General features: G+C 64.9%; 2 protein-coding genes across 3 annotated transcripts; both read right to left on the bottom strand.

The window, feature by feature from the left end:
* Positions 1-8507: 8507 nt before the first annotated feature.
* SLC6A3 (solute carrier family 6 member 3) lies at positions 8508-33548 on the bottom strand. Of its 2 annotated transcripts, XM_055147663.1 has the most exons (16): positions 33410-33480; positions 32775-32844; positions 31725-32046; positions 30554-30685; positions 27364-27586; positions 22156-22294; positions 21897-22031; positions 21406-21509; positions 21081-21205; positions 18621-18733; positions 18016-18144; positions 17663-17762; positions 14109-14209; positions 12403-12570; positions 11052-11123; positions 8508-9216 (listed from the first exon to the last, which is right to left on the bottom strand). In XM_055147663.1, exons 3-16 carry the CDS (start codon positions 32008-32010, stop codon positions 9193-9195), a joined length of 1851 nt encoding a protein of 616 aa, XP_055003638.1. In that variant the 5' UTR covers positions 32011-32046; positions 32775-32844; positions 33410-33480; the 3' UTR covers positions 8508-9192. The 2 variants fall into 2 exon arrangements, with proteins under 2 accessions (XP_055003638.1, XP_055003637.1); XM_055147662.1 differs by lacking the exon at positions 32775-32844 and having other exon boundaries at positions 33410-33548.
* Positions 33549-38973: 5425 nt separating this feature from the next.
* On the bottom strand, positions 38974-55335 carry LPCAT1 (lysophosphatidylcholine acyltransferase 1). The gene is made up of 14 exons (XM_055117884.1): positions 55198-55335; positions 50292-50434; positions 48240-48454; positions 46707-46819; positions 46149-46209; positions 45423-45481; positions 45045-45079; positions 43523-43577; positions 43186-43268; positions 42882-43007; positions 42163-42316; positions 41506-41604; positions 41128-41269; positions 38974-39892 (listed from the first exon to the last, which is right to left on the bottom strand). The coding sequence occupies exons 1-14, from the start codon at positions 55330-55332 to the stop codon at positions 39720-39722; spliced, it is 1593 nt and encodes a 530-aa protein (XP_054973859.1). The 5' UTR covers positions 55333-55335; the 3' UTR covers positions 38974-39719.
* Positions 55336-62497: the final 7162 nt, after the last annotated feature.

The following is a 62497-nucleotide window of genomic DNA, read 5'->3' as shown; positions in this document are numbered from 1 at the left end:
GGCAGCGGGGGCGGGGCCGGAGCTGCCGGGCCGGGGAAGCCGTGGAAGCGCTTTGCTCGCTCGCGGCCGTGGATTCCTCGGAGAGTGGTGGGCAGGGGGCGCCCGCGGGAGGACGTGGTCCTCCTGGGCGGGCGGCGGCAGGTGCAGCTGCAGGCGTTCCTCTGGGACGTGCCCGGACGCTAAGGCCGGGCTGGACGCAAGCGTGTTCCCAGGACCCCGCAGGAGGACCTGGCGCCTCTGGCCCTGCACCCCTGCCCCGCACCCCCGGGGCCCCCTGTGCGACCCCACTGGCCGTTCCCCTGAGGCCCTGGCATGGGACCGGTCCTCAAAGCCCTCCCCAGCCCGCTGCGTGTTGTGGAGGGACGATGGCACTTCCAGGGTGGGGGTCAGAGGGAGGAGGGCACCAGGGCAGAGTGGGCTCCCCAAGTCACGGTGAGGGCCACCCTGACCCTGACCCTGACCCGGGAGGCCTGACCGACTTCTCTGGAGCCGCAGGGTGCTAACTGCATGGCTGAAGCACCCCAGCAAGGAGCGGCCCAGCCCAGCAGCTGGGGTGACCCCCCCCAGGCCTGGAGACCCGCCCCATCCCCCCACCAGCTGCCTTCCTCCCCGATGGCGACCCCCCACCGACCACTGCTCTCCCCCTCATTGGCTGCCCTCCCCCCATCAGCTGATACTGTAGCACCAGAGCACACAGCCTGGACCGGACTCTGGGCGGGTGCAGCTGCTGGGGGCTGGTTTGGTGGGCAGCCCCATACTGGACGCTTTGTGGGTGCTGCCTCTCTTCTGGGTGCTCCAGGTGGGCTGCCAAGCTGTCCGGCCTGGCCTGAGCCTCCGGTTCTATGTCTGGGGGACCCAGTGTCCCACCTTGCTTCCCCAGCAAACCTGAAGGTCCCCACCCCACCCCCGGAAGAGCAGGTGTGAGCAGCTGTGCCAGGCCTGCTCACACTTACTGGAAAACTGATCCCGTGCAGCAGGGGCTGGCCTGTGACCCAGTGGCCCTGGTTCAGCCCAGTCACTCCTGAAGTGACACCTATTGGGCCACGTGGGTTCGAAGGTCAGCCTGCCCATCACTGAGCCCTGTCCCCCTGGGTGGAGGAGGGAGCACGAACCACCCCTGACAGAGAAACCTCAGTTTCCCCTTGCCGGCTGCTGTGTGCAACTCCATGTTAGCTGTCTTTATTCCACGTTCTCCACATCCCTGCAAATTCCTGGGCTCTTCTCAGAAGGGGGAAGTTTGCAATTTCCCCAGCAATAAGCTCTTCCCAGACCTCATCTTAGCAACACAAACGGGCCCTAAATGAATGAAGACATCTCTGGCAGACAAACAGGATCCTCTGACTGTTGTTAATAGAGACCCAGTTTTCCTCTAAACACCACAAAAATGAACCCTCCTTAGTCCTCCATCAAGTCCCTTGCCTGTTGGGAGTTTCTCACTTTTCAGCGAACACATCTGTCTTTTGACGATGCTGAGTGTCAACATCTGTATTACTCAGTGTTTTTGATGTGAATGTATCGAAGAACTGGGAAGCAGAACAATCACAGAGACCCACCCACCCCCTCCCTTCCTCCTGCTCTGCATGTCCTTCTCTGCCCACAGCTCCATGCGCCTGGACCCCGGCACAAGGCGTGTGCGCAGAGACCTCCCCCAGCACCCCGCTGCCCTCATGGTTTGGAAGCTCTTGGCTTCTGCTGAAAATGCAGGTTTCTTGGCACAGAATTCGTGGTGCGTGCCCCTCGCTGCTCTGCCTGCCTTGGCTCCGTGTGTCCTGCTCTGCACCCTCCCACTGCTTTCTAAGCTGGGTACAGTGGTGCCCTTCGGGGGAAATCGAGGATCGTCCCGAGGGCTGTCAGGCGCAGCTGACTCCCCAGCCTCCAGCACCCCCAGGGATGGTCAGCCACAGAAGGTGGGCACAGGAAACCACTTCCAGAACCAGCCTCGCCTTCCTGTCCAGGAAGGTGCCTAGGTGTCACCCCCTCCTTCAACCCAGTTTGTTATTCATTCATTCATTCGTTTGTTTGTTTTGTGAAGCAAGATAGTTCTTATTGAAACTTATTTAGAAAGTGTGAGGTGAAGGGCCGATCTCCCCTCACACTGAGTGAATCTGCTGAAAAACTCAGCTACGTGGGGTCTGTGACCAAAATCTCCAGGCTCCCACGGAGTCGGGAACGGGCACCCTCCCCCCATCCCCATCCCCTTGTTCTTCTTGGAGCCGGGCAGTCATGCCCACAAACTGCCTCTGGCACCACGTAAGCTCATTAACGGCCATGGTCCAGAGACTCACAAATCTTGGAAGAAAGCAACAAGCTGCAGAGATGTCTCCAGACCCCGCCCAGGCTGGACCTCATCTCCGGAGCAGCTCAAGCAGGCTGGAGGAGGAACTCACTCATCCCAGCAGAACCCTGGCAGCCGAAAACCTCCAGAACCCAGCCGCTGCCATGCTCACGGCCAGTCTCCACAGACTTGGACGGGCCTCATCCATGAGTGAATCTGCTCAAGTATGTGGGCTTTGTGACTGAAATCTCCAGGCTTTCACAGAGTCAGGAATGGGTGCCCCCGCCCCCTACCCCCTTGTGCTTCCAGGAGCCTGGCAGTCATGCCCACCAACTGCCTCTGTCACCATGTAAGCTCATTAATGGCCATGATCCAGAGACTCACAAATAAATGTAGGAAGAGAGCAATATGCTGCAGAGATGCCTCTGGGCCCCAAAGTCACCAACCAGTCAAAAACTTAACTCCAGCTGTATCTGTCATTGTCACTGCTCATCAATTTGCTCGAGCAGGCACCAGTCATGTCTCCATTGTGAGACTTTGTTGTTACTGGTTTTGGCATATCGAATATGTCACGGGTAGCTTGCCAAACTCTGCTGTGTGGGCTAGCTACTCTCGGTAGCTTGCCGAGCTCTCCGAGAGGGGCAAAGGAATTGAACCAGGGTCGGCTGTGTGCAAGGCAAGTGCCCTACCCGCTGTGCTATCGCTCCAGCTAGCTGTATCAATCTATTAAAATTTTAGAATTCGGAGCCGGAGCAATAGGAGTGGGTAGGGTGTTTGCTTTGCACGCAGCCGACCCGGGTTCGATCCCTGTCATCCCATATGGTCTCCCCAGCATCACCAGGAGTAATTCCTGAGTTCAGAGCCAGGAGTAACCCCTGAACATCGCTGGGTGTGACCCAAAAAGCAAAAAAGAAAAAAAAAGAATTAAAGTTAACAAAACAAAATGTTCAGAGAAGGGATGATGGATGAACAGCTAAATTCATCTCTTAATAAATAAAAAAAAATTTAGAATTCCTGGAGTGACATCTCATACACTATAACCACTGATGTATCAGAAGTATCACAGTAGCACACTACATTGGATGGGATGTAAGGTAGAAGGCAACTGGTGTCAATTAGAAAATATATATGTGTATACACATATGAACATATATATACATATATATATATACGAAAAAATGAACTAGTCTCTGAAGCTCCACTTGCTCTCAGTGGAACGAACATTTCCGAATGCAGCAGCTATGTGCACCTGGTTCAAGAAATCAACATGAGGAACGACTTGGTGCCAGAACTGCGCAGGAGAAAGAGAGCAGCGTGGAATGCCTTTAAGAGCTTCGAAGAAGTGGTTAAAAGAACAAAGAACCTCCGATTCTGGGCACATCTTTTCGATTCCACCATTCTTCCTGCACTAACATATGCCTCAGAGACCTGGGCCCTACACAAACAGGATGAGAACGCTATTAGGGTATCCCAAAGAGGAATCAAAAGAGCTATGCTAGGAGTATCACGTCTCACTCAAGTGAGAGAAGGAATCCAGAGTTCTGATCTCCGTAGACGGTCAAGAATCAGGGACGCTGTTTCTTCAAGGCATCAAAAATCAGATGGGCTGGTCATGTAATGCGATTCAGAGCTCTAGTCCATGTAATGGACTAGAGCTATTACTGACTGGATTCCATGAAACGTCAGAGGACCGCATGGCCGCCCACCAACTAGATGGTCAGATTTCTTTGTCAAATCCCTGAATGAACGATTTGAGGCTCTTCCTGTTCCTGGAGCAAGCAAATATCATTGGGCTGCACCAGCACGCAACAGGGACAAATGGAGACGTTACTGGCGCCCACTCGAGCAAATCGAAGATCAATGGGATGACAAGTGACAAGTGACATATATATATATATATATGTATATGTATATATATTAGCACACAAGACTCAACCTGTAGTAGCATGGTAGTAAAATCTCTTATACAAGGGCCTAATGGCTCCAGGCTTTGATACAATAGTCTTCACACACTTTCTTCTAGGAAACCTCTTTTTGATCATTTTTAGCAGATTATTTATAACAAGCAATACAAAATGAATCATTCAGGGCCTGCTATTGGGATAGGCTTGAATGGTGGTTGGGAAAATTCTAAATATTGGTGGTGGGAAGGTGTAATGGTGGTGGGATTGGTGTTATAATATTAAATGTAATAAATTATTGTGAACAACTTTATAAAAATAAATAAAAAATTTGGGGCTGGAGCAATAGCACAGCGAGTAGGGTGTTTGCCTTGTACACGGCCTAGCTGAGTTCAATTCCCAGCATCCCATAGGGTCCCCCGAGCACCACCAGGAGTAATTCCCAAGTGCATGAACCAGGTATAACTCCTGTGCATTGCTGGGTGTGACCCAAAGAAAAATAAATAAATAAATAATTTAATTAAGAAAAATAAGTGTGAGAGAAAGGGAGAATACGGGCTCTTCAGAGTGGAACCAGGCAAGCAAAGACACGTCGCAGCAGCCAGCAAGCTTCGTGTTTGAGGGGAAAGTGGGCTCCAAGAGCAAGCCTCCTCAGGAGGCTCTTCAAGGGAAACCGTCTGACACACAGGCAGGGGAAGGCTTGGAACGTGTGGAGGGGGGCCGGGAGGGGGGCAATACTGGGGATTTTGGAGGTGGAAAATGTGCGCTGGTGAAGGGGTGGGTGTTTGATGATTGTATGACCGAAGCTCAAACATGAAAGCGTTGTGACCGTATCTCACGGTGAATCGATAAAAGGGGGGGAGAATATCATTATAAATAAACAAACAAACAGAGGGTCTCCGAGGGCCATTTCAGGGTCCCAGGGCAGTCGAGATGTTCAGGGGACCTCTCTGGCGAAGGGTCAGAAGTATCACGGAGCCACGGAGAGGCTTCATGGCCGTGGCCAGGCCCAGGGCAGGCTTGCCTGTCCATCCAGCCAGGGACAGGTGCCAGGTGGGCTTGGACTGTCTGGCCAGCCAGGGGCCCACACAGCCCTCCCCGCCACAGGCAAGTTTAAGAGGAATTTAGCTCCAGGAGTAAGGGCAATTATGTAAATTCTAGATAAATAGTCGCCCTGGCTTTAAAGTTCAGTTACGTAAAGGGCGTTTGCATTGGCTTGGGAGAAAGAGCCCCTGGGCACAGGGCTGTGCAGGGAGGGGCCAAGTCTCTGGGTGGGCCCCACCAGCCCTGGGAAGCCGCAGGGCTCCCAGTCAGGTAGGGGAAGGGTCCTGGGGTATGTGTGGGGACAGCTGGGCTCCGAGACCCCCTCAGGGGCCCACACGCAACCGCCCACCTAGTCTCCTGCCTCTCACCTGGTCCACAGCCCTCCACGGTCAGGCAGGGGTGCTGGGCCTGCACCCCCCAGCATGCAGAGCCCTGCTCGGGAGGGGCGGGGAAAGGGAGCAGGGGCCCAGGGAGGGGAGTGTGGGGAGGTGTGCGAGGGCCCAGGCAGGGGAGCCCTGAGACTCCCGCCTGACTGGGCTCTGGGGGTCCTGGCAGGATTGGGCTCTCCCGGGTGTGGGGTGTGAACTGCCCCCACATGGCCCCATTTCCTGCACTGTCTCCCCCCTCTCCATTCCCAGAGAACTCCTGCCCCTTGTGATGACAGCTATGACCCCAATGACCCCAGACGACATGCCACCATTCAGGACAACAGCACTGTCCAGAGGCGGTCACCTGAAATAGCAGTGCCCACTCTGCCCTGGGCTCACTCCTCACGTCTGTCCCCCTGCCCACTGTCCACTCTCACGTCTGTCCCCCTCCCCACTCTCCACTCCCACATCTGTCCTCACTGTCCACTCTCACATCTGTCCCCCTGCCCACTGTCCACTCCCACGTCTGTCCTGCCTGTCCTCTCAGGTCTGTCCCCGCCCATGTGTCCTGCTCACACAGTGTTCCTGTTTGCTGACACACGTCTCATGGAACAGAAGTGCCCTGTTTCACTGACTCTGCCATGTTCGATTTTTGGGGGAAGAAGGAGCTACAAACCCGGCGATGCACAGGGGTTACTCCTGGCTCTGCACTCAGGAATCCCTCCTGGTGGTGCTCAGGGACCCTCTGGGATGCTGGGGATCGAGCCCGGGTTGGCAGTGTGCAAGGGAAATGCCCTCCCTGCTGTGCCATTGCTCCAGCCCTGCCATGTCGCACGAGAAGCTCCCTCTCCCCAAACCGCCTGCGCTGAGTGTGCTCCTCCAGGTCTGAGGACAGGTGGCGGGGTCACCCGGACAGGAGTGCCACGGCCCACAGAGGTGTATCTTGCACCTCCACGGAGGGGCGCATCTGCCTCTTACAGCTTGTTTGTTTTTGGGTCACACCTGCAGGTGCTCAGGCCGACTCCGGGCTCTGCCTCAGGGATCACTCCTGGTAGGCTCGGGGACCGTATGGGATGCCATGGCTGTGTGTATGGCGCTGGCCCTGCAGTGACAGATTTCGGATTACGCCAGGACCAAGAACTCCTTCAAGATGGAACAAGTTGGCGGTGCTTCTGGATGCAAGACTTGGGGACATTTTTCTGGCAAACGGTTGTGGGTGGAAACCCTTTGAGCTACCTGAGCTAAACTCAGTGGGGGCAGTGGCCAAGACCCTGGGCAGTGGGGGTCTGCCCAGCTGGGGCTCCTGGGGAGGACAGGCAGCAGCCATGGTGGGTGCAGGGCAGGAGACGGGGATCGAGGCAGAGAAAAGGTCCCTGCGTGTGCAGGGGTGTTTGCACTCCAGATCCAGCCCGCGGCTCTGCACTTTATTAAAACGCATCTCTCCGAGAGGAAGCCGGTGCGCCTAGCCCGAGCCTCAGTGCGTAAAGGTCAGGGGTTGCGTGGCTCTGGGGAATGGAGGGTGGACAGGACCCCCCAGTCGAGCTGATGGCGCTGTGGGGGTGCCGGCAGGCAGGCCTGGAGGGGAAGGGAGGGTGCGGGAAGCCAGGCAGGTCTGGCTCTGGGCTTCCTTCCCGTCAAAGCCGCGGGGCAGAGCCGGGCCGCTGGGATGCATGTACTGTCCACCCAGGGCCAGCACGGGGGCCGCACTGGACCCTGGTCCTGCTCTGAGTCCAGCGGGAAGTCAAAGTCTGGACGCCTCCAGTTCCAGGATGCTGGACAGCTGCCTTGGCCCAAGCTCACCTGCCCTGGCGTCCTCGTGCCAGTGCGTTTGCTGGGTCACCCTGGAGGGCTATCCTCCCTGTCCGTCCGTCCTCACTGACCTGTGCGTGCAGCCCCCACCCCAGCATGACCTGAGCGGCCGAGATAGGGACAGATTACGGGACACACATGCTGGTCAGGACAGGGCTGCACAGACTGTGAGGATTAAATCGTCCCACCCACTCCCCACTCCTCCTGCACCGTGAGGTCCCCCTGCCCGGCCCTGCCCCACACCCTGGGGCTGGACGGGTGCTGGGGTGGTCACTGAGTCCTGAGACCAAGCAGAGCTGGGAGCCCAGAGCCTCGGGGCAGATGTTCCCCAGCAGAGGCCTAGAAACCGCAAGGTGGGCAGGGAGCAATGTGGGATGGGACGGGGCTCGGGCACACGGGGGTCTCCCCTCTGGCGAGGGTGCCTTCCTGGGGACATCCAGGCCACAGTGGGTCAGGTGACATCTTGGAGCTGGCCCCCCGCACCCTATCCCTGCCGTTTCTTCTAGTCAGGGGGAGACTGCGGTCCTGGGGGAAGGTCCCTCCCCACCCCCTCCGACAACACGGAGCAACACGGGAGTGGCCCAAGTCCCGGGGAAGTAGATACCACAGGTGGGAGGGCGTGGCCCAGGGAGTGGTCGTGGCAATGACAGGGTGTGACAGGGTGGGCGTGGCCGGCTGGCCCAGAGTAGGCGTGGCAATGCATGAGGTGGGCGTGGTCGACAGGCCCGTGGCCTGGAGTGGGCGTGGCAGTGACAGGATTTGGCCGAGAATGGGCGTGGCCGGTGGGCTGACTGGACCGGAGTGGGCGTGGCAACGACAAGGGCGTGGTCCATGGATGGGCGTGGCGACGACAGGGTGTGGTCAGTGGGTGGGCGTGGCAATAAGGGGTGCAGCAGAGAATGGGCGTGGCCTGCGGGCAGGCAGCCCAGAGCAGTGTTGCTGCGGCATGAGGTGGGCGTGGCAACGACGGGGTGTGGCCCCCGGGTGGGCGTGACCTGTGGCCAAGGTGACTGTGCTAGGGTGAGGGCATGCCCCCGGAGGGACGAGGAAGGAGCCCCCGGGACAGGCCGCAGGTGAGCAGTGCCAGCGCTGGTGGCAAGACGCACTGGAGCCGGCAGTTCCCAGGGGGTCTTTATTGTCGGGACGCCTGCACAGAGCGACTACAGGGACACACAAGGAAGACACGGCTGGGAACGCAGCACAGCTCCCGGGAGGAGGGGCGCCGCGCCCGCTGCAGCCCCTGCCTCCCGGCCAGCCCCCGTTCCCACCCAGTCCTGCCGGGGGCTGCATGGCTCAGGGTTGGCAGGACGCCTCTCCCGCCGGTGGTGAGGTGTGACCCAGGACTGTAGCCCCAGAGGCCGCCCACGGCCCCAAGAAGCTCTGCAGCTGAGGGTGCATGGGGGTCTGTGCCCCCAGCGCCGGAGACGGGGGCTGATGAGGAAATGGGGTCGCCCCCGGGTCCAATGTTCTGTCTCAGTGCCGAGGAGGAGCCGGGCGGGGCCCCGGAGTGCCCGCCCCGTGGGCAGGTGGGTGCACGGCCCCTCCATCCGCCCTGGACACAGACCCAAGCACTGCAGACAGGGCTATGCAGAGGGGCTTCTGAGTGACAGCGGCACCGTGCTGGGGCCTGTGCTTGGGGAACGGCAGCTGTGGGAAGGCGCCACAGAGGTAGGACAGGGGACAGACGAGGACGCAGACAGATGAGGAATCTCCTGCAGCGTGCGCCGCCACGTGGGGCCTCGTCCCGGGAAGTGAGTCGGGCTGGTCACCTCCAGCGAGCTGAGCCTTGCGGTACTCACACCACCAGCCAGTGACGGAGCTGCAGGAGAGCAGAGGATCACACAGGGAGGGCCTGCCCCCAGCTGCTCAGCCCTGCGGGGGCGGGCAGGGCAGGGCAGCCCACGCAGCTGCTCCCAGGGCCATGGACAGACAGCCCCGCCCTGTGCGTCTTGGAGAGCATCTGGCCTGCAGCTGCACTTGCCCCAGCAGAGTGGGGGAGGAGGAGAGAGGAGGGGAAGGGAGAGGGGGGAGGGGAGGGAGGACAGGAAGGGAGGGGAGAAGATCAGAGGGGAAAGATAAGGAGAGGAGGGGAAGAGAAGAGGGGAGGGGAGGGGAGAGGAGAGGAGAGGCTAGAGGAAGGGAGGGCAGGATAGGAGGGGAAGGGAGGAGAGGAGGGGGGCGGGCAGGCTGGCCCAGGGGAGGGCAGGGGAGCAGCTTCCAAGCCCTCCCAGCTGACCCCTTCACTCGGCTGCACTGGGGAGGGGGAGGGGGTGATCCTGATGTCCCAGCCCTCTCCTGTCACCCAGGGACTGCGCTGCATGGGGACCTGGCTGTCCAGGGACAAGTGCTCGTGTGCGGTGGGGACAGGGACACCGCGAGATGGGGACGAGCTTGGGGCCAGCACCCCCCTTCACCCACTGGACGCAGGCGCAGAAGGAACCAGCTGCCCCGGCCCCACGGCTGGTCCTTGTGCTGCAGGGGTGGGTCCACCCTCCACACAGCACCCCTCCGCCCCAGCGCAGTTCCCAGGCGGGCTCGAGCGAGGATAGGCACATTGGGGCGAGCAGGAGCCCGAGCAGCGTGGCCACATGCCGCAGGGCGTGAGACCATGTGTGGGGGTGGCACCGGGGCGCAAGCAACAGCGGCCAGGACCATGGGCCAGTTGGCCGGCATGTGGGCCGTGGGAAAGGCCATGCGTGTCCACACTGCAGGAAGCGAGCGGCCCCCGGAGGCTCAGCATGTGGTGTGAAGAGGCAGCAGGCGCGGCTGGAGGCTCGAGGCGCAGAGACACAGGACAGGGCCACGGAGCCAGGACAGGCGAGAAAAAGCTCCGGGGCACAGAGCCACCAGGGGGCACTCGGGCAGCCTGCAGGCGGCAGCACCCTGGCAGGGCTGAGTCCCGGGACCCGCGCTGGAGAAGCAGGTGCAGGGCAGCAGGGCTGCAGACACACTGGGCTGGTGTGGCGCCCGCCAAGGCTCTGGCTGACACGGGCAGCTCCCTGCAGAGCGGGGCGTCAAGAGGCCGCAGAGGAGGCTGGGGCAGAAGGGGCAGCAGTGGCCGTGCAAACTGCCGAGGGACCCGCGGGACGAGAGCCAGGGTCTCGCGTCCACACCGAGACAAAGTCTGGATGGAGCACAGGGACGTCAGGCCCAGACGCCAGCAGAGGGCCCTCCCCGCACCTCCTGTGCTCAGCACATGGATAGGCGATAGGAGAGGAGCATGTGAGAGGGGACTGCAGCGCAGCAGGGAGAGGTGAGGGCGCACGGGCAGGGGGAGGAGGGTGTGCGGGCAGGGGAGAGGCGCACAGATGAGAAGGGTGTGCAGGAGGTTCTGCTCGACCGTCACAGGTGGGTTGAGAGGTGACGCACATTCAGCTCAAGGCCACTCGGAGAAAGTGAGCCGGAGCGAGTGCCTGCGGGGCTGGTGCCAGCTGGGCGCCTGTACCCAGAGCGCGGGCAGGGCGCGGGCAGGGGCTGGCACATGGTGCTGGCAGCTGCGTGTGCCCTGCAGAGGTTGGGTCCCACATGGCCATGGGTGCGCCTGGCCTTGGCCCAGCTGCTGCCCCGCTGGGCGCTGCTCCCCCCAGGCTGTTCCCAGCAGCCTGCCCAGCTCTGCCCCTCCTCTCCTGGCACTCTCCACCCCGCGGCACCCACCGTGAGCTGGCGCACCTCCCCGCTCTGCACCAGCTGCCGCTCCTTCTCAGGCGTGATGGCGCAGGCCAGTTTCTGGAAGGGAAGGAGCGAGGGAGGGGGCTCGGGTGGGGTCCCACAGAGCTGGCAGTCCCTCGGGTGCAGGCCTGGTCTCCTGGCACACAGGCTGCGTCCAGCAGCACCACACCCCCAGCTCTCCACACGCATGTGTACAGACAGCCACGCATGTGTCAGCATCAGACACTGCACATGTGGGCACACACATGCACGCACACAGGACACGTGGGAAGGCACATGCATGCATGGGCCAGGTGCAGAGCCCCATGCCCACGCAGGGTGGCAGCTGCGCCTTGGCATGGCCTCTGGGTACAGCTGCCCAGGGACAGCAGCGGTGCCCCAAGTCTCTGACCTGAGGCCGTTTCTCTCCTCCCAACTCCCAACACCCGTGTCCCTGAGGCTCCGTGGGGCCTGTCTCCCACCTTACAGCAGCGGGATCCCCCCTGGTGGCCCCGCCCTCCTGGCATGGCCCCTTCTACCTTGCCACACACCATGCACGAGAGTGTTGGTGCCCGGCCAGGCTAGAGGACAAGTCCCCAGAGACTGACCAGCAGTGGGCAGGACCCTGGACCCCTTGACCATTGGCAAGGTACCGGCGGACCTGGAAAGGGCTAACATCTCTTCCCTCTGCTCTCTGGCCTCAGTCTGAATTCTAGTGTAACAGAGAAGCAGTCTTCCCTTTCTGGCAGGTCCCAGCCCACTTGCCTTTGAAATGCAGACATCCCCTCACCCCTCCTATCACTCCAGGCTGGGGGGTAACTTATGGAGCCTGCAGCTTGGCCCTGCATTCCTCCTGACCGTTTGGTTTACAGACTCAGCAGAACCAAGTATTCTTTGACGTTTTGCTGTACCCTCCTGTATTTTTCTTTCCCCCACTGATGACTTCTCTGTAGTGAGTTCATTAGAGGTGTATACTTAGGATAGCAAATACTGACGCTTAGCTGTTGCTTTTGCCAGAGCAAGCGGGTAGCCCTCCACCAATTTAGAATTCCTCTCACCAGCGCCTCTGAATATTCAAGAATATTCACACACACACGCACAGCAGCGAATGCACACATAGATGCACATGTGCACAGTAGGTACATGCAGACACACTAGCCAGCATGCACACATGTGCACAGCAGCTAGTACATGCCTGCACAGTCACAGGCAGACACGGGCACACAGGACTACATGCATGCAGGGTGAACATGTGGGCACACACTGAGCTGTGCTCCTCACTCCTGCTGCTGGGGGTCATCACAGGAACACCCCGGGACACACACACGGGAGGGAAGTCCCCGAGTCCCACACGCACCTCCCGCACGGAGCCGGGCAGGCTGCAGAGCTTGTAGGCGGCGTAGATGGGCACCATGGACATGGAGGAGGCAGCAATGGTCCAGCCCAGCGTGTTGGCCCAGTCAGGGAACACATAGGCCCCATAGTGCGGGGGCCGGAAGGTCACGATGCTGACCACGACCACGAACTGAAACAAGGGGCCAGGCAGGCAGGTGAGGGTTAGGGTTAAGGGGAGAGATGGGTGCTGGGTGAGGCCGGGTGCCTGGCTGGGCACACACTCGGGGATCCAGGCACTCAGTCCTCACTGGTCATCGAGGCAGCTAGTGGGTGCTGCCTCCCACTGGAACATTCCTGACTCCTCCAGAAGCTTCTCCTGTGATCAGGGGTACCTGCCTGTCCACACACCAGTGATGACACTTGTTAGAAAGACCCTGGAGTGCCCTGGGGAGGGGGCCGCAGTGGTAACACACTGCCCCCTCCCATCTCTGCATTATGCTCTGCTCCTGATGTCCATTTCTTCCCATCCCAACACCCGTCCACCCATCCATCCATTAGCCAGTCATCTTTTCATCCATCCATCCATCCATCCCAACCATCCTCCCACCATCCACTCATTCATCCATAATCCATCCACACATCCATCCACTATCCACCCATTTTTCCATCATGCATCCACCCATCCTCCCACCCACCCGTCCGTCCACCCACCCATATCACCCCCTTCAACTCCATTCTTGCTTAAAAACAAGACAGTCCAACACAGGCCAAGTGAAATCCAGGCCCAGGTCTGCACGATGACCTGGTAAGACGTGAGGCCTGGACCGAGTCCCCTTGCTGCCTACAAACAGGTCTGCTGAGCTTCCGGGCCAGACCTCAGAGCCTCACCACAACAGCCGACTGTCCAGGGCAGGGCGGGGCTTACGGGGACACATTTACGTTCCCTAGAGGCCCCTTATCAACAACTTCTGCCCTTCATGCACAAACATGTTCACATGTCAGTGTGCTGCCCTGTGTAAGGCATGTTCCATGTGCTATGTACCCTCATGTGAGACAAGCCCATCCGCATGCCTCCATGGCTTCTACATGTGCGCTACATGCTTGCATGTGATCCACACCCATAGCACGTGTACTACAAGGGTCAGCTGGGTTCTCCCCTCCGAGGTCAGGAGGGCAAGGAAGGTCCCCCCAAACAGATCACAGGCTGACCGGTGCGGCCCACACCCTCCTCCCCACAGAACTGGCCCAGGGTCCAGCTGCCCTAGAGGGTGGGCCCAGGCTCCAGGCTGCCCCTCTGCCCCCTACCCTAGGTGCTGAGTGGCGGGCAGAACTGTAGGGCAGGGGACCAGGTAGAGAGGCCCCAAAGACCTCTCTGAGGGGACGGTGCTCAGCCCGCCCACTAGTAATGCCCCCAGGGCTACGTCTGTCCTTGCCCTCAGGCAGAATCACTTTCTTGTGCCACCTGGAAGCGGCAACCCCGGATGGGGCAGCTGCCACACGGACAGAATCCCAGGCCTGGGCCCTATTCCACAGCACGGGGCCCACCCCAGCCACCCCTCAGTGCAGCTCACGCAGCAAACCCAGAGGTACCACTCTGGACCCATGGGCAGGATACTGGGTGGGACCCGGTGGGTAGGGGAGGGATGTGGGCACTGGGTACTGGGTGGGACCACGGGCGGGGTGGGCCGTGGCGGGCACCCTGGCCTGGGCAGTGACGCGGGGCCTTACCAGCAGGAAGCAGGGGCTGACAAACTTCCAGCAGAGCCGCCAGTAGAGGCTGGGCCGCTGCCCTGTCATCTGCTTGATGTCTTCGCTGAACTGGCGCACGCCTGCAAGACACAGCCTCAGGGTCAGGCTGGCAGCTGACACAGCTCCCAATTCCCTGCGGGGCTCAGTCCCCACCGCACACTCCCAGGGATCCCCAAGCCTGGCCTCTCAGCATCTGGTGCCCCCAGCAGCTTCTCTGGGCACTGCAGGCTGGCATTGGAGGGGGGTTGTCTGTCTGCAGACCTGCTGTGGAGGATCTGCTACGGGATCTAACATAGGGCCCTGACAAGGGGATCTATGCAGAGACCTGCCATGGGATCTCTGTGGGGAATCTACCGCAAGGATCTGCTGCAGGATCTTCTGTAGAGAATCTGCTGCAGGGACCTGTGACAGGATCTGCTTCAGGTGATCTTTAGTGGGGGGTCTAGTGGGGATTGGCTGTGGGACCTGCGATGTGGGATCCACTCTGGGAGATCTGCTATGGGGGAATATGTGGGAGAATCTTCTGTGATATTCTGTGGGGGAATCTCCTAGGGACCTGCTGTGGGGATCTGCTATGGGGGGGTCTTCTGTGGGGACCTGCTGTGGATCTGCTGTGAGGACCTACTGTGGCGACCTGATGTCGATTTGCTGTGAGGGATCTGCTATGGGATTTACTGAGGATCTGCTGTGGCGCTGCTGAGGGATGTACTGTGACCTGCTGTGGGGACCTGCATGGGGATCTGCTGTGGGGAATCTTCTGGGATATCTTCTGGGGAGATCTGTGAGGGGACCTTCTGGGGGTATCTACTGTGGGGACCTGCTGGGGGTTCTGCTGTGGAGACCTGGGTGATCTGCTGTGGGATCTGTTGTGGGGAATCTGCTGTGGGGGATCTGTTGTGGAAATCTGCTGTGCAGACCTTCTGGGGGATCTGCTGTGGGAGTTGCTGTGGGAACCTGCTATGGGGATTTGCTGTGGGGATGTGCCTTAGATCTGCTGTGGGGGATCTGCTGTGGGGATCTGCCGTGGATCTGCTGGGGATCTGCTGAGGGGGCCTCCTGTGGGGGTGTACCCCGCTGTCTCTGGCCTGGCTGCTGTGGGGCCTCTCTGGGTTTCCTCCTCCTGTGCAGGCTTCTCTGGGGCCAGCAAGCAGCTGTGGAGCTGCTTCAGGGAAGTTAGATTTCAGGCTGGTGTTTCCTCCTCTGGGACAGAGAAGGGGCCTCTGCCCTGTCAACGGAACATAGGGTCCTTGGCTGCATGAGGACCCGTGAGCGGGATTTGTGACACCCTAGGTCATTCATATGAAGCAGGGCCCAGGTGTAACCCCTAGGGGGCTGCCAGATCTCTGCTTTGCAGAAGAGAATGAGAGACAGACGAGCAGCCTGCCTGAGAGTGTGAGAATGTGGGGGAGCTCCTGAGGCCTCTCTGAAATGACGCTAGGCATCCCAGGAGGGGCTACAGCAGGGTTGGGTTCTGACGTGTAGATAAGGCTGCCTCCTCCCACAGGTGGGCTCACTCCCAATCTCCAGAGGCTCAGTCTGGGCAAGGTGCAGTCTCGTCCCCAGCTGATGAGGTGCCTGAAGGCGGGGGAGCCCCATAGGGGATGGCTGGCTCGTCACAACCTGTGTCCCATGGAACATCCCTGTCAGTGAGGATGTTCCAGCCACCACCACAGACACCACTTCTCAGTGTCCAGGCAGAAGCACCCACAGGACTCTCACAGGCTCACTCAGGGCTCAACCAGGGTTCACATATCACAGGGTTCACTCAGGGCTCACAGGGTTCTCCCAGGCTCACTAAGGGCTCACAGGCCTCTCACAGGACTCAGAGCTCCCAGGGCTCACTTAGGGCTCACAGGACTCTCACAGGCTCACAGAGCTCTCACAGGACTCACAGGGCTCTTACAGGCTCACAGGGCGCTCACAGGGCTCTCACGGGCTCACAGGGCTAACAGGGCTCACAGGGCTCTCATGGGCTCACAGGGCACTCACAGGGCTCATAGGGCTCTCAGAGGCTCACAGAGCTCACAGGGCTCTCACGGGTTCACAGAGCTCTCACAGGGCTCATAGGGCTCTCAGTGGCTCCCAGGGCTCCCAGGGCTCTCCCAGGGCTCCCAGGGCTCTCATAGGCTCATAGGTCTCACAGGGCTCTCACAGGGCTCACAGGGCTCTCACGGGCTCACAGAGCTCTCACAGGGCTCTCACAGGCTCACAGGACTCACAAGGCTCTCACAGGGTTCCCAGGGCTCATAGGGCTCACAGGGCTCAAAGGGCTCTCAGGGCTTTCAAGGGATCTCATAGGGCTCTCACAGGCTCACAGGGCCCTCACAGGGCCCTCACAGGGCTCATAGGGCTCTCATAGGCTCACAGGGCTCTTACAGGGCTCACAGGCCTCTCACAGGGCTCACAGGGCTCTCACAGGGCTCTTATAGGATCATAGGGCTCACAGGGCTCTCACAGGGCTCACAGGGCTCTCACAGGCTCACAGGGCCCCTGCTCATAGGCTCATAGGGCTCTCACAGGGCTCTCAGAGGGCTCCCAGGGCTCATAGGGCTCACAGGGTTCACAGGACTCTCAGGGCTCTCAAGGGCTCTCACAGGGCTCTCAGGGCTCTCACGGGCTCACAGGGCTCTCATAGGGCTCACAGGGCCCTCACAGGGCTCACAGGGCTCACTCAGGGCTCACAGGACTCTCACAGGCTCACAGAGCTCTCACAGGACTCACAGGGCTCTTACAGGCTCACAGGGCTCTCACAGGGCTCACAGGGCTCTCACTCACAGGGATCACAGGGCTCTCACAGGGCTCATAGGGCTCACAGGGCTCACTCAGGGCTCATAGGACTCTCACAGGCTCACAGAGCTCTCACAGGACTCACAGGGCTCTCACAGGGTTCACAGGGCTCTCACTCACAGGGCTCCCAGGGCTCTCACGAGCTCACTCAGAGCTCACAGGACTCACTCAGGGCTCACAGACTCTCACAGGTTTACAGAGCTCTCACAGGGCTCTCACAAGGCTCTCATGGGCTCATAAGCCTCTCACCGGCTCACAGAGCTCTCACAGGGCTCATAGGGCTCTCAGAGGCTCACAGAGCTCACAGGGCTCTCACGGGCTCACAGGGCTCTCACAGGGCTCACACAGGGCTCACAGGGCTCTCACAGGCTCACAGGGCTCTCACGGGCTTACAGGGCTCTCATGGGCTTACAGGGCTCACAGGCTCTCACAGGCTCACAGGGCTCACAGGGCTCTCACAGGTTCACAGGGCTCTCACGGGCTTACAGGGCTCACAGGGCTCTCACAGGGCTTATTCAGGGCTCACAGGGCTCATAGGTTTTTCACAGGCTCTCATGGGCTCTCACATGCCACACAATCACACACTCTCATGGGCTCACAAGACTATTTCATGCCACATGATCATACATGATCCTATGGGTTCACATATGCCACATGGTCACATGGGCTCACAGGGGTTCACGGGGCTATTACATGGCCCATGATCACACACGCTGACACAGGCTCACACAGTGGAGTGTCCTCACCGTAGAACCAGGCCACGCCGATGGCCTCAATGAGGACGCCGAACAGGATGGATGTGCCTGCCGCGAAGTGGTCGAGCAGCGTGAAGACATAGATGCCGCCCTGGAGAAGCGGAGCTGCTGCACTGGGGGCCACACGCGCTGCACCCGCCAACACGTTGGGCTCAGGGACCCTCAGGCCTTGGGCCTCTGTGCCAAGGCGACCCCCTGGGCAGACAGGTCTGAGGGTCACCCAAAGCCACGCGGGGCAGGGTCTGGGGGAGGCGTCTGCCCCTCAGGTTCTCTGCTGTATCTGCCCTGCCTAGCGGGCCCCGGGGGAGGGGGAGGGGCTGCTGGAGCACGGGGCTTGGACCTACATTGGTGACACAGAGCAGCGAGAGGAGGAAGGTGGCGAGCACGACGGCCAACGTGAAGAGCTCGCGGTGGCGGCGCAGCAGCTGGAACTCGTCCACCAGCCCGGTGATCACCGACTCCATCCCGCCCATCTGCACACAGACACGCCACTGCTGCCTCCTGGCCTCCAGGCGTCCCCCTGTCTCCTGCCTTCTCTGGCCCCTGCGGCTCCCTCAGCCTTCCACCTCCCCAGCCACCACAGGACACCCCTCTCCTCTTCACAGGGTGGTGGCCGGTATGAGGACACGGGGGTGGAGTCAACCAGGTATCACCAGGGGGCTGGGTCTCGGCTGACCCACAGGGGGGCTCGGCTGAGGAAGGCAGCAGCACCTGCAGCTTGGGAAGACCCACGTGCACACGCGAGGACACGGAAACACACATGCAGACACACACGGGCACACAAGGCACACACGTGGGCACACATGCATGCCCATCCCCGTGTCCAGGTGCACACATGCACACACAGGGCTTCAGCGGCCAGGTCTCAGTTCTGCTAGTGCCTTCTGACTCCAGCCCCGGGGTCAGGAAGGGAGGGAATGGGGTCTCCGAGGGCCCCCGCCACACTCACGGCACTGTCGATGCCCAGTGTGAGCAGCATGATGAAGAAGACCACGGCCCAGGCCGAGGACAGCGGCAGCGTGGCCAGTGCCTCAGGGTAGATGATGAAGATGAGCCCAGGGCCTGTGGGCAGAGACTGTGTCACCCATGGTCACACACACTGTCCCCCGCAGTGTCCCCCATCACCTGTGGCCAGTCACACCTTCACCCTCAGTGTCACTATCACACTATCACCCAGTGTAACCCCATCAAGCAGTCACCACAAGCCGTGTCACAGCTGTGTCATCAGCTGTGTCACCCACAGGCACCCCATCAGCTGTGTCACCCACAGGCCCCCATCAGCTGTGTCACCCACAGGCGCCCCATCAGCTGTATCACTCACAAACGCCCCACCAGCTGTCACCCACAGGCGCCCCATCAGCTGTGTCACTCACAAACGCCCCATCAGCTGTGTCACCCACAGGAGCCCCATCAGCTGTGTCACCCACAGTCACCCCATCAGCTGTGTCACCCACAGGCGCCCACCAGCTGTGTCACCCACAGTCACCCCACCAGCTGTGTCACCCACAGGCGCCCATCAGCTGTGTCACCCACAGTCACCCCATCAGCTGTGTCACCCACAGTCACCCCATCAGCTGTGTCACCCACAGGCGCCCCATCAGCTGTGTCACCCACAGGCGCCCCATCAGCTGTGTCACCCACAGGCGCCCATCAGCTGTGTCACCCACAGGCGCCCCATCAGCTGTGTCACCCACAGGCGCCCCATCAGCTGTGTCACCCACAGTCGCCCCATCAGCTGTGTCACCCACAGGCACCCCATCAGCTGTGTCACCCACAGGCGCCCATCAGCTATGTCACCCACAGTCACCCCATCAGCTGTGTCACCCACAGGCACCCATCAGCTGTGTCACCCACAGGCGCCCCATCAGCTGTGTCACCCACAGGCGCCCCATCAGCTGTGTCACCCACAGTCACCCCATCAGCTGTGTCACCCACAGGCGCCCATCAGCTGTGTCACCTGTCACCTGTGGCCAGTCACACCTTCACCCTCAGTGTCACTATCACACTATCACCCACAGTGTAACCCCATCAAGCAGTCACCACAGGCTGTGTCACAGCTGTGTCATCAGCTGTGTCACCCACAGGCGCCCATCAGCTGTATCACCCACAGGCGCCCATCAGCTGTGTCACCCACAGGCGCCCACCAGCTGTGTCACCCACAGGCGCCCCATCAGCTGTGTCACCCACAGGCGCCCCACCAGCTGTGTCACCCACAGGCGCCCACCAGCTGTGTCACCCACAGGCGCCCACCAGCTGTGTCACCCACAGGCGCCCCATCAGCTGTGTCACCCACAGGCGCCCATCAGCTGTGTCACCCACAGGCGCCCACCAGCTGTGTCACCCACAGGCGCCCACCAGCTGTGTCACCCACAAGCTCCCCATCAGCTGTGTCACCCACAGGCGCCCCATCAGCTGTGTCACCCACAGGCGCCCATCAGCTGTGTCACCCACAGGCGCCCACCAGCTGTGTCACCCACAAGCTCCCCATCAGCTGTGTCACCCACAGGCACCCCATCAGCTATATCACCCACAGGCACCCACCAGCTGTGTCACCCACAGGCACCCACCAGCTGTGTCACCCACAGGCACCCCATCACCTTGTCACCCACAGTCATCCACTTGCACCCCACCCCATTACTTGTGGTCACACAGGTCCCCATGTCACCTGTGTCACCCTCGTCACAGCCCACAGCTGCTCCTCCCTGCTCCTGTCCCGGGCACAGTGGAGGGCTGGGGTGTGAGGATCACCCTCATGCCACCTGCAGTCAGAGCACCCGTGACACGCACAGGAAGCCCCGTCCCCACGAGGACACAGGGCAGGGGAGGTTCTGGGGTGACAAGGAGCAGGGGGCTCTCCTGACAGTTCTGTGACCTCAAATGGCCCCAAAGATGGGGACAGACATGCCCCCAGGCCCACTGAGGGGCCACTTACCCTCTGGGCCCCCGCCCTGCAGACCCAACGGGTGCCCCGGTCTGGGCTCAGGACTGGGCCCAGGTCCTCGGGCTGAGTCGGGGTGAGTGAGTGCTCAGGCCCGGGCAGAGCTTTCCTGTCTGCCCTTTGCCAGAGTAAGGGGCAAGTGAGGGTGAGGGGCCCCGAAGGTGGGAGTAGGAGGCGGGGGAACAGCGGGTGGGGGCGGGGGCCGCCTTTCCTGCCCCGGACACTCAGTGCTTCCGCCCACGGCCCTCCTGCAGGCAGACACAGGCAGGGCAGCTCCTGGGGGTCCCGGCCCGAGGTCTGGCCTCCCGATCCGTGCCTGGGCTCCCCGCACCCCTGCGCACCCGGCCCCCATCTGGCTCCCTGCACCACGCATGCCCCCCTCGAGGGGCTCCCTCTCTGGGGGCCGAGCAGGAGGGCCCCTCCCCGGGAGGGGGCAGCCCCTGCGAGGCCCGGGGACAGCGCTGGACTCACCGTCCTTGGCCACATCCCCGATGGGCACGTCGTGCTTCTGAGCCATGTAGCCCAGGAAGGAGAAGACCACGAAACCTGAGGAGAAGCTGGTCAGCGAGTTCACTGAGGTGGTGACGAGGGCGTCTCTGTGGGCAAGGGCACGCGAAGTCAGCGCCCACACGCCCTCCCCGCTGCTGCCCCTGGACGCCGCACATCCATCAGCCTCGCCCAGCGCCCGGGGCCCCCTTCAGCCCCTGGCCCCAGGCCCCAGGCCCCTAGGTCACCTCCCCGCACCCAGCACAGACCCTGCTGGCCCCCGTGTCCGCCCGCCCCAGCACGGCCTGACCTGTAGCAGTCGTTGGTGAACTTGTTGTAGCTGGAGAAGGCGATCAGCACCCCGAACCCCACACCCAGCGAGAAGCAGATCTGGGTGGCCGCGTCGATCCACACCTGTGTGGAGCCGAGCACGCGGGTCAGTGGCCACTCCCCATGTGGCCCTTGGGGGGAACCTCGTCTCGTCAGACGCGTGTGTGTGTGTGTCTGTGCGGCCACCCCCGGGACGAGCCTCACACTCGCCACACAGCAGCTGCAGGCTGACCTCGAGCCTGGGACAGCTGCCGCAGGCACATGGCACCCGGGAGAGAGGCACGAGGTGAGCACATACTACATGGCAAGTACATGACACACACGTGACCATACATGATGAGCACATGGCACACACATGACCACACAGTGAGCACATGGCACACAGATGACCACATACAGTGAGCACGTGGCACACGCATGACCACATGTGGCAAGCACACAGCACAGCCCACGAGGGCGCTCCGGACTCACGGAAGCCTCGCAGAGCCGGTGGAAGTCCACGCTCAGGTAGGCCCGGATGCCATCCATCGCCCCCGGCAGCGTGATGCCGCGCAGCAGCAGGGCGAACAGGACCATGTAGGGCATGGTGGCCGTCACCCACACCACCTGCGGGCGGCCGCTCACTGCGCCACGGGCCCACGGGCGGCACACCTGCCCCACCCCCACGTGGCGGCACCCCGCCCGGCCCCCACAGAGCAGGGCCCCCACCCGCATGGCTGCGCCCCCTGACCTTGCCCGAGGTCTTCACTCCCTTCCACAGGCTGAAGTAGAGCAGCACGATGACGAGTACCAGGCAGGCCGTGAGCTGCCACCGGGGTGGGCCCAGGTCCTCGATGCCTCGGCTCTGGTGCAGGTGCAGGACCGCACGCCTGGGGACGAGGCCTGAGGGTTTGGCTCCTGCCCCGGCACCTCCTCACCCCTCCAGTGAGCCCCGCCAGTGCCAGCCTGGACCCTGCCCCAGTGCCCAGTGAGCCAGGCCAGGTATGGGTGAGGGCAGGGGCAGGGAGAGGGTCGGGGGAGGGTCAGGGAGGGTGGGGAGGGTTGGGGGAGGGTCAGGTCAAAGCAAGGTCAGTGCAGGGTCAGGAGAGGGTGGGGGAGGGTCAGGGAAGGGTTGGGGGAGGGTCAGGTCAAAGCAGGGTCAGTGCAGGGTCAGGGGAGGGCGGGGGAGGGTCAGGGAAGGGTTAGGGGAGGGTCAGGTCAAAGCAGGGTCAGTGCAGGGTCAGGGGAGGGCGGGGGAGGGTCAGGGGAGGGCGGGGGAGGGTCAGGTCAAAGCAGGGTCAGTGCAGGGTCAGGGGAGGGCGGGGGAGGGTCAGGTCAAAGCAGGGTCAGTGCAGGGTCAGGGGAGGGCGGGGGAGGGTCAGGGGAGGGCGGGGGAGGGTCAGGTCAAAGCAGGGTCAGTGCAGGGTCAGGGGAGGGCGGGGGAGGGTCAGGTCAAAGCAGGGTCAGTGCAGGGTCAGGGGAGGGCGGGGGAGGGTCAGGTCAAAGCAGGGTCAGTGCAGGGTCAGGGGAGGGCGGGGGAGGGTCAGGTCAAAGCAGGGTCAGTGCAGGGTCAGGGGAGGGCGGGGGAGGGTCAGGTCAAAGCAGGGTCAGGGGAGGGTCAAGGGAGGGTGGGGGAGGGTCAGGGAAAGGTCACGGGAGGGTGGGGACAGTCAGGGGAAGGTCAGGAGGGTCAGGTCAAAGCAGGGTCAGGGGAAGGTCAGGGGAGGGTGGGGAAGGGTTAGGGAAGGGTCATGAGAGGGTGGGGACGGTCAGGGGAGGGTCAGGTCAAAGCAGGGTCAGAGGAAGGTCAAGGGAAGGTATGGGGAGGGTGGGGGATGGTCGGGGAGGGTCAGGTCAAAGCAGGGTCGGGAGGGGAATGGGAAGGGGGAGGGTCAGGGAAGAGTAAGGGGGTGCTGGGGGAGGGTGGAGATGGTTGGGGGAGGGTCAGGTCAAAGCAGGGTCAGGGGAGGGTCAGGAGAGGGTGGGGGAGGTCGGGGTGGGTCAGGGAGAGTAGGGGGATGTTGGAGGAGGGTGGGGATGGTCGGGGGAGGGTCAGGGGATGGTCAGGGAAGGGTGGGGGAGGGTCAGGGGATGGTCAGGAGAGGGTCAGGGGAGGGTGGGGGAGGGCTAGGGGAGGGTGGGGGAGGGCCGGGGAGGGTGGGGGAGGGCGGGAGAAGGTGAGTGCCCAGGTGCGGGCTCACAGCACCCCCTCTGTGCCCTGGCCTTTGGCCCTGTCCTTGGAGGCCGGGGGAGCAGGCCGGCACAGAGGCTGACTATTCCCCAATCCGTACAGGGCACAGGGCACGCCCAGGGCCCAGCTGTCCCTGCAGGGCCCCTCACACACCGCGCAGCCCCATTTCGGGTGGACCCCGCCAGCCCCGAGCCTGATGGCAGACCCACCCAGCGGGCACAGGTGGGGCGGGCGAGGGGCCGCAGGAATAGGCTGAGCTGGGGGTGCCGAGGACCGAGCTGGCATGGGGGCGGGACAGACGGGACAGAGCCCCAGCCCCCCCCCCCCAGAGCAGGGCTGGACCGGCCCAGTTCCCCGACCACAGGACCCCTGAGGGACAAGGCTGTCCCAGACACGGGCGCCTCCTCCCCATCAGCAGTAGCGCCTGAGGACACAGCAAGTCACACTCAGGAGCAGAGCCCACAGTTGCCTACCCAGAACACACACCGCGCACACACGCGTCACCAGGGACACAAGCCATGCCCACACTCAGCCACCACAGACAGGCGTGTCCACACTCAGCCACCACAGACAGGCGTGTCCACACTCAGCCACCACAGACAGGCGTGTCCACACTCAGCCACCACAGACAGGCGTGTCCACACTCAGCCACCACAGACAGGCGTGTCCCACACTCAGCCACCACAGATAGGCGTGTCCCACACTCAGCCACCACAGACAGCCGTGCCCACACTCAGCCACTACAGACAGCCATGTCCACACTCAGCCACCACAGACAGGCGTGTCCACACTCAGCCACCACAGACAGGCGTGTCCACACTCAGCCACTACGGACAGCCATGTCCACACTCAGTCACCACAGACAGGTGTGTCCACACTCAGTCACCACAGACAGCCATGCCCACACTCAGCCACTACAGACAGCCATGTCCACACTCAGCCACCACAGACAGGCGTGTCCACACTCAGCCACCACAGACAGGCGTGTCCACACTCAGTCACCACAGACAGCCGTGTCCACACTCAGCCACCACAGATAGGCCATGCCCACACTCAGCCACCACCGACAGGCCATGCCCACACTCAGTCACCACAGACAGGCGTGTCCACACTCAGTCACCACAGACAGGTGTGTCCACATTCAGTCACCACAGACGTGTCACTCAGTCACCACAGACAGGTGTGTCCACATTCAGTCACCACAGACGTGTCCACACTCAGTCACCACACGCAGGCCATGCCCACACATGCTCACCACAGACAGGCATGTCTATACTCAGTCACTGCAGACAGGCATGTCCACACTCACTCAACACACATAGGCATGTCCACACTCAGTCACCACAGACTGGTGTGTCCACACTCAGTCACCACACGCAGGCCATGCCCACACTTGCTCACCACCGACAGGCGTGTCCACACTTAGTCACACACAGCTGTGTCCACACTCAGTCACCGCAGACATAGGTCATAGGCACACTCAGTCACCACAGACAGGCCATGTCCACAGGGATGAGTCACCACGCACAGGCCATGTCTACATGCATGAGTCACCACGGACAGAGGCTGCTACTATGTGGCTGCAGATGAGCAGTGACTACCCTCCGCCACATCATGTGACAGGAGAGGACATGACGTCAGCCGCCAGGACAAAGCCACTGGTGCAGGACATGAGCCCCAGAGGAGTCCCCAGAGGGCTGGGTGGGCTGTGGCAGGGGAGGGAGTCTGCGGGCCTGGCACAGAGTGCCCTGGGGAACACGCCCGCGGCTCTGGGCTGTGGCGCCTGGAAACAGCCACGTGTGGGGCTCAACACACTGGCCCTGAGACGCTTCCTGAAAGGCCGGAACGAGGGGCCCCCGTGGGAGCTGCAGCAGGACACCCACGTGGGCCCTATGAAGACAGTGGCTGTCTTCAGCGGGCTCAGCGGTGGCTGGAGGGTAACTGAGGGGCCATGAGATGCTCCGATGGCCTCAGCTGGATCCAGCACCAAATCTGTCAGGCCACACTGGGTGGAGTATTTCTAGAAGTGACCCCGGAGCCCCGAGCAGCGTCGCGGGAGGCCCCCAGTAAGAAATTAAGAGTGTCCAGAGCGGGAAGGGTAGTCGCCTTGCAAACAGAGCCAGGAGGAAGTCCTGAGCACTGTTGGGTGAGGACCAGAAACCAAAACAAAACTAGTAAGAATCCTGTGGCGCAGGAGTGAGTGAAGCAGGAGGGCCGAGTGGGGCGTGCCTGGGAGAGCGAATTCTAGACGTGCCACTGGGAGTGAGGCCGCAGGGCGTGTGCGCCAGTCCTGAGGGAGCCCAGTGCCTGGCTTCCTCCCGGGAAGGCAGACGAGCCAGGAGAAATGCAACAGACACATGCGTCCGAGACCACTGTGACACAGGATGGGGCGGCAGCGCCGGGGAGGCAGTGGTCAGGAAGAGGCATACGCGCTGCCCACCTGCCACACGGACTCTCCTCTGTTGGGAGGCGTCCGTGCACCTCAGGCAGCCACCTCGGATGCCGGGAGGGCAGCGGGGGAAACGCAGCTGGGCTCGGGGAGACCGGCCTAACTGGCTCATCACCAAGCCACAGCAGGCCTGTCCCACACTGACCCTAGAGCGGACCACGCCGCGTTCACTCACAGGCCAGGGACATGGAAGATGGCTCCTGGCGTTCCTCACTTGCCATCCCTGCACAATCCTCCCCTGACCCTGCACCCCTGCACAACCCTCCCCTCACCCTGTACCCTGTATACAACCCCTCTCACCCTGTGCACACACACCCTCACCCTGCACAAACCTCCCCTCACCCGGCACCCCTGCACAACCCTCTCCTCAACCTGCACCCCTGCACAACCCTCCCCTCACCCTGTACCCTGTATACAACCCTTCTCACCCTGTGCACATCCTCCCCTCACCCTGCACAAATCTCCCCCTCACTCTACACCCCTGCACAACCCTCCCCTCACCCTGCACCCCTGCACAACTCTCCCCTCACCCTGTACCCTGTATACAACCCCTCTCACCCTGTGCACAAACACCCTCACCCTGCACAAACCTCTCCTCACCCTGCACCCCTGCACAACCCTCTCCTCACCCTGCACCCCTGCACAACCCTCCCCTCACCCTGTACCCTGTATACAACCCCTCTCACCCTGTGCACACCCTCCCCTCACCCTGCACAACCCTCCCCTCACCCTGTACCCTGTATACAACCCTTCTCACCCTGTGCACATCCTCCCCTCACCCTGCACAACCCTCTCCTCACTCTACACCCCTGCACAACCCTCCCCTCACCCTGCACCCCTGCACAACCCTCCCCTCATCCTGTACCCTGTATACAACCCCTCTCACCCTGTGCACACCCTCCCCTCACCCTGCACCCCTGCACAACCCTCCCCTCACCCTGCACCCCTGCACAACCCTCCCCTCACCCTGCACCCCTGCACAACCCTCCCCTCACCCTGCACCCCTGCACAACCCTCCCCTCACCCTGGACCCCTGCACAACCCTCTCCTCACCCTGCACCCCTGCACAACCCTCCCCTCACCCTATACCCTGTATACAACCTCCCCTCACCCTGTGCACACCCTCCCCTCACTCTGCGCCCCTGCTCCCATCTGCCCAGTCAGCAATTCCCAGGCCCCACATCCTGAGGGCACAGTCTGGGTGCAGGGCCCAAGGGGAGGAGCCTGTACCCACCACCTGTCAGCCTCTGGCTCAAGTTTCCCTCCTGGAGGCCGACGCAGGGGTGCGTGGGTGCGTGGGCTCCCACGCTGGCACTTACTCGAAGTACTCGGCGGCGGGCGTGGCCCGGAAGCTGGCATTGAGCCCGTCGCTGGCGTTGGCGCGCGCGTCGGAGCAGTTGGCGCTGTTCCAGGTGTTGTTGCAGTGGGTCCAGGGCAGCTCCAGGGTGAAGGAGGAGAAGAGATAGTGCAGCGCCCAGGCGATGATGACGTTGTAGAAGAAGCCCACGTAGAGCGAGATGAGGATGACAGTGAAGCCCACCCCTGGGAGGGCGGGCAGGTGTCACTGCTCGGCACTCGGCCCTCGATGCCATGGGCCAGGGGCAAGGTTGGCCCCAGCATGTGCGCTCAGCTTGGGCCTCCTGCAGAACCCAGCCACCAGCACCCCCCACGGGCACAGGGCCACCAAGGCCTCAAAGAACCACCAGGGACACACGGGGACACAGACACCCAAGTCACTCAGAGGCCCCGGGGACACCTGTGCCAACAGGCACCCGGGGGGCCGGCATGTTCCAGGTCTTCCAGGGCCACCCAGAGCACTGAGGGACGATGAGGCTCACCCAGGGTCACAGGCAGACATGGCTACTCATGACCATCTGTCTGCCTGTGGCCACCCCAGTACCCAGGACCCCCACCTGATCCACGTCACCAGGACCCCTACAGTGATGCACACGCCCAGGACCCCCGTAGTGAACCACGTCACGCAGCACCCCCACGTGATCCACATCCTACAGGACGTGATCCACGTCACCCAGGCCCTACCAGACCCGCCCCCACTTGCTAAGGCTGTCCAGGGTAGTCAGGACATGCAGGCTACCTACTGCTGATAGCTGTCTCCGGGGTCACGGGAACCGGGTCAAGTCTTGGAGGGGGCTTGGCTGCGGGGAGCCAAGGGTTAGAGAGCAGGGCTATGGCAGCACGCGAGGGGCCGCAGGGAGCCTGTGTCTCCCGTGGTAAGAGGGGCTGCAGGGAGCCTGTGTCTCCCGTGGTAAGAGGGGCTGCAGGGAGCCTGTGTCTCCCGTGGTAAGAGGGGCTGCAGGGAGCCTGTGTCTCCCGGGGCAGCAGGCGAGGGGCGCGGGGAGCCTGTGTCTCCCGTGGTAAGAGGGGCTGCAGGGAGCCTGTGCCTCCCGGGGCAGCAGGTGAGGGGCGCGGGGACCCTGTTCCGTGGCCCAGGTGCTCCCGTATCCACGGGGGACAAGCGCTGTCCCATCCCTATGACCGGAGAGCTCACAGGCTGTCCTGCATCCCCAGGGCTGTATGCAGAGGACTCCCTGGGGCCACTTTGAGGCTCACTGGCACCCGCCCCTGCTGCGCCCGTCCACCCCACCGGTGGCCAGGAGGGACACGAGCACAGCCAACCCTCGGAGAAGCTGTTTTCATCCTTAGGCATTTCCTGGGTGGCAGTGTGAGGCGCGCAATGCTGCACAGCTCCCACACAGGGCTGGGGAAGGCCGAGGCCAGGGTGCCCGGGAGAGTGCTCGGTGGCCGGGGGTGCCCGGGAGAGTGCTCAGCGACCCAGGGTGCCCTGGCCAGGGGTGCCCTGGGAGATGCCTGGTGGCCTCAAGGGCGGCCCCTGCCCTCTGGCAACCCTTCTCCAGTGAGAGCGGGCACAGGGCCGCAGCTGGGGCTGGCGTGCGCCCTGAGCTGGTGGCCAGGGCCGAGGGGGGCCTGAAGCTCCGTGAGGACCCCGTGGCTGGCGGCTGGGAGATGCCTGCCTCAACTTTCACAATCCAACTGTCCTTCAGAGTCTGGGAACTGACGCCAACAGGACCCGTCCACGGCCTCCTGCAGGCAGCTGTCGGTGGCAGCCCGCGGCCCCGGGCACAGTTCCCTGGGCACAAACCTCCCTTCAAGGTGCCGCTCGCCGGCTTTGATCCCTGCCCAGCCGCCTGTGCGGGCTGCACGTTCCAAAGTTCAGGAGCCGTTTCTGTGGCCTTTGCGTCCCGGAAGGCCCCCCCAGCCCCCCGCCCCCCTGCCCCCCAGCTCGCATACAGGCTCTGCAAAACTCCACCCCAAGCTCTGGGGCAGCAGGCCCAGCCCACGGAAGATTCCAGAAGGGAGTTGAGTCCACAGGGCCCGCCATCTCTGAGACAGGCTGGGCCTGCCCACACACTGAGGAGCCCCCGCTCCCACCACTGCTGGGACACTGTCCATGCACGGCATAAGGGGCCCAGACCCCTGGATGATGTCGGCACGTGTACAATGCTCTCAGGTCCACACCGTCATCAGGAAGGAGCTGGGCACTAGGAGCCTCCCAGCAGTGGGCAGAGGCTGCCCTGACTGTCTGTGAGTGCGGCTGGTCCTGGTGGAAATCCTGGTGGAGGTGTGGCCCTGGCAGTCACACTTGGACATGCACAGCTCAAAGGGAGTTGCCTGAGGCCTGAGGGAACTTTGCAGTGGGGCCTGAGCCTCCACACCACACTGATTGTGAAAGCCCCCAGAGGCCCCACTGGACATCGGGGGCAAGAGATAAGGACACAGGACACAGGGAGGTGTGGGTAGAGGTGAGAACAGGGAGGTGAGTACGAACAGACGGTGTGAGCCAGGAGCGAGAACAGGAGGTGTGATCAGGGAGGTGTGAGCCAGGAGTGAGAACGGGAGGTGTGATCAGGAAGGTGTGAGCAAGGTTCGAGAACGGGAGGTGTAATCAGGAAAGTGTGAGCCAGGAGTGAGAACAGGAGGTATGATCAGGAAGGTGTGAGCAAGGAGTGAGAACAGGAGTGTGATCAGGAAGTTGTGAGCCAGGAGTGAGAATGGGAGGTGAGATCAGGAAGGTGTGAGCCAGGAGCGAGAACGGGAGGTGTGATCAGGAAGGTGTGAGCCAGGAGTGAGAATGGGAGGTGTGATCAGAGAAGGTGTGAGCCACGAGCGAGAACAGGAGGTGTGTGGAGGAAGGTGAGACTAGGAGGAGTGTGCCAGGAGGTGAGTAAGAGATGTGTGCAGGAGGTGAGAGAAGGAGGTGAGAACAGGGAGTTGGGAATAGGTGCATGCAGGGAGGTGAGCTTGGGAGGCGTGGGAGGGCACGCAGGGCCTGCCGTGCCTGGGTGTGGGGGACCCTCGCTGGAGGTGACCGCCGTGGTGCAGGGAGCAGGTCCCATGATCGCAGAGCCTGCTCTGGCTTGGGGCCCGCGTGGTGGCTCAGCACCCCTTGGCGGGCCCCCTGGCTGCCCTGAGTCTGGGTGGGCTGGCGAGAGGGGCCCTCGGCCGCCGGGCCGGGCAGAGGGCGCCTACCTTTGAGGAGCGGGCAGATCTTCCAGACGCCCGCGGCGCCCTCACGGTTGAACTGGCCGAGCGCGAGCTCCATGTAGAACAGTGGCATGCCCGCGATGAGCATGAAGAGCAGGTAGGGGACCAGGAAGGCACCTGCGGGGCGCAGGGCCAGCTGCAGCTCCCGAGGGACCCCCGGCCTGCGCCCCAGGGCACTCCATGGGACTCCCCAGGTAAAGGGCCGGAGGGGCCAGGCCTCAGCTATGCCTCAGGGAGGGCCCCGGGCCGTGCAGGGGACGCAGACACTGGCCTGCCAAGGACAGCAGATGGCAGCCTGCCTGGGGCACCCACAGACCCTCCCAGGGTGGGGCTGCAGGGCCTCTCCCCCCAGGCCTGTCCCCCCACCCGCCTCTCCCCCAGGCCTTTCCCCCCTAGGTCTCTCCCCACAGGCCTCTCCCCCCAGGCCTCTCCCCCCAGGCCTGTCCCCTGCAGGCCTCTCTCTCCCCAGGCCTCTCCTCCCAGGCCTCTCCTCCCCCAGGCCTCTCCCCCCAGGCCTCCCCCCCAGGCCTCTCCCCCCCAGGCCTCCCCACCCCCGCCTCTCCCCCCCAGGCCTCTCCCCCCAGGCCTCTCCCCCCCAGGCCTCCCCCACAAGGCCTCTCCTCCTCCCCCCCGCCTCTCCCCCCAGGCCTCTCCCCCCAGGCCTCTCCCCACCAGGCCTCTCCCCCCAAGGCCTCTCCCCCTCCCCCCCCCGTCTCTCCCCCACCAGGCCTCTTTCTCCCCCATCTCTCCTACCCCCAGGCCTCTCCCCCCCAGGCCACTCAAAGGTCTCTTCCCCTCAGGCCTCTCCCACCCCAGGTCTCTCCCCCCATCTCTCCCGCCCCCAGGTCTCTCCCACCCCCAGACCTCTCTTTCCCCAGGCCTCTCCCCCCCAGATCTCTCCCCACCCAGGCCTCTCCCCCCCCTCCGCCCCGTCTCTCCCCTACTCCCGACCCCATGCCTCTCCCCCCCAGGTCTCTCCGGGCCCCAGGCCTCTCCCGCCCCCTCCCCAGGGCCTCGCAGCCCTTCCAGCCCCCTCTGTCTCTGGCCCAAGGTGCTGCCGCCATCTGTGGCCACGGCACCCCATCCTCAGGGGCGTCTGCACCACCCACTGAACAGTGCTTGCTGGGGGGCAGATGGCCAGTGGGGTCGGCCTCACCTCCGCCGTTCTTGTAGCACAGGTAAGGGAAGCGCCACACATTGGCCAGGTCCACGGCGAAGCCGATGACCGAGAGCAGGAAGTCGATTTTCTTGCCCCAGGTCTCCCGCTCGGGGGGCTGTGCCGGCGTGTGGGGGGGGCTGATGAGGGTGGACGTGGTGAGCTGCACCCCATTCTGCTCTTTGACCAGGACCAGCTCCACCGCCTTGGGTCCCATGGGGTTGGGCTCCTGGGCTGGGGCCACCACAGGGGACATCAGGGCCACTGGGCATTTGCTGAGACTCATGGGCAGTCCGGACAGATTCACGCACCGTCCTTGGGTCTGCAGGGGAACAAACACATCAGACCAGGCTCGGGGTCCGGCCACAGGGGCAGGAGGGGCACAGTAGAGGCGGGGGCTTCGCAGGGCAGAACACACCTCTCCCAGTGCCTGAGGGCTGATGGCATGAACATGCAACACGTGCACACACATGTGTACATGCAACACACGTGCATACGCAACACATGTGCACATGCAATACATGTGCACATGCAACACGTGTGCATACACTGCACATGCAACACAGTGCACACACAACACATGTGCACAAGCAACACATGTGCACAGCAACAAACGTGCAATACATGTGCATATGCAATACATGAGCATACGCTGCACACACAACACACATGCACACACAACACATGTGCATCCACTGCACACACAACACAGTGCACACACAACACACATGCACATGCAACATTTGTGCATAGGCAACACATGTGCATATACTGCACACATACACATGCAATACACGTGCACATAACACAACAAGCAAGTGCAACACTCGCATACACAACATGCGAGTGCATAGTGTGCAGATACAACAGAGCATAACACAGTGTAGCACAGCACACGTGTATGTGTGTACATTCAGCATATGCATGCAATGCCCACACAGGCGTGCATTGTCCACATGCTACATGCCCGTGCATGCGATGTCCCCATGCTCACACTGGCACATTCATGCACGGCATGCACCACCCATATGCCAGCACAAGCTCACATACGTGTGCGATGTCACATGCGCGCAGGTAGTGCACGACACAACCGGGCGGGCACTGCCCGGAGGAGCTGCGGCTGCCGGAGTTTGTTGAAGAAAATCTCACACTAGAAGCTTCTGCTGCAGCTTCCGGGGGCGGGGGGGGGGCGAGCTCGGAAGGAGGGGATGGGGACTGGGCGGGGGGGGGGGGGGGGGGGGGGGCTGAGCGACCCTTCTGAGGCCCGAGTCTTCAGGCACCAGAGACAAGCGGGCCCCAAACCCCTTCGTCGCTGAGCCCCGAGGCGCTGCGGGTGGGGGCTGGGCCCCCGCTCCCCGCCAGCCCCTCGCCAGCGACCAGGAGTCTGAGATCTCCCGCGCGGCTGGTGGGGGGGTCTCCGGCGTCTGTGCCCGGCGAGCCCTGCTCAGCCCCTTCGCAGAGACGCGGGCCGCCGAGCCCCCAGGTTCGGAGCCAGGCAGGAACCCCGCACACGCGGGCGCTCGGCTCCGGACCCCTTCGAGCGCGAAGACGCGCGCGCGGCTGCCGGCGACTTTTGGAGACGCCCCGACGGTGCCGGCCGGCCGGACGCCCCTCGGCCCGCAGCCCTCGAGGCCCGGGACGCTCGAGCTCCGTGCGGGGAAAGGCCCGGCGCGGGGCAGCCTTACCTGCGCACCCGGCTCGCTCCTGCGCTCCCGCCCCGCGCCCCGCCGCGCTCCGGGCTCCGGCTCCGCTCGCTGCGCGGGGCGGCGCGGCCGCGCCTCTTATCGCGCCGCCAGCCCGCCACGCCCGCCGTCGGGGGCGCCCGGCCGCTGGCTCCGCCCCGCGCCGCCCCCGGGCGGGGGGCCCGCCGCTGGCCTCCCCGCCGCGCGGCCAGCGCCGCGGCACTGCCCGGCCCGCGCCCGGGCCCGCGCCCCGGCCCCGCGCCCCGCGCCCCGCGCCCCGGCCCCGCGCCCCGTGTCCCCGGCCCCGCGCCCCTGGCCCCCGGCCCCGCGCCCCGCGTCCCCGGCCCCGCGCCCCGCGCCCCCGGCCCCGCGCCCCGTCCCCGCGCCCCCGGCCCCGCGCCCTGGCCCCGCGCCCCGCGGCCCCGGCCCCGCGCCCCCAGCCCCGCGCCCCGGCCCCGCGCCTCGTGTCCCCGGCCCCGCGCCCCCGCTCACGCTCCGAGCCCCCGCGCCCAGAGCCCATGGCCCCGTGCCCCCAACCCCGCGCCCCCGACCCCGGCGCGGGTCCCCACACCACGGGCACCGCCCCCCCGCCCCCCGCCCCCGCGCCCTGGTTCCCGCACCCCGCCCCAGGCCCTGGCCCGGACCCCCGCGCCCCAACCCTCCCGGTCCCTCGCGTGTCCCCCTCTGGACGCCCCACCCGACGCAGCATGTGCCCCTTGGAGCCAGACGTGAGAGCTCAGATGGGTGGGCGGGGGCGGGGGGGCGCAGGAACCGGCCGCCCGCCGCTGCCCCTGCTGCGCGCCCTCCCACGCCAACACCCCCAGGCCCCTGGGAGGGAGGGTCGCTGCGGGAGCGGGGGTGGGGGTCTCTGGTGGCACAGGTGATGTCGGGCCTGCAGCCTAGGTGCTGGGTTCAGGACGGTCTTGGGGCTCTGCCTCCCGCTAGACCCTTCCTGTCCTCAAGGCTGGGAAGTGAGCGTTTCTGGGGGCGCGGGGACCGGACCCCGCGCAGAGTAGGGTGGATTCCCAGACCTCAGCTCACTCTGGGGCTGGAGTGCAGAGGGGGCCGAGTGTGCCCGAGTCTGGCCCCTTCCCAGTTCCTGCGCCCCACGCCCCCACCTCAGGCCGCATCTTGGCCCTCCCTGTGGTCCGGACTGGGACCCCCCGCAGCCCCTCCCCGCTCTTGGAGGGCTGGAGGCAGGGTCAGGAGCTGCCTGCAGGGGGGCTCCTGGCTCCCCCTCACTCACCACATGGGGAGATCAGTCTCGTGCTGAGATGGGGTGACAGGCAGATGGTGACCTGCCCCTTGGCGCAGCTGTGTCGCGTCACCCCAGCACGGGCCTAATCAGCATGTACCGTGGCCACTGGAAGATTTTTCCATGGAGGCGGGGAGGGTGTGGGACCAGCTTGGACCACACACTGGCCTCGGGCACGAAGCCAGGACAGAGCCCCAGAGGGGGTCCACGCCGGCAAGAGGGAGACTGGGGCCTTTGGGGGCGGTGTTCCAGGGGTCCTGGGATGGGGACTGGGGTCTGGGGGTCCTGAGGTGGGACTGGGGTCCGAGGGCAGGATCTGAGGGTCCTGGGGCAGGGTCCAGGGGAGGGGGCTGGGATTCACGGGCAGGGTCTGGGGTCCGGGACGGGGACTGGCTGCAGGTGCAAAGTGGCCAGGTGGGTGCGACCGGCCTTGAAGCCACCCTAGAGAGGCCCGTGGCTGGTTCAGCACGTCCCTGGCCGGTTCCGACAGGGTCCCTCCTCCGGTATGGCAGGGTGGCTGGCCTTCCTCGAATCCGCGGTGACAAGGGTCCAGCACTGGCCAGGTGCCTCAGCCATGGTGCACAAGGCTAGCCTGGCCAGCAAGGGGGCTCACATGATTGTGCCTCCCCCAGCGGGTAGCCAGGGGGACACCGCAGGCGGGGCCCAGGGGACGGCCAGGCCCCAGAGTGGGGGGTCTGAAGGAGGCTTCCAGGCAGTGGCATCTCCCTCAGCTTTCTTCATCCACACTGTGGGTGAAGGTGCAGGAGCAGGTGTAGGAGCAGGAGCAGGAACAGGTGCAGGCACAGGTGCTGGAGCAGGAGCAGGTGTAGGAGCAGGAGCAGGTGTAGGAGCAGGAGCAGGTGTAGGAGCAGGAGGAGTTTGTGTAGGAGCAGGAGCAGGTGTAGGAGCAGGAGGAGTTTGTGTAGGAGCAGGAGCAGGTGTAGGAGCAGGAGCAGGTGTAGGAGCAGGAGCAGGTATAGGAGCAGGTGCAGGTGCAGGAGCAGGTGCTGGAGCAGGAGCAGGTGCAGGAGCAGGTGTAGGAGCAGGAGCAGGAGCAGGTGCTGGAGCAGGTGTAGGAGCAGGAGCAGGAACAGGTGCAGGCACAGGTGCTGGAGCAGGAGCAGGTGCAGGAGCAGGTGCAGGAGCAGGAGCAGGTGTAGGAGCAGGAGCAGGTGTAGGAGCAGGTGTAGGAGCAGGAGCAGGTGTAGGAGCAGGAGCAGGTGTAGGAGCAGGAGCAGGTATAGGAGCAGGTGCAGGTGCAGGAGCAGGTGCTGGAGCAGAAGCAGGTGCAGGAGCAGGTGTAGGAGCAGGAGCAGGAGCAGGAGCAGGTGCTGGAGCAGGTGTAGGAGCAGGAGCAGGTGCTGGAGCAGGAGCAGGTGTAGGAGCAGGTGTAGGAGCAGGAGCAGGAGCAGGAGCAGGTGTAGGAGCAGGAGCAGGTGTAGGAGCAGGAGCAGGTGTAGGAGCAGGTGTAGGAGCAGGAGCAGGAGCAGGTGTAGGAGCAGGAGCAGGTGTAGGAGCAGGTGTAGGAGCAGGTGTAGGAGCAGGAGCAGGTGTAGGAGCAGGAGCAGGTGTAGGAGCAGGAGCAGGAGCAGGAGCAGGTGTAGGAGCAGGAGCAGGTGTAGGAGCAGGTGTAGGAGCAGGAGCAGGTGTAGGAGCAGGAGCAGGAGCAGGTGCTGGAGCAGGTGTAGGAGCAGGAGCAGGTGTAGGAGCAGGAGCAGGTGCTGGAGCAGGTGTAGGAGCAGGTGTAGGAGCAGGAGCAGGTGCTGGAGCAGGAGCAGGTGCTGGAGCAGGAGCAGGTGCTGGAGCAGGTGTAGGAGCAGGAGCAGGTGTAGGAGCAGGAGCAGGTGTAGGAGCAGGTGTAGGAGCAGGAGCAGGAGCAGGTGTAGGAGCAGGTGTAGGAGCAGGAGCAGGAGCAGGTGTAGGAGCAGGTGTAGGAGCAGGAGCAGGTGCTGGAGCAGGAGCAGGAGCAGGTGTAGGAGCAGAGCAGGAGCAGGTGTAGGAGCAGGTATAGGAGCAGGAGCAGGTGTAGGAGCAGGAGCAGGTGTAGGAGCAGGTGTAGGAGCAGGAGCAGGAGCAGGTGCAGGAGCAGGAGCAGGTGCTGGAGCAGGTGTAGGAGCAGGAGCAGGAGCTCCTCTTCCTTCCTTCCTTCCTCCTCCTTCCCTCCTCCTCCTGCCCTCTCCCCTGCCTCTCCTGTCCCATTCCAGTCTCCCCTCCCTCTGCAGCTCTGGGCACTGTCCCCGCAGCCCAGGACGAACTCTCCCCTGGTGCCGCTTTCCTCCCAGGTCCTCGGCAGGGCCCGGTTCTGCTGGCGACCCGCGACAGTCCTGGGCTTGGCTCTGCTGGCCTGGCTGGACGCACCACCCTCTGCCCTCTGGCTGAGAGGTGCTGGGGCAACCCTGGTGTGTTCCAGAGCTTTCTCTGGAGCCGCGGGCAGAGACTGGGCTCTTCTTTGGGGTGCACCTCTACAGGCTGGTGGGCCGGGCGGCCAGTCTGTGGTCAGTCCTTCCTGCTCCGGGTTGGGAGGGAGACCCACGCAGAATGTTCCGGATGTCTCTACAGCAGCGTCCACGACTCATTCATGGCCATTGGCTGGAGAGAACAGCCACGTGCCTGGCCTGCTGCGCGCGGGGCAGTGGCCACCTGGGCGGGCGGGTCCCGTGTGGAGCAGCGTCTTTGCTGGAATAGTCCGAGGGGCACCGAGAAGCCTCCCCAGCTCAGCAAGTGTCTGTTTGCCAGACGCTCTGTGTGCACTCGGATCGCAATTAAGGCAATTTGGCAAATGGGGCCGCTCACATTTTCTACATAATTACCCTCCTCTCCCCCGGCTCCATCGATCAGAGCGAGTCCAGCCTCCAGCCTCGTGGCTCGCCGCGGATGCCCCGTGTGTGTGTGTGTGTGTGTGTGACTTGCCGGGGCTCGGGCAGCGCCCCCGGGCTGGGGTACAGGGACCCACGTATTAGGGCCCCGCCGGACCTCCCGAGGGAGCCAGGCTCCCCTTCCCTTGGCCCTTCCCTGCTTCTCGTTCTCACTTCCTGCTGTTTGAAGAACATTCACACGAAGATGCCCAGCCCCACGGCAGATACCCGCATCCTCTTTCCGGGGGAGCTGTGTTGTTACTGCCGCGGGGGCACCTTGGTGTCCACCTGCAGTGGCCCCACGCTCTGAACCAGACCCCCCTCCCGTCCTGTTCCCTGGCACTGCTTAGGGCTGACTCCTGGCTCTGCACTCAGGGGGACCCTATGGGGTGCCAGGGATCAAACCCAGGTCAGCCACGTGCAAGGCAAGTGCCCTCCTGCTGTCCTGGCGCTCGCCCCCTGCATCCTGCCTGAAGAGTCTTGGTGCTGTGTCCACAGTGGTCTGCAGGTCATGTCCCAGTGGCTGCGCACAGGAAAGGCACGATTCGATCCTGGGCCCCCTCAAGTCCCCTCCCCACTGCCCAAGTGGGAAAAGGGGTCAGGATTCCTCACACAGCCCGACAGCCCCTGGGCGGGCAGCCGGGCCTCGGGATGATGCCCGGGGGGCACCCTGGCTGGGTCCTGGGCAGCGGTGAGTGTCGCCCCACCAGGCACAGGCTGGACATGGCTGCACACAAAGGCAGCCTGGACGCACCATGGGCAGTGGGGGCTGTTCCTGCTGGGCCCAGGGCTGGGGTGCGGCAGGCTGGCTCCTCCCCCAGGGTGGATGAGCAAAGGGGCAGCAGGGGGACACAGCTGTCACATGTCATCCCCGTGCGGGCCGGGCCGCCCGCATCCCACTGGCCCATCTGGTCCCAGCCTGAGCCAGCTCCTGCCCAGGGGGGTGCTGGGGAGGGCAGGGGCAGGTCGTGGTGGGGGACGGGGGTGTGCCCACCCATCTGCCATGTGCACACGTGTGTACATCCGCGTGTGTGTGCTCAGGTCTGTGACTGCACACACAGCCTCCCATGTGCACACGAGACCCGTGGTCACGGGCTGTGCATGTGTGGTCTGTGTGCACACCCGCTCCCTCCCTGTCACTGCCCCCTCTGAGGGACTCTGACTTGCCCCTTGTGGACACCGTCATCAGGGCCTGGACACTCTGCACCTATAGTGGATGGACTTTGGGGCAAGCCCGGCAGGTCCGTCCTCACGGGGTGGTTCTCCACCAGGAGGTCACCGGCAGCAGGAGCAGAACCCATGGGGTCCCTGCGGGCACACCAGGACCCCGGCGCCTGCTGCTCAGGTCACTGGGTCTGACCAACAGCTTCCGGGTGCGCTGAGACCTGGACCACCCAGGCGCTGCGGCTGGGAGTGGACGCACCTGCTTCCACTCAGAGACCACACGTGGCTACGAGTTGGGTTGTAGAAGCTCCACTTTATTCTCTCGTAGACGACCCGGGCCCTGGACTGTCCATCCCGCCCACGCCGCCGTGCCGCAGGGTCCTTTCACAGGCTGACATCAGGGTCACCAGACACCCGTCATGCTCAGCCTCGGGACCCCCACAAGTGCCCCAGTCACCTCCCTGGGGGTCGCCAGGAGTTGGCTCTGTAAAAAAACGGGATCTGTGCTTTGTCGTCCTAAAACCAGGTGTGAGCACCGAGACTGCGTCTGGGTCTCTGGGGCCGGCAGCGGCCAAGGCTGGGGCTGCCGGACTTGGGGTCCCCCTCAGGCCCCCGCCCCAGGCTTGGGGGGCTTCCAATCTACAAGCCTCACCTCGGAGTCAGACACCCACAGCCCCCACAGCACCCCTGCACTGCCACGCGCGGGGTCACGGGGCGGCTGCGCGCCACCGTCCGCCTGCCCACCGGCTCCCGAGCCAGGAAGGGCCTGAGGCAGAGAAGTTCTGAGCCCAGAAAAAGTCAGAAAAGAATCTTCTCTTTTTTTCTTTTTTTTAAAAAAAGGCTGAATGTTTCTCCCAGTATCTAAATGAGATTTATAAAATACTCGTCAGCCCCCACAAATGTAGAAACGTGACACCCAGCGCCACCGGCAGAGGGGGCGGGCGGGCAGGCGGGCACTGCAGGACCCGGGCTCTGGGGCCCCCGCCGGCCCCCGCCCCAGGCAGGGCGGCTGGTGGAGCAGGTTCCAGAAGGTTCCCATCTAGTCCAGCTTCTTGTCAGAAGGCTCCTGCCCTGCCAAATCTGCGCTGTCGGGACTGAAGTCGGCACAGAAGCCGTTGGGGGTGAGGGCCGGGGCGCCCGGCACGCGGCGCTCTGCGTGCAGGTACTCCTCGGCGAAGTTGGGGCACACGCCCGCAAACCTGCTGAAGTCGGCTGCAAGACACACGTGCTCCCGTCAGTGACGCCAGGGCCACTGCAGCAGCGCCACCACCCAGCCCCCGGCCCCAGGCAGAGTGGGCGGCCAGCGAGGAGAGAACAGGGTCAGCGCGGAAAGGGGCACTGGGGCCTCCCTGAAGCTCGGCCTGGCCAGGAGCCAGACAGTCAGTGCCCCTGTCCGACCACTGACAAACTCCCGAAGGCGGAGCAGGGCTGAGTGCCAGGGCACCGTGTCCCTCGGAGGCCGAGCACGGCCAGGGCAGGACGGGGACTGCTGGCTCTGAGTGTGTGTGAGGACACGCGTGTGCACGCACGCACACACACACACACACTGCTCAATCGAGACACACACACCCTGCGCAATACACACACACACACACACACACACACACACACACGCACACACACAGAGCCCAATCGAGCCCCGCGGCGGCCCAGCAGAGAGACACTCCCTGACATTTGGGTGCGAGTGTGAAAGCGCCCAACAAGCCTGAGCCGTGACCTTTCCTGAGCAAACACTGTCTGCGTCTCGGTGTGGACACACCACTCCTGTGTGTGTGAGAGAGGTCGGGAGAAAGAGAGGGAGAGAGAAAGGGGGAGAGAGAGAGGAAGAGGGACAGAGAAGGGGGAGAGGGAGGGAGGGAGGGAGAGCGTGGAGAGGGGAAGAGGGGGAGGGGGAGAGGAAGGAGGGGGGAGAAGAGAGGAAGGAGAAAGTGGGGAAGAGAGGGGAAGGGGAGAGGGAGAGGGGGGAGAGGGAGGGGGTAGAGAGAAGAGGGGAGAGGGAAGAGAGGGGAGAGGGGAGAGAGGGGAAAGGGGAGAGAGGGGAAAGGGGAGAGAGGGGAGAGGGGAGAGAGGGGAGAGGGGAGAGGGAAGAGAGGGGAGAGGGGAGAGGAGAGAGGGGAGAGACGGGAAGGGGAGAGGGAGAGGGGGGAGAGGGAAGGGGTAGAGAGAAGAGGGAGAGGGAAGAGAGAGGAGAGGGAAGAGAGAGGAGAGGGGAGAGAGGGGAGAGGGGAGAAAGGGGAGAGAGGGGAAGGGGAGAGGGGCGAGCAGGAGGGGAGGGGGGAGCGGGAGGCTGAGGTGGGCTCCGAGGCTGCCCCTGCCCAGCCTTCTCCCAGAGCCTGAGGGTGGGTTTTGGGGTGTGGGGGCTGCAGGAGCCTCCTGATGGGGCGCCCCAGGCCCGACCATTCGCGAGGCAGGACCCACCGTGCGTGTGACCCGGGCAGAGCACTCACCAAACGTGACCCGGCCCCTGCCCTCGTGGTCGATGGCCCGGAAGAGGCTGGTCACGCGCAGCTCGGACACCCCCAGGGCCGTCTGCAGGATGCAGGCCAGGGTGTCCTTGTCAATGCTGCCATCCTCAGGGCGGCCGTACATCTGCAGGCCAGCAGCGCCGGTCAGCGGGCAGCCGGGCCCGGGGCTCACCGTGCCCCCGCCCCCCGGGCACGTGCACTGCCTCGGACCTGCGTCCCAAGCGCAGGTTCACGGGGCTCTTGGAGTCCAGCGCACACGACACGTGGGAGGGGCCCCGGGGACTCGGGACGTCCCCACCTGCCCCCAGCATAGGCCAGTGCTAGACAGCGGCTCTGAGGGGCTCCTGGGGCAGCACTTGCCTTGAACGCCAGCTGGACGGTGTCCAGGGTCCGGGATGGCCGGCACACGACTGACAAGGCCACCACGTACTCACGCAGGTCGATCTTGCCGTCCCCGCCCTGAGACACAGACGCTCAGGAGACAGCCGGGCCCCACGCGAGGCGGCTCCCACCCTAGGTCTGCGGGCAGCAGGCGGGCGCGCGCACACGGGCACAGGGCAGGGCGGGTGCCTGCTGTGAACCCCCATGCGCCAGGCTCAGGCCCTGCCGGGATGCCTGTGCCCCTGCCCAGGGCTCAGCAGCACCAAGGTTGCCCCTGGCCCCCTCTGCAGACCCTACGGCCCTGGGGCGGCCCTACTGTGGTCTCCGCTGTCCCCGAGAGGAAGTGACCTCCGCTGTGACTGCCGAGCTGCCCCACCCCCGCAGGTGCTGAGCTCCAATTACCCCAGAGCAGCCCACCCCAGCTCCTGGCGTGGCCCACCCCCACGGACAGGCTCCACCGGGCGAGTGTCCCGCCCCAGGAGCCAGGCCCACCCCGGATGCACCCAGGCGGGGCCAGCCCACCCAGGACGCACCACACGCGGCCGGCCCACAGGGCACGGCCCAGAGCCGCGGGTGCTGTCTCCGGAACGGGTGGGCGAGCTGAGTGGTCTCAGCCGAGCCCCCGGCCCCACCCACCTCGTCAAACAGGCTCAGCAAGTCGCTCAGGGCTGGGGACTCGGGCACCCCCAGGCAGGCCGCGAACTCGGGGAGCCCCATCTTCACGGCGCCCCGCTGCCGGGCGCGCTCCGAGTAGCGGTCCAGCTCCTTCTCCAGCTTCTCGGGCCGCAGCCTGCGCAGGGGAGGAGCGCCTGTCCCACGGAACCCAGACCGGACACGGGGCCCAGGGCACGGCCTCGGGCTGGACACGCCCCGTGGGCGCCGGGCCCAGCACTGGGCAAGCACACGAGCAACGCCAGGCGCTGCCCGGGACCTGCAGGACGGCCTCTGGCCCCGCCCCCAAGCCAGGCTCTGGCCCCGCCCTAGCCCCGCCCCAACCCGCTCTGGCCCCGCCCTAGCCCAGCCCAACCTGATCTGGCCCTTCCCCCTAGCCCCACTCACACCCACTCCAGGCCCCGCCCCCAAGCCAGGCTCTGGCCCCGCCCTAGCCCCGCCCAACCTGCTCTGGCCCCACCCTAGCCCCCCCTCCAACCTGCTCTGGCCCTTCCCCCTAGGCCCAATCACACCCACTCCAGCCCCGCCCCAAGCCCTGCTCTGGCCCCGCCCAGCTCCGCCCTGCCCCGCCCCCAGTCTGGCTCTGGTCCCAGCCGGGCCCTGCCCAGAGCCCCGAGCCCTCACCCTGGGCCTACACTGGCCACACTCCCCCCCTCTCCAAGAGGCGTAGGCCACACACTCACCCCAGGCCCCTCACCAGCCTGGCGAATTCCAGAAGGCAGGTGTCCACAGGGAGGCGGAGCTGTCCCTCGGCCAGGGCCAGCTGGCAGTCCTCGAAGGTGTAGTCAGTGACAGGGACGCCCAGGGCCCTGTGGGACACGGTGGTCACTGTCGCTGCACCGGCACGCATGTGGCCCCGTGCCACACCCCTGCACTTCAAAACCCCAGTCACAGCAGCTGATGTGTGGCGCGGCCTCCCCCTGCTATTAGCTGCACCCCAGGGTGCAGGGCTGAAAGGCTCCCTGTGTGGCTGGCGGGCTCACTCACTCTGCCATGAGGCGCCGCACGTTGCTGGCGTACAGCGCCGGGTCGCTCCTCTCCTCCTCCGAGGGGTGGTACACGGGCAGGAACTGTTGGAGAAGCTGGTCACCCCACAGAGCAGGGCGTGTGGTGGGGGTCCCATGGCCCCGCCCAGCCTCGGCCACCCTCCTGCTCCCGGGCAGGGTCCGGCTCTGGCGAGAAGGGACCCTGCATTGTCCCGAGGGGCCGCCACGCAGAAAGGACCCCGAGTCCTGTCACTGTGGAGGGAGGCTGGGCTCAGGGCAGGGGGACCAGGCAGCCTCATCCCTGCACACCCGCCCTGCGGAGAGGCCCGCACACCCACCTCGATCTCCACGCGGCTGTGCAGCTGGCAGAGCGTGAGCCACAGAATCTCCAGCCTGGGACAGAGAGGTCAGGCTCAGCAGGGGACGCCCAGGGCAGCAGCCCCAGTGTCCCCCGGCACCCCCGGGAGCTGTCCACCGGTCAGGACAGGCCGCCAGGAGCTGCGCTCACACAGGGGCCGTCAGCTAGGGGTCTGCCTGCAGGGCCTGCCTCCCCCGTGTCCACACCCCTGCCTGTCACTGACCCCAGTGCCCACACCCCTGCCTGTCACTGACCTCCCCTACGCCTGCACCCCTGCCTGTCACTGACCTCCCCTACGCCCGCACCCCTGCCTGTCACTGACCTCCCCTACGCCCGCACCCCTGCCTGTCACTGACCTCCCCTACGCCCGCACCCCTGCCTGTCACTGACCTCCCCTACGCCCGCACCCCTGCCTGTCACTGACCTTCCCTACGCCCGCACCCCTGCCTGTCACTGACCTCCCCTATGCCTGCACCCCTGCCTGTCACTGACTTTTGTGTCCACACCCCTGCCTGTCACTGACCTCCCCTACACCCACACCCCTGCCTGTCGCTGACCTCCCCTACGCCCACACCCCTGCCTGTCACTGACCTCCCCTGTGCCCACACCCATACCTGTCACTGACCTCCCCTACGCCCGCACCCCTGCCTGTCACTGACCCCAGTGCCCACACCCCTGCCTGTCACTGACCTCCCCTACGCCCGCACCCCTGCCTGTCACTGACCTCCCCTGTGCCCACACCCCTGCCTGTCACTGACCTCCCCTACGCCCGCACCCCTGCCTGTCACTGACCCCAGTGACCACACCCCTGCCTGTCACTGACCTCCCCTACGCCCGCACCCCTGCCTGTCACTGACCTCCCCTACGCCCACACCCCTGCCTGTCACTGACCTCCCCTGTGCCCGCACCCCTTGCTGTCACTGACCCCAGTGCCCACACCCCTGCCTGTCACTGACCTCCCCTGTGCCCGCACCCCTTGCTGTCACTGACCCCAGTGCCCACACCCCTGGCTGTCACTGACCTCCCCTACGCCCGCACCCCTGCCTGTCACTGACCTCCCCTACGCCCACACCCCTGCCTGTCACTGACCTCCCCAGTGCCCACACCCCTGCCTGTCACTGACCCTTGTATCCACACCCCTGCCTGTCACTGACCTCCCCTGTGCCTACACCCCTGCCTGTCACTGACCTCCCCTGTGCCCGCACCCCTTGCTGTCACTGACCCCAGTGCCCACACCCCTGCCTGTCACTGACCTCCCCTGTGCCTGCACCCCTGCCCACCACTGGCAGAGGCTGCCTCGGCCCCACGCCATGTCCTGCTCATCCTGCAGCTAGTTGTGACTGTGGCGGGGCACCCACTTTGTGTTCTGAGTCCCAGAGTAGGCCGGGGTGCCCTGACCCAGGGCCATTAGGGTCTCCCGGGGGATGTGGTGCCAGGTTGGGGACCCTGGAGTCTGGGCTCACGCTGGTGGAACAGCCGCAAAGGCACAAAGGGTGACTTACGCGCCAGGTCCCTGCCACGTCCACGTGATGGTGTCCTGCGGGCAGAGGGAGCACGAGCTGAAGCCCACCACGGGCGTCTCTCCCACGTGCACACCAGGCCGCCCACCCTCCGCCCCTCACCTTCTCTCCCAGCCCCCTCCGAGGTGCCCTCCCCGCCTGCCCAGGGCCACTGTGCCTACGCGGAATGTTCTACAACCCCCAGCACGGGCGCCTGCTGGGAGAGCCGGGGTGTGGCGCTGGTGGCCAGCGGGTCCCTCCCACAGAGCTGGGCTGGACGCTGCTCACGGCCAACGCCCCCCGCCAGCGCCCCGCAGGGCAGGGGCTGGAGACGCCCCTGCAGCCAGCCAGGGCGCGGGCCGCTGGCACCCCCACACTCACCAGCTTGTTGGGGTAGCGCAGCACGACGGGCTGGACGGGGACCCCCGGGATGAAGGCACCTGCAGAGAAGCCGGTCAGGCCGGGCCGCACAGCGGGGGCTCCCCAGCGCACCCGGGCAGGAAGGGGCCCCGAGGGTGGTGCAGGGGGAGCCCCAGGTGGCACCAAACCCCAACCACACTGCGTGGTGGAACTTGGGGGACGGGACAGCCTGGGGGCGCTGCCCTCTGACTTCACACATCCCTCACCCCTGCAGACACCCTCGGGGGTCCCCCCTGCTCTGGCAGGCAGAGCTGGCCGTAGGTCAGCGCAGGGGGCCCCCAGCATGGGACACACAGCTGGGGCGGTGACCCCCAACCCTCTGTGGTCCCGCCCGGCCGCCTCCAGCCTGGTATGTCCAGCCCCCACACCTCGGGGATGAGCCGCGTCCAGGGTCTAAGGCCCTCAGCAACCCAGAGCGCCCCCAGTCTCCTGGAGGGGCCCACCCGGGCCCGTCAAGGCCAGGCCAGCTGCGAGGAGGCGAGGCGCTGACCCGGACCCCCACCCTCGCCGCAGCCGCGGGCTCATCCTCCTGCAAACACGCCAGTTTACTCTCCGGCTTTGCTCCGGGCCCACGGCAGACGCGTGTCAGGCCGAGCTGCTATTATTAACCTGCGGCCTTCTCTCAAATACCAACTTAATATTTTCCTTTCTCGGGGAGGAAAAACAGTCTTAGGGAAATTTACATACCGGGCTTGAAGGTGATCAAGCACGTTCTGTTGGTGCAAGTCCCTTCTGGAAAGATCATTATCTTGGAACAGAAAAAGAGAGGTCAGCATGGGGGACGGCGGCCAGCACGGAGGGGGCAGCGCAGAGGGGGCAGCACGGCGGTGACACGGAGGGGACAGCACCGAGGTCAGCACAGAGGGGGCTGAATGCTGAGATGGCAGTGCGAGGGCTGCCCCCTGCTGGCAGCCATGAGAAGCGCAGCGTGAGCTGAAGGCTGTGGACACTGACCCTGTCCCCCCAGGAGGACCAGGCCTGTGAGTGCTGAGTGGGCACACACAGGCTGGGGTCTCAGGAGAAAGAGTTGGGGAGAGGGACCCAGACAACGAGGGGCTGGTCTAGGCCACGGGCACCCGCAGAACCAGAACAAGCCGACTGCGTCCGGGAACCCCCGAGAGCAGCTGGAGGGGCAGGGCCGGCCCCACGGCCCAGCCGGGCCCACGGCCTCCTTCCCCTTGGGAGCTGCAAACTGCCAGGGCCGGCTCTGCTCGGCCGTGGGACGCGGCTCCGGCCGGGGCTCACCTGCGGCCACCGCCCGTTGGACTGGGCTCGCCTCTTGATCTCCTCCACCGTCTTCCTCCGGGAGTCCTGGTCCGAGCGCGACACGAACACGGGCCGGATGTACTTGATCAGGGCTGCAAGGCAGCGGCCGGTGGGCACCCGTGCTGCAGACCCCAGCCACCCACCCGGGTGCCACGGGTGGGGAACACTGCCTGCTCCCCTCAGGGGCCCGCAGAGAACACGCGCGGTGGGCGGGGCCATGGGGCAGCGGGGCCAGAAGAGCACTCCTGCCTGACCGGCCCGGGGCTGGGTTATGAGTGGGGGCCTCAGTGCTGGGCCCCGGGTGCTGCGACAGGGCTGAGCTGCATGTTCACCTTCTGCAAGGGCCTGTGGCCGCCTGTGGGGGAGGAGCCAGGGCCCCCAGTGCCAGGAGAGAAGCTTCAAGGCCAGTGCAGGGGAAGGGCTGGGCCCTCATCAGAGCTGGGCTGATGGGACCAAGGGAGGCTGCACAGCCCCCAGGACGGGCACACTTTGGCCAGGCGTACCCCCAGGGTGGACATGCCCCCAGGATGGACACAGTCCAGGAACCAGGACGGACACACCCTCAGGACGGACACACCCCCAGGACAGGCACAACACCAGGATGGGCACACCCAGGACGGACACACCCCCAGGATGGACACACCCTGAGGATAGACACACCCCCAGGACGGACACACCCTCAGGACAGACACACCCCCAGGACAGGCACAGCCCCAGGGTGGACATGCCCCCAGGATGGACACAGTCCAAGAACCCAGGAGGGACACACCCTCAGGACAGGCACAGCCCCAGGATGGACACACCCTGAGGATAGACACACCCCCAGGATGGGCACACCCCCAGGACAGGCACACCCCCAGGACGGACACACCCAGGATCAGTATGGACACACCCCCCAGGACAGGCACACCCTCAGTTTGGACACCCCTCCCAGGATGGGCACACCCCACACCCCCAGGATCCAAGATAAACACACCCCCAGGATAGACACACCCCCAGGACGAACATGGCTCAGATGATGGACACTGCCCAGGTTGAACACACAGGACGGACACACCCCCAGGACAGGCACACTCCCAGGATGGACACATCCCAGGAAGGGCACACCCAGGATGCACACACCCCCAGGATAGACACACCCCCGGATGGACACACCCCCAGGACAGGCACACCTCCCAGGATGGACACAGCCCAGTACAGGCACACCCCCAGGATGAACACACTCCCAGGACAGGCACACCCTCAGGATGAACACACCCCCAGGATGGACACACCCCCAGGACAGGCACAGCCCATGACAAACACACCCCCAGGACGAACATGGCTCAGATGGACACAGCCCAGGACGAACACACAGAACGGACACACCCCCAGGACGGACACGGCCCCAGGATGGGCACCCCAGGGTGGACATGGCCCAGAATGGGCACAGCCCAAGATGGACATGACCCACGATGGACATGATCCACGATGGACACACCCCACGACGGACACGGCCAGGGCGGCACTTACTGCCCCAGATGGGGATGTCCCTGCTCTCTGCCTTCATGACGATGGACGACATGGTCATGGTGACGGGGATGGCGTCAAAGTAGGAGGAGTGCGGGGCCAGCGTGAGGATGGTGGCCTCGGTGGGCAGCGCCCGGCGCCCCTTCACAGACACGTGGTGGAAGCCGCCGGCGAACCACATGGTGCGCATGATGGCCTTCAGCAGGACGTCCACCACCCTGCAGAGACACGCGGCAGTGAGGGACACGGCCTGCGGCCCACCAGGGAGCCCGCTGGGCGCCCGCGTCAGGGCCTGCAGTTCCCCGGGGCCGGCTGGGGGCCCGTGAGGGGTGCCAGGCCGGTCAGGGTCAGCAACGTCCCTGCTGGACTATCTCCCAGCCAGTGTCGGGGGCGTGCAGAGGCCAGGCAGGACAGAGCACCAGGGCCAAAAGCAGAGACAAACGCAGGGACACGGACAGGGACCGCCACGGGGAGGAGTCGGCCCCTGGGGCACACGGTTCTTGGGCTCACACGCAAAAGGAAGGCACCAGGATGCAGGAAAAGACAAAGGCAAAGTCGCCCCATGAGGTGGAGCGTTGATGGGCACACACGCCCTCCAGCACAGCCTCGGGACAGACCAGAGGGGACACACATGCAGGGACCCCAACACACAGACACACAGGGACCCCAACACACAGACACGCAGGGACCCACAACACACAGACACACAGGGACCCCAATACACAGACACACAGGGACCCCAACACACACAGGGACCCACAACACAGACACGCAGGGACCCCAACACACAGACACACAGGGACCCACAACACACACAGACACGTAGGGACCCCAACACACAGACACACAGGGACCCACAACACAGACACGCAGAGACCCCAACACACAGACACACAGGGACCCCAACACACACACAGGGACCCACAACACAGACATGCAGGGACCCCAACACACAGACACACAGGGACCCACAACACACATACACAGGGACCCCAACACACAGGGACCCACCCACAACACACAGACACGCAAGGACCCCAACACACAGACACACAGGGACCCACAACACAGACACGCAGGGACCCACAACACACAGACACACAGGGACCCCAACACACAGACACGCAGGGACCCACAACACAGAGACACAGGGACCCCAACACAGAGATAGGCCAAGATCCCAACACACAGACACACAGAGACCCCCAACACACAGACACATGGGACCCCCAACACACACACAGGACCCATAACACAGAGACACATAGGAACCCCCAACACACAGACACACGGGACCTCCAACACACACACACAGGACCCATAACACACACAGACACATAGGGACCCCCAACACACAGACACACGGGACCGACCCCCAACACACACACACAGGACCCATAACACACACAGACACATAGGGACCCCCAACACACAGACATGCAGGGGCTCACAAGGCTCACTTGGGGACATGTGCACACAGAAATATCACACAGGAACACGCACACACTGACAGAACACACATAAGCATGCACACAGAGATAACACCCAGAGACATCTTCAGAGATAGCACAGGCACTAACACAAAGACACACACAAAGATAACACACAGATAACACACTAAGAACACACAGAGAAGTAACTGCACACACAGGAACATGCAGAGATAGCACACGACTATGTGTGCACACTAGTAACCCGTACACAGAAGGGTGCCCCGCGGGCGCGTGCCCACACGCACACACACACGCGTGTGTAGGCATGGACACGTTCAGTACAACCTAATGCGCCTGGGGTAGGGCCCAGCGCTGGACACCCTCACAGCTCCCCCCCCCACTTCCTGGCCGCCCTGGGGTGGGGTGCTGTGGGTGCAGTGGGCACCCCCAGGCCTCGCACAGGACGAGCGCCCCAGGGAACTGACCCCTCAAGGCAGGAAGCCCAGAGCTACCCACCGTCCCGGAGGAGCCAGGAGGTGCCCTCGGAGCAGACAGCGAGAGGCAGCACTGGGGGCCGCGTCCGGCAGCCCCGCAGGGGCGCCCTGGGCCCTGCTGTACTTACTTCCGCCACAGGGCGGGGTCTGTGGGGGGCTCCTGGTCCTCGGGTCCCAGCGAGGCGAGCAGGGCCAGGGGCCAGGCCAGCAGCATCATGAGGACGGCCAGCAGCAGGCGCAGGGGGAAGAGGGTCAGCGACATCAGGAGCAGCTGGGGAGACAGGGGGGGCGGTGGGCGGCCGCCCAGCACTGCCCACTGCCCTCGCAGCTGCCCTTGGCGTGGCGGGCGCGGGCTGATGGGGGCGGGACTGCCGGGCTGAGGAGGGGCAGCGAGGGTGCAGGGAGGGCCTGGCCGTGCCCTCCCCTCCCTCTTCACCCCTCCCCTCCCCCTGCTCCCGGTCCTGCCCCCCCCAAGCAGAGTCAGGCTGCAGCCGACCACAGGGCAGGAGAACCCTCCAGCACACGGTGTCCGCCGTGCCAGTGCTCAGCAGGAGGCGGCGGGGGCTGACCCTGGCCGGGATGGCCAGGAGGATCTGACCCGCCTCCTCAGCCAAGACTGGTGGGGAGCGGGCAGTGGCTTGGCCCTGGGTGAGGCGGGAGGGGCGCCCCAGGGGCGCTGGGGGGGGGGCTCAGGCACGCCCTGTCCAGGGTCTGACGGGACTCGCCCGCCCAAACCCTGCCTACCCCTCGCGCAGGTGCAGCTGCTCCCCAGGGCCGGGCGCAGGTGCCTGAGGGAGGCTGTGTCCTGCCAGTGCCTCCCCGTGTGCCGCGGGGGTCTGCCACGGCCCACACGCCTGGCGGCAGCATGCAAACCCCGTGCTCTGGGCGTGATCCGCACCGTTACCAAGCCGGTCTCTACCACAAACACCGGCTCGTGGCCTCCCCTGGGGCCCGGCGCTGAGCGAGGGTCCCCACCGGGCAGCACCGGGTGGCCCGGTGTCCTGGGCGCAGAGCCAAGGGTCCCCACCGGGCAGCACCGGGCGGCCCGGTGTCCTGGGCGCAGAGCCGAGGGTCCCCACCGGGCAGCACTGGGCGGCCGGGTGTCCCGGGCGCAGAGCGAGGGTCCCCACCGGGCAGCACGGTGTCCTGGGCGCAGAGCCGAGGGTCCCCACCGGGCAGCACCGGGCGGCCCGGTGTCCCGGGCGCAGAGCGAGGGTCCCCACCTGGCAGCACCGGGCGGCCCGGTGTCCTGGGCGCAGAGCTGCCTCCCAGCACGGCCCTGAAGAGGCGGAAACTCTGGAGGGATGACCTGGAAGGCTGTCACTCCTTCCAGAACCTTCCACAGGCCCTGGCGCCTGTCAGGCACCTGCAGGCCTCTCTCCTCACGGCCCCGTCCCGGCCCAGCCGACCAGCTCCCCCGCCCAGACTGGACGCCTGGGGACCCCAGGGGCGGGCACAGAGTCATCTGCAGGGCCATGCTCGCCCAGGGACAGCAGGCGGGCGGCTCAGGGTCCGGGCACAGGGCTGAAGGACACGGGCAGCGGGAGCAGAGCAGAGCAGGGGGAAGGCCAGGCGGGCCCTCTGACCCCAGAGCCGCAGGCTGCCACTGAGTCACTGGGGGCTGCCCCGTGGCGTCTGCGTGTGCGGACAGGCGGCAAGGGCGGCGCCTCTGACTCAGGCAGACGGGGCGGGTGTGAGGCCGACCCAGCCCCATGGCCGACACTGGCCTCCCGAGCACTGGCCCCACCACCTCGGCCCAGGACTCAGGGGGACCCGCGGACAGGCAGAGGAAATGGCGGGTCAGAAGCCCATAGGCCCTCACACCCCCAACACATGGATGTGCACACAGATGTACATACACGCCACACAGGTCAGGACACACCGCTGGAACGCACACGAGAATGGACACACAAACACGACATAGTCATACAGGCACAAGGGCACGGACACAGACAGATACAAACACGACAGACGGTCATGTAGGCAGACACACATACAGTCACAGACACGACAGACGGACCCGTACGCCACACGCCACACAGACACAACACGTGGGCATACAGACATTTCAGACGGACAAGGCGGATAGCACGTATGACACACGGTCACAGACACATCACATGGACACACGGTCACACAGACATGGCAAACAGACACGTATGACACATGGGCACAGACACAACGTGTGTCTGTCCAGATGTCCAGATGAGGGCAGGCCAGGCAGGGCTCCAGGGAGAGGGCAGCGTCCACGCAGCGGGGGTCGGGCGGGGGTGGGGCAAACCAGGGGCCCTTGGCCTGGAGCCCACCTCGGCTGCTCAGGCCGCGAGACAGGGACCGGCCCCCAGGCCGTGGGGACGAATGTGCAGGGGTGCCTGGGAAGGGACGTGTCCTCCACCCCTGCTGGGACCCCGCCCCGCACGGGACCAGTGTGGGGGCCTGAGCAGTCAGTGTCCAGGGGCACGGGGAGCTCAGGTCACCCGCGGGACCCCCAGGAGAGGCTCCCCAGGGGGCAGGGCGCGCCCAGGCCCCGAGACGGGCAGGAGTGCGCAGGGACAGGTAAAGGCCTCCCTGCTGGCCGGGGGTCCTCTGCCAGGCCGTGCCTCAGTACCCCAGGAGGGCAGGGGCGGGCTGTCCCGGCAGGCGCCAGAGCACGGCTGTGAAGGAGCACATGAGGCGGTGATGTCCGGGGGGACGGGTGCAGCGGTCACTCCCGGGCCTGCTGCTTTCCAGCCAGCGCCCCCCGCTGGCGCCCCGCAGCTCTGCCCGGCCGGTGGGGCCTGCTCACAGAGCCCTCGGGGGCTGCGGGGTCCCCGTGCCGGCAGGGCCAAGCCTGGGCCAGGGCGGGGCAGGCGCGGCAGGCCGTGGCACGCCGAGCGTCAGGAGGCCTCCGCTCCAGCTGCTATCACGGCCAGGGAGCCCCAGGCCTGTCCCCGAGAGCCGCTCGCCCGCGTTGCTGGTGGCAGCAGGGCGCGAGGCCACCCAGGGGTGCCACCAGGGGCAGGCGTGCTGCGGGTGACCTGCTGACCTCAGCCCTCAGGGAGCAGAGGGCACCACAGCTCCCCGGGGTGCCCCGACAGCGGCAAACACCTGCTCCCTGCGGTGGCGCCGGGCCTTGGGGCAGGTCCTACGGGTCCCGTGGACGCAGGGCCTCGGGGACGGCAGCGTGGAGGCGCCCAGCGTGCTCCTCCACCCCTGCAGCCCCCAGCCGCAGGCCCGGCCAGGGCTCAGGGCGCAAAGGCAGCCAGGGGCAGGGGTGGGCAGGTGTGCCGCCCGGCGCCAGGGTGGTCTTCAACCCCAGCGGCTGCACAGATGCGGTGGGACCCCGCACCCGTGACCCCTCCCCGAATTCCTACAGCAGGGGCTGCAGTGCTGGGATGCCCCGTGTCTCTGCGATGGCCACCCCTACCCGGGACCCACCCCGCCTCACCCCTGCCCTGCCTGCCCCGACTCCTGGAACTGGACCCCGCCGTGGAGGAGGCACACCCACCCACCGCGGCGAGACTCATGGCGTATGCACACCACAGCACACGAGACATGCACCCGTGGCACATGCATGTGCATGTACACGCCACAGGACAGGACACACCCACACACCGCAGACACATGACACAGCCATGGCAGGAGCATATACACGTTGTGCCGCGTGACACAGGAGCACGTGTGCCCCGGGGTCAGTGCCGGCAGCCCCGAAGCAGCACAACCCGCCCCCCAGGCCCCTCTCCCGTCCTGTCCTCTCGGGTCCACTGTGACGTCACGGCGTCATTCATCCAGCCGGGCCACAGCTCACGCATGCGGTGGGCACGTGTGCCGCCAAGCTGGGGTGCTCCCGCCTGCCGAGGGGACCCCAAGGAGGGGCAGGGGTGGGTGGAGAGGGGCGCTGTGGAGGTGGGGGGGGACAGGCGCACCCCCACCGCCTGACACCCCCAGGTGGCCCCATGCCGGTGCAGCTGAATGGCCAGGGCCCGGGTGCAACAGGGGCACGGGAGTCAGTCCAGGGCCCGGGGGTGCCCGGCGGTGGTGTGGGCGGGGCAGGAGTCCATGGGGAAGCCACGCCTGGGCAGCTGTGGGGGCCTCCCCCAGAGTAAGCAACGGGGGCTCAGGCAGCGCTGCCCTGCGCCGCCACACGGAAGCCCCTTATCCTCCTCCCGCGCCCTGGCCGAGGAGACCCTGCGGGCGGATAAGGTGCCCATCCCCGCGTGCGGGGTCCAGATACCCGCCCGTGGGCGTGGTGGCCACCCGGCGGCCAGGCCGGCCGGGCCCCACACAGCCAGCGGGCAGGGTCCTCGCCCTGGCCCAGGGTGACCACAGCCGGCTGGGGACGCGGGCGGGACCCGAACCAGGCTCTGGGGTCAGCACGTGGGAAGAGCCGGCCAGCAGGGGAAGGCTGAGAGGGGGCACGTGGCCCCCTAGGGGTCAGGCCGGGGGCCGCCCCCAGGCCCGGCTTTCCAGGAAGTCATTCCGCAGACCTCCCGGGCCGGTTCAGCGGTGGGAGGCGCGGCGGGGGCGCCCCCGGGAGGGCCGGCGGGAGCACCCGCAGACGGACACACGGACATGTGACGGCCCTGGCATAAGCCCGGGCTCAGGCTGAGCCGAGGGCCAGATGGTGGCACTAATCCGCGGGCGCAGGCCACGAGGCTGTCAAGTCGGAGCCCGGGGCGCGGGCGGGCCCCGGGCCCCCTCCGGCCCGCGCGGGGGTCTCGCGGGCTCCCTCGGGCCGGCCCGCGCGCCCCCGCGGCCCCCTTCCGCCCCCCGGGGCGTGGACGCGGCCAAGCGGGGGCACGCACAGAACTGGCCCCGGGCAGCCAGAGCCGGGGGCCCCTGTGGGCGCCGGGCGCCGGGGGCGCGCGGGCGGCGGGGACCCGGCCGGCCTCCGCAGGGGCGGGGGGCGTGCCCGCCGCGACCCTCGGCCCCCGACTCCCGGGCGACTTCGGGAACTTTCCCGCGCGGCGGCTTCCGAGGGGCTCCTCCGCAGCCCGCGCCCCCCGCGCCCCCGCGGCCCGCGCCCCCCGCGGCCGGCCGGGCGCGCGCACCCACCTGGGCCTTGCGCCGCGCGCCGAGGCGCAGCTCGTGCACGAAGGGGTTCCGCCCCGGGGGCGCCAGGCGCCGCGCGTCGCCGGGGCCCGCGCTGGCGGCGGGGGCGGCCGCGGGGCCGCGTCCCCGCAGCCTCATGGCCGCGCGCCCCGCCGGGGGCAGCGGCGGGCCGGGCGCGGGGGGCGCGGGCGGCGGCGGCGGGCGCGGGGCGCGGGCCGAGGATGCGCGGCGGGAGCGGCGGGCGCGCAGGCGCAGGCGGCCCGGGCGGGGCGTCCTCGGGGCCCGCCCGCGGGGGCGGGGCGCGCGGCTCGGCGTCCAGCGCGGGCGGGTCCGGCCGGCCCCGCGAGGCTCGCTCCCGGGCCCGGGCATCCCGGCGCCCGCCGGGTGGGCGCGGCCCCCGCTCGCGGCTCTGGGCCTGCCGGGCCGCCGCACGTGCGCGGCGGAGCGCGGGGGCTGCGGGACCCCCGGGCGCCGGGGCCGCTTGGCCGCTGCGCGCCCAGCGTCGCCCCCGGCCGTGTCCGCTGCTCCCGCGCCTCCTGCAGCCGCGTGGGCGCAGGGCGTGCGGGTGGAGCGCCACGGGGCAGAGGACACGGGGCGCCCCGAGCCTCGGCAGGCGGAAAGGAGAGCGCGTCTGTCCGCGCCCATCTGTGCGGGACAGGCAGTGCCCTGCGTCCCCCGCACGCCCCCTGCCCGGGCCAGGGTGACTGACACGCTTGGCCTGCAGACCCCAGCGCCGAAGCCGCCCCTGGCTCGGGGCGCCCATTGTGATGACCACCTGGGAACTGGGGTTCCAAGGAGCACCCGGGCGCCGGGATGGGTGCGGGTGGTGGACCACAGAGGGAGACCGGCCCACAAGACCCCGCTGGGGACGGGGGAGGGGAGGGCGGGGGCCAGGTGGGGAAGCCCAGCCCGGGGGCGAGCTCCCCCCCCCCCCCCCGCCCCGTTGCCCATTCCAAAGGCAGGTGAGGCCCCGGGGGCCTGATAGGACTGGAATCGGGCACACCCGCGGGGCGGGTCCCACAGGGAAGTCGGCCTGGGCCCCCCGCTGTGCCTCGGGGGCGATTCCGCAGAAATCAGTCTGTGTTCCCTGCTGGCCCTGACATGGCCAGCGGTGGGTGTTAGGCCCGAAGGACTCACCTGCCGCGGCCCTTGGTGGCAGAGCCCTGCGGACACCCAGCAGCCTGCTTCCGGGGCGCCGGACACCAGTCTGGAGGGAGCCTCGGTGGGGGTGACGGTCCTCTGCCTGTGGACCTGGATGGTGCCAAGTGGGGAGAAGGGGTGGCCCCGAGTGTGGCCCCCAGCAGCCTACCCCAGTGCAGCCCCAGTGCCCCCTCGCACCACCTGCAAGGACCCTCCAAACATAAAGGCTGAAGACCCTCCAAGCTGTTCCCTCCCAGGAGCTGGAGCAATAGCACAGCGGGGAGGGCGTTAACCTTGCACGTGGCCGACCTGGGTTCGATTCCCAGAATCCCATATGGTCCCCTGGGCACCGCCAGGGATAATTCCTGAGTGCAGAGCCAGGAGTAACCCCTGTGCATCACCAGGTGTGATCCAAAAAGAAAAAAAAAAAAAGCTGTTCCCTCCCAAGCAGGGGTCTGCGCGGGGCCATCTGAAGGCGTGAATCAGTGCCCCACGGGGGGGGGGGGGGGTTACCGTTTCCATTTCTCTGTCAGTTTGGACCAGCTAGCAATCCCCAGGAATTTGTCCTTCTGGTCAAAGCCGTTTATGGGGATTAATGGGCAGAACTATTCCCGTGGCCCCTCGCAGCCCTGGGACGTGCCCAGGGTGACCCGCTCCCTGACTGCAGCTCAGGGGCCTCCTTGCTTCTCTCATTTGCTCTGGAGACCCGAGGTTCGGACCTTCTAAATGAGCTTCCTTTGTCTTTTCCTATTACGTTTCTGCCTTGGTGGTACGGATTCCTGTTATGGTTATTATTTCCTTCCTTCCCGGGGCGTGGGGGGTAATCTCTCCAGCCCTCCCTGTGGAAGCGGGTTCATTTCCTATTCCGACCCCTGCCCCGGAGGCTTTGTCTGCACTCCCCGTGGGGCTGTCCGGGAGGGCGGGGGGCTCTCCTGCTCCCCCTGTGCTCCCAAGGCCCCGCCTGCTTCCTGCCATGTGTCCATTTCCAAACATTCAGACGATTCCCAGAGCCATCTCTGGTGCTCGTCAGTGCTGCTCCTCAGTGCTCAGAACACACAGGGGGTCTGCGTGGGGGTGCGGGGCCAAGGCGCTGAGGGGCTGGCGGCCAGTTCCTTGCTGTCCTCTCCTCTGCCACACCCGTTGTCTTTGCTTGCCTGTTTTGTTTTGTGTTTTTGTTTGTTTTGTGTCTGGGCCACGTGCAGTGGTGCTCAGGGCTGGCTCCTGGCCATTCTCAGAGGACTCTGGGTGTTGGGTCTGGCATGAGGCTGCACGGCCCAGGTGCCCCTGAGCCTGGCCCCGGCCCTGCCCCGGGCCTCGTAAGGGTGTTACTGGACTACAGAGAACTGTGTGTCCCCTGGTGGCTGTACCTCCCGTCTCCGAGGGTGGGGTCAGGGTACCAGGCCCTCAGGGAAAGTGCATTTCCTCGCTACACGTGTCTCATGAGGACAGGCTGTGGCCGTGGCTCCGTGGGTGACCTGGGAACCCGGGGGGGGGGGGTGGGCACCGAGAGGCCTCCTGTTTGGGGCTCACCGACATCCTAGGCCACCGGGGCCGTTAGGGGGACAGTGCCTGGGGAAGTCACTCGCAGATGCCAGGAGGCGGCTCAGCTGCCGGGTCGTGGTGTCCGCACTACAGAGGCAGTGGGAGGCCATGCGCCACGCGCGGCCTGTGCGTGCACCTCCGTCGCATCCTTGGGGTTACAGCAGATACGGGGTCGTGCCCCCCGGCCCCGGACTCCACTGCTCTCTGCTCTGGGCACCCGCACTGTCACCGGCCACTCTTCCCGCCTCCCTTCCTAGACCCAGGTTTTGAGGCCCCCATTCCCTTCCCCTGGCCGCAGGGGGCCCCCAGAGAGGGCTGCTGTGTCCCCAGATTCGCACCCCTGTAACGGCAGGGTGAGGGTCGGGACCAGCCCATATGCATGTGTGCGCATGTGGGCCTGGGTGCTCTCTCTTGCCTGCCACGTCCCTCCTTGCTCTTGGGGTTGCGTGGCTGCACTCCACCAGCAGGGAGGCGGCCCTGGCTCATACATCCCCAGAGGGCTGGACAGTGTGTGTGTGTGTGTGTGTGTGTGAGTGGGCCGTGGAACATGGTAGCCCTGAGTTGGTTGCTCCCAGCCTCACCTGCACCTCCCCTTCTACACCCCAACTCCTGTACGTACAGCAACCTGTGCACCTGCACCCCTACTCTTGCACACACCCATATTACACAAGCTGTATCCCACACCAGCATTCACACAGGTATACTCATACACCTGTACGTGCCTGCCCTGCAGAGACAGCTACACAAAGTCCTGCCTTGATACCCCATGTCTGCACACACCTGCCACACACTCACACCCCTGCACACACGCACCCCTACACACACCTACCCTTCCACACTAACCCTGCACACACAGACCTGCACGCACGCACCACTGCATTAACCCCTGCACACACGCACCCCTACACATGCACACAGCACTCCTGCATACATTCACACCTGCGCATTCACTCCTACATGCACCCCCTGCAACACTCATCTCTGCACACACGCCCCTACACCCCTGCACACACGCACCCCTGCACACTCCCTATGTACACTGCTGTCCTCTCCACATCGCCCCACAGGAACTGGGGCCTGTTTGCTGTCCCAGCACTTCTCACTGAGCAAATAGGAAGTCAGCCCGAGTGGGGACACCTGTCTGATGACGGGCTGAGGAGCACCTGACCCAGCTGCGCCCAGCTGCTTCCCGTCCGGAACTGGCTCACTCACCCCACAGGGGTCAAGAATGTCAAGGACTGGGCCTCCCGCCCCCCCCCCCACCGCCTGCCTCTGAGGCTACAGCCAACTGCAGGGCCTGTGTGGGTCCAAGGGGCAGGGTCCGTTCCGTTCCAGGAGAACGCTGGGTGCTCGGGTTGAGGGGGTGTGGGGTCAGGATGCTGTGATAGGCAGGAGCAGGGACGTGGGGGCAGGAACCCTGTGTCAAGGGGACACAGGGATCAGGGGGTCACACAGCATCCCAGTTGGAGTGTGGGGTCAGGGGTCACAAGGGGGCATCACGGTGAGGATCAGGATTCATCTTCCTGATTCTGAGCCCACGGAGCTGCCAGCTCTCTCCACCCACTCTGCAGGGACCCCCAGGTGAGGCCGGAGCTGGTGGGGGTCGGGGACAGAAGGGCATTGCTCACAGGAGCTCGAGATTCTGGCTGAGCCACGCAGCACAGAACAGAGATGGTTCCAGCTGGGACAGCACCCCCGGACTCTGCTCCCACACTGTGCCTGCCTGGTCAGCCCGGGCCCCTCCTGCCCCAGTCCTTAGTGCAGGAGCCCCGGCCAGCCAGAGCCCATCCACCGCCATATGGTCCCGTGCCCAGACATAGCCTACGCCTGTTGTGAGGATGAGGGTCTGTCCACACCCAGGGACCACAGCATTGGGCTCAGGGACAAGGAGCCTGCCACAGGCACCAGGCGGTGTAGGCGGACAGTGTGGTCGGGCTCTGGCATGGCCATCGTACCCCAGCCTTGGGGACACAGGAGAAGGCCCAGGAACCCCTGTGGGCACACTCAGGGCTGTTGTGGCAACGGAACATCTCTGGACACCAGGCACAGACTTTGGGCTCACGGTGGGCAAAGCAAATGAGTTGGCATGGGCCAAATGGAAGTGTGGGGGGCCCTCGGCGGCTCCCAGCTGCCAGCGAGGCGGGTCACGCCAGCCTGTGACCGCAGACCCGGCTGCCCAAGTGTGGGCACTTCCTGTTGCTTTCTTCGCTCATGCAGCTCTGCCTTCAGATGCGCCCAGTCAGCCCTTCCCTCAGCGGCTTCCTCTGCGCGTCCAACTGTTGCACAGCCCGCCTGCGGCTCTGCTGCCAAGCGCCTTCACGTGTGTGTGCTGGGAGCTGCGCCTCGCTCAGGAAGGACGCGGAAGGACCCGCTGGCCCTCCCGGGCTCACGAGGTCGGCGGTCTTTCCGGCAGCACTTGGTAGGTAGTGCTCGGCCAACGGTGCTTTTGAAGAATCAGGTCTGGACTCCATGACCCGGTCTGTGTGCTGAGGAGAGGAAGGGAAATAGGAACTCGCCCGAGCATCGATTTGATAATATTTTTATTTTAAGTCTCGGGGTGTTCAATAACCCTGGCAGGCTCTCAGCTGTTCCGGAAAGGCTGTGCCCCTGCCAAATGCAGCTGACGGACAGCACCGCTCTCCCAGCGTGCTGCGCCGTGGTGTTGAAGCACCATGACACACAGCTCCCTCTGTCCCCCCTGGACGCAGGCCAGGCCCCCGGAGCTGCCAGCTCTGAAGGCAGCGACAAGAAGCCTCTGTTCCCCGGCCGCTCTGGGCTCAGCCTGGCGGGGCGTCAGACGGGCTGGAACTAGGTCAGCTCTGGGGGGGAGGGGGCGCAGAGACCCCCTTATGGTTCAGTGGGTGAGCCTGGGAAGAGCTGGTGTTGCACATTCCTAGGGTCTCGGACCCTGCCCAGAACGGCCCCACCCCGAGCACAGCACCCGCTCTGTTTTGTTGGCGGGGAGCTGCTTGGAGCGGCACTTGGCTCCCGCACATCCCAGAGGCTGGTACTGGGAAGGAGCCCCTAGCAGCAGAGTCGGGGTGTGTGTCCAGTTCTCAGCCCCTTTGGCTCGTTTGGCTTTGAATAGTCCCCAGAAGAAAGTGGGTGGGGTTTCCTACTGTCTGGGCAGCAGGCACCTGATGACCATCAGCCCTGCTGGTGGAGAGGACACTGAGCCAACTCCAGATGTCTGGCCCTGAACAGGTAACTAGTCAGGACTCTCAGCGGCTGGAGAGGGCGGTAGGTTTCCCAGAGCAGGCATAGGCTCGGCTCAGCAGGGACAGAAGACCTGGACACTGGTGGCAGGTGGTCAGTGGGGACCTACCTGGGGAAGCCTTCTGTGGGGTTCCTGTGTGCGAGGGCCTAGAGAGGAGGAAGCTGCGGGTCTGGCCAGCAGGTAGCCCTGTAGATAGGTGTGATCTCTAAGGTGGGCAGTGGATTCAATCAAAGCAGGAACCTTGGGGCTGGAGCAATAGCACAGCGGGTAGGGCGTTTGCCTTGCATGTGGCTCAACCCGGGTTTGATTCCCAGCATCCCATATGGTCCCCTGAGCACCGCCAGGAGTCATTCCTGAGTGCAGAGCCAGGAGTGACCCCTGTGTATCGCCAGGTGTGACCCAAAAAGCAAAAAAAAAAAAAAAAAAGCAGGAACCTCTTTTTGCAGATAGGGATGGAATCTGCCTAGGGGCGGAGTCAGCGGTGGGAAGGAGTCAGTGGTGAGGTGGGGTCAGCGATGGGACGGAGTCAGAGCTGGGGCGGAGTCAGAGTCAGGGGGCGGAGTCAGTGGTGGGGCGGAGTCAGTGGTGGGGCGGAGTCAGAGCTGGGGTGGAGTCAACGCCAGAGGGTGGAGTCAGCACTGGGGCAGAATCAGCGCCGGGGCGGAGTCAGCAGTGGGGCGGAGTCAGAACTGGGGCAGAGTCAGGGCGGGGCAGAGTCAGCGATGGGGCGGAGTCAGCGGTGAGGCAGAGTCAGAGCTGGGGTGGAGTCAGCACTGGGGCAGAGTCAGCGGTGGGGCGGAGTCAGCGGTGGGGCGGAGTCAGAACTGGGGCAGAGTCAGGGCCCGGGCAGTCTGATGTGGGGCGGAGTCAGAGCTGGGGCGGAGTCAGGGCCAGGGCGGAGTCAGATGTGGGGCGGAGTCAGTGGTGGAGCGGAGTCAGGCCGGGGCGGAGTCAGCGGTGGGGCGGAGGCAGCGGTGAGGCGGAGTCAGGGCCAGGGCGGAGTCAGATGTGGGGCGGAGTCAGTGGTGGAGCGGAGTCAGGCCGGGGCGGAGTCAGCGGTGGGGCGGAGGCAGCGGTGGGGCGGAGTCAGGGCCAGGGTGGAGTCAGAGCTGGGGCGGAGTCAGGGCCGGGGCGGACCCAGCGCCTGGCGGGTCAGCGCTGGGGCGGAGCCAGCGCCTGGCCGGTCAGCGCTGGGGCTGGCCATGCCCGGAGGGCGGTTCACGTTTGCTCTGTGATTCCGGGTTGTGTGGGCTGAGCAGCGGTTTCAGAGGTGGTGGTTAGGCAGGGGCGGTGCCGTGAGTCAGAGATCCTGCGTCCTCAGTGCGGTCAGCGGCCTGCTGACAGGCGAGGTGGGGACCTCCTGGCTCCGTGGGGGCTGGTTCAGTGTGTAAAAACACAAAAAAG

This window comes from Sorex araneus, chromosome 1 (assembly GCF_027595985.1).
Source record: "Sorex araneus isolate mSorAra2 chromosome 1, mSorAra2.pri, whole genome shotgun sequence".
Taxonomy (NCBI): Eukaryota; Metazoa; Chordata; class Mammalia; order Eulipotyphla; family Soricidae; genus Sorex; species Sorex araneus.
This window is presented reverse-complemented; position numbering and strand designations above follow the sequence as displayed.

What these genes read in the sequence shown, in the direction of transcription:
- LPCAT1 (XM_055117884.1), bottom strand. Translation starts at nt 55,332, where the DNA reads ATGAGGCTGCGGGGACGCGGCCCCGCGGCCGCCCCCGCCGCCAGCGCG. An exon ending in CCAACGGGCGGTGGCCGCAG is followed by an intron (nt 46,210 to 46,706) that starts GTGAGCCCCGGC and finishes TTCTGTTCCAAG; the next exon opens with ATAATGATCTTTCCAGAAGG. An exon ending in CAGGGGCCGGGTCACGTTTG is followed by an intron (nt 39,893 to 41,127) that starts GTGAGTGCTCTG and finishes TGTGTCTTGCAG; the next exon opens with CCGACTTCAGCAGGTTTGCG.
- SLC6A3 (XM_055147662.1), bottom strand. Translation starts at nt 32,010, where the DNA reads ATGAGTCTCAGCAAATGCCCAGTGGCCCTGATGTCCCCTGTGGTGGCC. An exon ending in ACCGGCTCTGCGAGGCTTCC is followed by an intron (nt 21,510 to 21,896) that starts GTGAGTCCGGAG and finishes GGCTCCACACAG; the next exon opens with GTGTGGATCGACGCGGCCAC. An exon ending in TTCACCAACGACTGCTACAG is followed by an intron (nt 21,206 to 21,405) that starts GTCAGGCCGTGC and finishes CCTTGCCCACAG; the next exon opens with AGACGCCCTCGTCACCACCT.